At 34.6% G+C, this 64,928-nt stretch overlaps 4 protein-coding genes across 4 annotated transcripts; 1 reads left to right on the top strand and 3 right to left on the bottom strand.

The window, feature by feature from the left end:
• Nucleotides 1-10,261: 10,261 nt before the first annotated feature.
• Nucleotides 10,262-16,082, top strand: LOC110893915 (heparanase-like protein 3). The gene is made up of 9 exons (XM_022141068.2): nucleotides 10,262-10,712; nucleotides 11,497-11,533; nucleotides 12,178-12,361; nucleotides 12,455-12,603; nucleotides 13,614-13,844; nucleotides 14,465-14,654; nucleotides 14,736-14,861; nucleotides 15,362-15,461; nucleotides 15,549-16,082. The coding sequence occupies exons 1-9, from the start codon at nucleotides 10,467-10,469 to the stop codon at nucleotides 15,945-15,947; spliced, it is 1,662 nt and encodes a 553-aa protein (XP_021996760.1). The 5' UTR covers nucleotides 10,262-10,466; the 3' UTR covers nucleotides 15,948-16,082.
• Nucleotides 16,083-16,914: 832 nt separating this feature from the next.
• On the bottom strand, nucleotides 16,915-28,850 carry LOC110893916 (probable anion transporter 6, chloroplastic). The gene is made up of 15 exons (XM_022141069.2): nucleotides 28,378-28,850; nucleotides 26,712-26,857; nucleotides 26,141-26,240; nucleotides 23,381-23,433; nucleotides 22,864-22,938; nucleotides 22,659-22,739; nucleotides 21,465-21,526; nucleotides 20,824-20,879; nucleotides 20,618-20,730; nucleotides 20,496-20,532; nucleotides 19,831-19,926; nucleotides 18,791-18,932; nucleotides 18,651-18,703; nucleotides 17,561-17,647; nucleotides 16,915-17,260 (listed from the first exon to the last, which is right to left on the bottom strand). Exons 1-15 carry the CDS (start codon nucleotides 28,720-28,722, stop codon nucleotides 17,159-17,161), a joined length of 1,548 nt encoding a protein of 515 aa, XP_021996761.1. The 5' UTR covers nucleotides 28,723-28,850; the 3' UTR covers nucleotides 16,915-17,158.
• A 2,283-nt stretch (nucleotides 28,851-31,133) lies between these two features.
• Nucleotides 31,134-32,636, bottom strand: LOC110896325 (probable receptor-like protein kinase At5g38990). Its single transcript, XM_035981157.1, has 2 exons — nucleotides 32,213-32,636; nucleotides 31,134-31,435 (listed from the first exon to the last, which is right to left on the bottom strand). Exons 1-2 carry the CDS (start codon nucleotides 32,634-32,636, stop codon nucleotides 31,134-31,136), a joined length of 726 nt encoding a protein of 241 aa, XP_035837050.1.
• Nucleotides 32,637-34,619: 1,983 nt separating this feature from the next.
• Nucleotides 34,620-42,132, bottom strand: LOC110893917 (pyrophosphate-energized vacuolar membrane proton pump 1). The gene is made up of 8 exons (XM_022141070.2): nucleotides 41,704-42,132; nucleotides 39,385-39,959; nucleotides 38,415-38,794; nucleotides 38,243-38,329; nucleotides 37,392-37,722; nucleotides 36,453-36,863; nucleotides 35,152-35,211; nucleotides 34,620-35,076 (listed from the first exon to the last, which is right to left on the bottom strand). Exons 1-8 carry the CDS (start codon nucleotides 41,945-41,947, stop codon nucleotides 34,870-34,872), a joined length of 2,295 nt encoding a protein of 764 aa, XP_021996762.1. The 5' UTR covers nucleotides 41,948-42,132; the 3' UTR covers nucleotides 34,620-34,869.
• Between the last annotated feature and the right edge of the window lie 22,796 nt (nucleotides 42,133-64,928).

Here is a 64,928-nt window from a genome sequence, read left to right as displayed (position 1 = left end):
GCATTCAACCAACTTTTCATGTGCCATGTTAATTGCAAATGAATTTTACAATTATTATGCATACATGGTCATAACTACTCGATGCATTGAAATAGTTAAAATCTTTTGAATAACAAAATTTATAATCATGTCTTATAAAATATTCAAAAGATATATTTTTCTGTATATATTCATATCTGATAAGTTTTTATTTGTATATTCATAAAATAAATCTCAAGCTCTATATAAACTCAAAAACTTGGTAAGAATTTTCATGTTTTTGTTAATTATGGAGGACAAATGAGTACAATCCAGCTATTTTTTATGATGGGTGCAATGTGCCAGTGTGGCTTTCAAGTTTTAAGATGTTAACAAGTAACTTCAAATTAATAATTAAATTTTTATGTTTACAATAAAACTGTTGGCTACAACAGAATTGTATAATATTTGGCTTTACCAACTTTAGTGAAAACAGTTTGGAGTTCAAATAATAAGAAAACGACGTCATTAGATACTACTGTTGATAAATCATTAGGTACCACCATTAATAAAATGTTTTTTCGATCAGATCACCAACAACCCATCCTACTCTAATTCTACTCTAGTAGGCTAATCTTCATGGTTGCAAAAGTCGCTAGGCGCTCCCTAGTCGAATTCGGGAGTACTCGGGAAGTACTCGGCTTAGGCGGAGATTACTTGGGGAGTAATTGGCCTGGGAGACCAGTAATCGTGCCTCGGCAGCCTACCTTGTAGCGAGTACTCGGGGAGTACTCGGAGCCTAGGCGGGACTTTTACAACCATGGTAATCTTAATTCTAATCAAAGGGTAGTACTTATTGTTAATGTGTGCATAAACAACACCAAAATATGAAGATGGACACTCAAAAGTCAAAACTTATAAATTATTTTGGAGGAAGCATAACAGTTTTAATAATTAATTAAAAACTATTAACACTATTATTATTATTATTATTATTATTATTATTATTATTATTATTATTATTATTATTATTATTATTTTATCGTTATCACTGTTGTTATCAACTCCACCAATAACTAATGTGGACCTCAAGAACATGCTTAGATTTATGATCTACGTTTCAATGGAAAAGAATTACACCCGACAAGAATTATGCTATTAATAGTTAGGTGAACCAAAAAATTATGAACACATTTTATAAGGTTACTGTATAATTGAGGTTTATTATATATAAATCTTGCTATTGTATCCTCTATTATACTTAACTAGGTTATTGTGCATTGATGACCGGCAACCCCAATAAAACATTTTCTTTTATAACAAGCAACATATGTTTTTCTTTAAAAAAAAAAAAAAAAAAACTTCTGATTTTGATCCAATGTCAAAACCTATTTAATTTTTTATGAATAATTTATATAAACATAAATGATATACGACAATATCTTATCCTGATCCAAATGAAATTCATGTCAGTCATACTTAGACTGGAGGGTATGGGGGCGTCATCTAACCCAGTTGGCCACCTATAGCACCCTACCCCCGCCATAGATCCACACCCCCGGCGCTATGCCGGGGCGCTATTGAACCATCGCCACCATGGTAACGAGCTCGAAAGGCTTTATCAGGTGGGACCCACAACTTGTAAACAAATCAATTTTTTTTTTTAATTTTGTTTAATAGGGGGCTCCACCCACACCCTACAAATTAAAGGGGGGCTCCATGGCTGACATGGATCTACGTGGATCTTACGTGGACTTGATAAAGCCCCATGGGGCTCCAACCACACCCTATAGCCTCTTATAGAATTATGGAAACTCGTTTAATCAACTCTAAAATGCCAACATATTTTAGAAATATGATTTAAGTTTAAACTTTAAAGCCATATGCTAGTTAAGAAAAGAACAGGGCTTGATTAATATTTGTGGGTTTTGAAAAAGAAAATTAGTGGTTTATAAAAGAAATTGGTGGGTTATAAAGATCCATGTTTTAGTTCTTAATATTTTCTATATGTTTATATTAGGTTAAAACCCCGTGTATTAAACATGTTGAATACATATTATTTTATATACTAAATATATAATAAAAAATTTATATCTTTAAAATTCCCATGTAATACATTATACGAGTTGAATAAATACATTTTAGGCGAGAACACTCCATAAAGATCACCCATAATATGACACGTATCCTATATCTGATGTCTTTTATTATATGTATAGATGTTTTAAAAGTAGACTTTAAATTATAAAAAAATGGTTTTCTATTATTTAACATTATGTAATAGTTACTTTAAAAAAAAGTAAAGGGGGATTTTGTGTTATATATGTACTAAAAGTGAAAACAAATGTACAATGACTCATGTAATATGTGTGTATAATGCTAGTTGTTTTTCTATTTTAGTTTGTAACGCCCGACTCTTTTGTACTTTCCATTTATAGAAAGTTTTGTTCGTATTTCTATTTTTGGAAACTTTGTATTCTTGTAATCGTTCCCTTCTTTGTAATCATTATCAAACCGAGACTTGGATCATTAATGAAGCTTGTATTTTGTTACATTTATGTTATACACATTCTATGTATGCTCGTATGTTCGACTTCGTGAATCAATCGATGTTTAATCGTTATTCTTGGAAACTATGTGCGAAACTTGTAATTAAACTAAACTTATGCATTGAACGTATTTTGAACGAGAACGACACTTGATTTGATACTTATACGCTTGATTATACTTGGTTTATACTCCTCATACTAAATCATATCTTAAACCATGGTTGTAAAAGTCGCTAGGCGCTCCCTAGTCGGTCGACCAGGGAGTTGAGAATACTCGGCCTAGGCGGAGAGTACACGGGGAGTACTCGGAGATGCCAAATTATAAAGAAATTAGTTTTTGGAAATTAAATATATGTCAAATAACATAAATTTACAAATATTTATAACAAAATACGTGAAATTGATATTCATTCTTTAATATGATAGGCATAGAAATTATGTTTTATGTTATTTTAAGTCAAACTTGGCCAGAGTTGACCTACTAGATCCGATTTTGGCCAATATTGACCGCATTTGATCGATTCCGAGTAATTAGTCGGAGTTGAAGAAAGTCGCCTCGGCAGCCTACCTTGTAGCGACTACTCGGGGAGTAGTCGGCCTTGGAGACCTTGTTTTACAACCATGTCTTAAACTATGCCTTTGTGGCAAATATGGCCCTTAAAATACCTTAAAAGCATCAAATACACAACTCCAGGGGCCAAATTGTAAAAAAAAGAAACTTATCCGGAACCACAAAGGGCTCGCGGCCCGCGTGGACTTAGCCTGATACCTCAGGCGGGCCGCCTGGACCTCATGTCTGCAGAAAAGATGGACAGTCGCGACCAGCTTCGTTTTTGGGCGGGATTCCTTGGTTTAAACTGAGTTTTAGCCATAGTTAACCCCTCAAATCAACCCTAATCACTCTCCTATAAGTACCCAAGGTCCTCCAAGCACTTGGACACTTTCATCACTCTCAAATCTCTCCAAACACTCTCATATTCAAGCAAGAATCTGCATTTTCGGACAGATTCATACTCTTGCACTAAACTTGGTATAACTTGCTCATTTCTTAATGAAATTACTTGATTCTTCTTCCTACTTGCTTGGTTAATCATGGAGTTTGATTCCTTGACTTCTCCTTGGAGAAATCAGACCTGGAATTGCTCTGAAATTGACCAAAAACTTTCTGTTTTGTTACATACTTGTTTAAACTTCATCCAACTTGTGTCTAACACATCTCACACCAATGTCCTAATGCTTACAACCCCTCTTATGGTTGGTTAAGCTTAAAAACATGGTTGAGACACTTAAATCAGAGGATTAAACCTCATAAACTTTATGTTTTGTTAGGGTATTTAACCCACAAGTCATGTCAAGCTTAGACTTTGATGAATGAGTGAATGTGGAACAACTTGGGTTGTTCCAACATAAAATCCTCACATGATTTGATGATTTCTTTTAGTTTAGATTATTTACATACTTGTATTAGCCCTAGTTCGTGACCCTCCTTGGTTGTCTTTACATCAAGTGAAGTGGTGAACATTCAAGGGGTCCCTAAATGGAAGCATGTTCTTCCTACCCCATACATGACATTCATGAATAACTCGAGGTGCCTAAACGAAGATCTTAATCTTCTACCTCCTATTTGAATTATTGAACTTAATAATATGTAATACTTACCTTAAATATATATATATACACTCATTCGAACCTTTAATATTAAACTTGTGTTTATATGTTAAGGTAGTAGAATACCATCTAAGACTTAACACTCCAAGTATGATTCTAATGGGCTTACTACCCATGAAATACAATATAACCCTAGTGGTTACATAGTGTCATATAAGAGTGTGAGTTAAAGATGATTATTTTGATATCATATTTTATGTTATGTTAAACTCCGAATTTATAATCTTCCGTTGAACGCCAAACTCACACACCTACGTTTCCTTGTGTAGAAGGACTAGGTGTTCCAACTTAATCCATCCACCAAACTCGCTCGCGGGATTTCAAGTGGGAAAGCTTGCAACCACCGTGAGTATACTCGATCCCTTTTTCCCCTTTTCACTTTGGGATGCAACATGTATAACTATGCAAACATATTTAAACTAAACTAAACATACTCAATCCTTGTACAAACATGAAACTAATGTGCTTTACTTATGATTCTTGTATGCTCTATTTGAACGATTTGGAACGTATATGTTCATTAACTTTGCTAGCCCACCTTAACAATTATAGCGCTATAGGATTTACGCACCGCCCGTTAAACTTGGGGTATTATTAAGTGAAACTTTTACCATCCCGCTATCAATTGGGATTAGGCTATTTTATGCGTTGGATTCTTGGGTTTGATCATAGTGTACGCCAAAATTGCATACTAGTAATTCACATATTATGAATCATGTTGGATTTGAGACTTTTATTCTATTATGCTATGTAAACAAACTTGTATACTCGCTCTTTGCTTTTGCATTGAACTCTATTTTAATACATGTTGCAGGTTGATTATTGAAGTATGGATGATTGATGAAACAAGTGTAGGGTGGACTAGATACACACCTAGATTTATCTATATTTGTTTGTTATGTTATTTGTTGAAACAATGTTGTTATTTCCTTTTGAATATTGTATGACATTTAGTTTTGAAATGAAATTTGAGTTTAATTAAATATTGTCACATAGTGTTATGACGTCTCTAGCAATCTATACACACTTCGTCTCATCCCAATGTTTCCGCCATCGGTTGGGGTGTGACATAGTTCAACCCCTTAATTATTTAAAGCTTATAATACAAGGTATTTTTTGATAAATCCCTTAATTTATTTAACACTTAAAAGTATAGTCTAGTGGCTTCTTGGGGTGAGATAAGGTTTAGGGATTAGTCGGTTCTGCGTTCGATTCCCATAAGGATGTTCTTTCTAGATTTATTGAGTTTCTTCTTGAATTGATATATATACTCCAGTAGTCCGCCAATGATCCAAATTTTCTATTAAATCTTCTTTTTTTTTCTTTTTCTTTTTTTTTTTTTCAGATAGTGGGTTGTTTTCCGTACATTTGGAGTATTTATTTCTAAACTGTAAAGATAATTTTAGGTAACTTTTATTTAACTTTCAGTTGATACAAAAAATTTAAAACAATATTAATCATCAAATTGGATTATCCAAATAAGTATGGGATTAGGTTTATGGGATTTGTTAATTTATTGGTGGAGTTCAACCATCCCTTTAGTTTGAAGATAACAAAGAATATTAGTTTTGAAGAAAGGTTAGTTAACAATTTGCATGTAGGTTTGAAACAAAGCACCTAACAAGGGACCCAAATGATTACAAATTAATAGTATAATAAATAAATTTATTTGATCTAAAAGAATATTAAATTAAAAGTCATTTTTTCATGTGACGAAGTATGTACTCAAGTATAAATTCCTAGGTTTACGAAATTATCATGATTTTTGTTGTGTTATAAGAAAATGTTTAAGAAATTATCATGATTTTTGTTGTGTTGAAAGAAAATGAATCACATTATGCATCAATTTAGGAAGACCATAAAAGCAATGTAATGATGATCATACTTATTTAAATGATACGTTAATGTAGTTCTAAAGCAAATATGTTAAAATCACATGCTAATTCACGTCATATCTTTTATTCAAATTTTGATTTCATATAAAACTTAAATTCATGTGTTTTAAAGAAGTATAATAATAAAAACAATTTATTCTAAGCAATATTTTAAAATCTTGTTTTAATGCTGTACCGGATTTGGCTCAGAAACAGTTTAACAGGGTGTATCGGGCAGTTCAATCGAGTGTACCAGGTGGTTTAACTGGTTTTACCGGACGATCCAACCGGTTTGAAGTACACCACAAAAGCATTTAATTAAAGAAAAATACAAGTTACAAAACCAGATTTTAGACATGAAAAACGATAAGTTTTATTTTAAATAATAAACGGGAATATGTTTTCGAGGTATTGTGTTACATGTTAAAAATGCTTTGTTAACCGTTATTATCATAACGACACATGCAAACTGTGTTTGACGACTAACTAAATGGCTACATTACTAATTAGTAATTACCCAATATTCGATAACTTTAGCACTAATCTTCTCTACTTTTTCATAATACAATGTATAAAAACCTCATAATTAATTCAATAAAGTCTCATATCGGCTTTGTGTTCTTTCTTTTCAAGCTGTCTCGAATATTTTCCGATTGCAAAGTTCTACCTTTCCTAGACCAAAGCCTAAATACAAGGTAATTTAAATAAAATAATCTAATATTAATAAAAAAATAATTCCACATTATTCTCTCCATCAATTCACTAATATTATTATTATTATTAATTAATACAAACAATGAAAAATTTCTTAACAACTTAATACTAATAAATATTTTATTGTCTGCTTAGATACTAATCATTTACTTTTGAATTATCTAAAATATATAATTAGTTATTAGTAATAATTCTATTTATAATAAACAATTTCAAATAATGTCGATGTGACAACACCTTCTTATTCTTTAAAAGGATTTTTTTTACTATATGTTTAAAGCATCTATTAAATAAATTATTATTTTATATTATAATAATAAAAATTGTAAAGAATAGGTTAATTTGATACTTGAAAACCGGTTTACTTCCATGCTTTAAAAACACTTTTAATGTTATTAGACTCGTGTAATACACGGATTTAAGGATAAAATATCTTCATAATAATTTTGATGCAAGTCTATACTCACCGGATGTCCTAAAAGGAGTTATATTGATCGAAATAATAGTTTATGTAATGGAACTCTACTACAGGTCCTATCACTGGGTGATCAAGTTATTGAGGCACTCATATTATCCGGAAGTAATACTGGCAATCGAATGTTTATCCCTAGATTTGGTTTAATACTGCCAAACATAATGATTACGTTTAAATTGACAATTTCCTCTCGTCCTATGTTTTGTCATGACGATAAATAAAAGTACAAGACAATTTGTATGTAAAGTTGGTTTGTTTCTAAAAGAATCGGTTTTTACGCATGACCAACTCTTGCATCATCTATGGTAAAAAAAATTCACTTATATAAATTTATGAAGATAACATAAAGTTAAATAAGTTATAATTTTATATCCTTAAACCCGTGTACTAGACGGGTCTAGTAATCTTACTATACTAATAAATGAAAATCTTTTTTGGACACGTGTCGTTTTTCGGTGCTTTCTTATCTTATTTTCCTATTTATCTCACATATTAAATAATAATATCATTAAACAAAATATTAGATAAGGATAAATGTTTGTTTTTATTATGATTATATTAAATAATAACAATAATAATAATTTTAATTTTAAACAAAAAATTAGATAAGAATATACACATTTGTTTTTATTTTGATCATAGTAAATAACAACAATAATTTTAAACAAAAAAATAGATAAAAATAAATATTTGTTTTCTATAAATAATTCTAAACAAAAATTTAGATAAGAATAATTGTTTGTTTTTATTATGAGTAGAAATATATACTTTGAAGTTCGGTGATTGAAATTATCGTAAATTAGGAATCAAAAGTTCCCGTTTGATATATACTTAATAATTGTATTATTTTTTTTTTCACCAGAATTGAATAATTATTCTAGATCGGGCATATGCTTCGATCAAATTGTAAGTGTTTTTAGACGCATCACTATAATAGTAGGCGTATTGGTATAATTGGTTTAAACTTATCATTTATCGGACATGGCGTTAGCATGTAGAAAGAACACCATTTTTAACTATAACAATTCTATACTTCATTCAAAGAGAATTTAATTCTCGATTTTATGGTATAAATCATAAAAATGATGAAATATATTAAAACATGGGGATCGATCTCCACCTTTTTTGTACCGTAAACTCTCTTGAATACAATTTAAGATGAGCGTTTAATGAATAAACTAAACAAATAAGTATATGGAGGTGCATAAAACTGACTAAAATAATTGTATCTCATACTTTAAATGTATCATAAAAACGGGATTCAACCCCATGTAATACATGTGTTTTTAACATAATAGTAAATAAAAAAACAAAGTAAAATGTTATAATAAGTAAATAGTAAATCAAAGTTCATTTTTAAAAGATAAATCTTAACGACTGTATGTGTTAACATATGACATTATATTTTGTTCAATACTTTCAATATACGAGTTTTTTAAAGAGATATATGTTTATTATTATATATTATATACAATAACATTTATGCAAAATAAAAAACAATGTGAAATGTTATATCAAGTGAATAGTACATCAATGTTTATTTTAAAACATAAATCTTGATGACTATTTGTGTTAAAATACCAGTGGCGGATCTAGGATTCACGCCAAGCGGTAACGTTTTATAAATAAGCGGTAACGAAATCGGAAAAGGGTCAAATTTTTTCAAAATTTACACTAATTTTACACTACCGCCGGAACACCAAGCGGTAGCGGGCGCTCCCCCTTGTATACACATACATCCGCCACTGTAAAATACGGCATAATATTTTATTCAACACGTGCAATATACGAGTTTATTTAAAGATATATATATTTTTATTATTTATTATATAAAATTACATTTGTGCAACCCATTTATTACACGGGGTTCTAACCTAGTCTAGTAATATAATAAAAAAATATAATATCCAAATATTGGCACCACTTGCACGATTTTTATTACAATTCTTTTAAGATTTCGCTTTTGGCACCACTTGCACGATTTTTATTACAATTTTTTTAAGATTTCGCTTTAGTTCAACTCATCCATTTCCGGCACCATCAAGACCACCCCATCCACCACCCCCCATGTAGGGCTTTCCATTTTTATCCGAAAATTGATCCATATTCAAAGCCACTTGAATCTGAATTAGATAATATATAAAAAAACCCGAACCCTACCAACTCGAACTTGCTATACGTTGGTTATTTGGTCACTTTTTTCTAAAGCGAAAACCCGAAACCTGAACATTTATTGTTTTTTTATAGATGAATATTAAGTTTTGAGACTTCTAATATTATAACATCATATTGTCAAATGATCTTTGAATTTTAATGATTTTTTTAGTAGCAATATAAACTCTGGTGATATTTTGTGAAAAAAAACATTTATGTTTATTTTACATCTAAACTTGAAAACTGAACAATCTGACCCGAACTAACCAAATCCGAATAACTCGAACCTTCTATGGGTTGGTTATTGGGTCACTGTTTTCCCAGCCGAAAACCCGAAACCCGAAAATAAACCTGAACATTTATTGTCTTCTTTTATAGATGTATTTTTGTTTGAAGTCTCTGGTATATGGAACATTAAGTTTTAGGACTTTTAAACATTATATTTATTGATATATTTTAGTAGCAATATTAACTTCATTGAAATTTTGTTAATAATAAATAACATTTATTTTTATTTTACATCTAAACCTGAAAACCAAACAACCCGACCGACTGAAACCTAACTAACCCGAACTTTAAATGAGTCAGTTATCAGGTCAATTTTTCCCAACAAAAATCAAAACAACCTGACCCGAAAAACCAGTAACCCGAAAAAAAAAAACCCACTCCACCTCGAATCAAGACTATATTTTTTCTTTTTTTATGTTTTAAAACCCTCACCAATCACCACCATTTCTCAATATGTTTAAGCAATCCTTTTCCATTTTCCCAAAGCAAAGAACAAACACAGGCACACAGCTCACACCCCCCTACCCCACCCCACCCCCAATTAATTATTTTGCCTCAAAAACCAAAATCCAAAACATGATTTGACTGAGTTCCCACATAATATATTTATAAATACCAAATCTTTCCCACCCTTTTTTCTACTTTTATGGCAAAGAAACAACCAAAGCTTGCATCTTTCTCTCAATCTTCCATGCCTTTCTCAACTGACAGATAGATACATATATCATATATATATCATTCTTGAATCTTGAGCTTCATATTATCAAAAAGCTCAGATTTTTTCACATGGGTTCTTTGATTCTTCAAATGGGTGTCTGTATTTTTGTGCTTTTGATTAGTTTTAGCTGCAATCTTGTGTATTCACAAGTTGAAACAAGAAAGAATGTTCTTCAAGGAAGGGTTCTTATTAATGGGAAAAGTGCTATTGCAAAGATTGATCATGATTTTATTTGTGCTACTATGGATTGGTGGCCACCTGAAAAGTGTGATTATGGTACTTGTAGTTGGGGTCATGCATCCCTCCTCAATGTGGTATGGTTTTTTTTTTTTTTTTTTTTTTTTTTTTTTTTTTTTTTTTTTTTTAATTTGTGTGTGTTTTTGGAGGTGTGTAGTGTGTGTGATGGATGATATTTTTACAACTGAATCAACAAGGGTTATTATTATTATTTATTTTTTTTTATTTTTTTTATGGATTTTAAATTGCTGTCATTGTTAGACAAAATTATTATTTTCTCAAGAACTATTATTGATTTGTGAAGAAAAGATAATTATGATGATTTAAAAGTAAATTATTTTTTTATATTCATATTTGCATATTATTAGTTTGATAAATCCTTCATACTTTCTAGTTTTGTGTGTGTTTTTGGAGGTGTGTAGTGTGTGTGATGGATGATATTTTTACAACTGAATCAACAAGGGTTATTATTATTATTATTATTTATTTATTTTTATTTTTTTTATGGATTTTAAATTGCTGTCATTGTTAGATAACATTATTATTTTTTCAAGAACTATTATTAATTTGTGAAGAAAAGATAATTATGATGATTTAAAAGTAAATTACTTTTTTTATATTCATATTTGCATATTATTAGTTTGATAAATCCTTCATATTCTCAAGATTTGTGTGTGTTTTTGGAGGTGTGTAGTGGGTGTGATTTGCTGTCATTGTTAGACAACATTATTATTTTCTCAAGAATTATTATTGATTTGTGTAAAAGATAATTATAATGATTATTAGTTTGATAAATCCTTCATATTTTCTAGTTTTGTGTGTGTTTGAGAATATAAACAGTTTAATTTTACTTCAATGCAGGATCTTAACAACACAATTTTCCAGAATGCAATCAAAGGTAACAACTTTTCATATTTTGACCATAAATGTCAAAGAATTCTCTTAAGTTTTCAAATTTGTATGAATTTTCTTAAGTTTTCAAATTTGTATACCTATCAACAACCACAATACAATTCTTGATTAAAAAAATCTAGAGTTCATTGCCATTTTAGTCCCTGTGGTTTGGGTCAATTTGTCAGTTTAATCCAAAGGTTTCATTTTTAACATCTGGATCCAAAAAGGTTTCATCATTGCCATTTTGGTCCAACTGACTTAACTTCATCCATATCTGTTAAAGCTGCCAAGGGCATTTTTGTCATTTCATTTTTCTTTTTATTAACCCTTTTTTCTTAATTGACAAAAATACCCTTGGCAACTTTAACAGATATGGATGGAGTTAAGTCAGTTGGACCAAAATGGCAACGATGAAACCTTTTTGGATCCAGATGTTAAAAATGAAACCTTTGGACTAAACTGGCAAAATGGCCCAAACCACAGGGACTAAAATGGCAATTTACTCAAAAATCTAATATTTATTGAAAATGTGAGTCTGTATGAACAATCACAAACTTGACAACTACATGTTTGACTTTAAAAGTCAAAAGATTCCTATATAGGTAGCTTCTTAACCTGATGTATTTGATTTTTGTACAATTCATGCAGCATTTTCAACATTAAAGATTAGATTAGGAGGGACTTTACAAGACAAAGTTGTTTACCAAACCGAAAACGATTCAAAACCCTGCATTCCATTCGCAACAAACACATCAGAGTTGTTCGGTTTTACTGAAGGCTGCTTGCCTCTATCAAGATGGGATCAATTAAGCAACTTCTTTAAAGAAACAGGGTAAACTAGATTTTTTTTTATTTTTTATTAAAAATAATAATTCAAATTCCAATGGCTATAACTAAAAAAGTAAAAATCATGGGTTGAATTCAGGGCTGAAATTATTTTCGGTTTAAATGCGCTTGCTGGCAAGACGATACTCGCTGATGGTTCAGCGACTGGACCTTGGGACTCTGCGAATGCTGAATCTTTGTTGCGTTACACGGTTAAAAAGAATTACACCATGTATGCTTGGGAGCTTGGTAAGTTCATTCAACTAAGTGACTAACCTTTATTTTATCACATGTTACAACTGTATAAATGATTTGGTTAAAGGTTGCTAACGGGTCAGAGAACGGGTCAAACTTGTTAGGTTGGGTTGATCTGATACGCTTTTCGGCTCTTTTCCAATTTATATAATTAGTTGATGTGTTAAATAGAAGAGTAAATTACGTTTTTGGCCCCTATGGTTATATCACTTTTACTATGTTAGCCCAAAACAAGAATTTTTAACATATCTGCCCCCATGGTTTCTATAACTAACCATTTTGGCCCCTAAGTCTAGAGATCATGGGGGCCAAAATGGTTAGTTATAGAGACCACAAGGGCAGATATGTTAAAAATTCTTATTTTGGGCTAATATAGTAAAAGTGATATAACCACAGGGGCCAAAAACGTAATTTACTCAATGAATTTATACTATTTCAACAATCATTTTGAACCTTTGCATAAAATAGTTAACAAAGTTTATTCTTTATGCATTAAGAATATGGTTAACTAGTCATACCTGTAAGTTTCATCATTTAAGTTTATGTAACTAATTCATAACTATAATATTTAAAAGGTGAAATATAATGATACTTGTGAACACATGTTTTAGACACTTTATGTCTTTATCCTACAATTAACACCTTAAAAGTTCACAGTTGCACCCTTATGATGTGTGACCATTTACTTTTTAGAGTAAATTACGATTTTGGCCCCTGTGGTTATATCACTTTTACCCTATTAGCCTAAAATATAATTTTTTAACATCTGTGCCCCCCTGATCTCTATAACTAACTATTTTGGCCCCTGAGTCTAACTCAACCCATTACGATTTTGGCCCCTGTGGTTAGACTCAGGGTAATGGGTTGAGTTAGACTCAGGGGCCAAAATAGTTAGTTATAGAGACCATGGGGGCACAAATGTAAAAAAATTCTATTTTGGGCTAATAGGGTAAAAGTGATATAACCACAGGGGCCAAAATTGTAATTTTTAAAAAATCTTGTAGGCAATGAGCTAAGTGGAAGTGGAGTTGGAACAAGAGTAACAGCATCTCAATATGCTTTTGACACAATGACCTTAAAAAATATAGTTGAAGAAATCTATTCGGGTGTCGAACCCAAACCGCGAATAATTGCACCCGGCGGTTTCTTTGACGCCAATTGGTTCAAGGAGTTTATCGCCAAAACACCCGAAACCGTAGACATAATCACACACCACATATACAATCTTGGCCCAGGTAATCTTTTCAAAAAGACTAATTTGCAATTTACGTCCTTTAAGTTTGAGGTTATTTGCAGGAGTTGTCCTTTAACTAACGAAATTACTCTGTCCATGTCCTTTATGTGAGTGTTTCTAATCAGGCGGTGTCCTTTTGTGCTAACCGAGTTAACTTTTTCTGTTAACTCTTAACACGTCACTCACATGAGGGTATAATGGTCATTTTCATTTAATATCATGAGTAAATTACATTTTACGTCCTTTAAGTTTCAACTAAATTTCAGGCGTTGTCCTTTAACTAACGAAATTTCAACAGAAATTTGGTTGAAACTTAAAGGACGTAAAATGCAATTTACTCAAGATATTAAGTGAAAATGATCGTTGTGCCCTCATGTGAGTGACACGTGTTAAGAGTTAACATAAAAAGTTAAACGCGTTAGGGCAAAAGGACACCGCCTGATTAGAAACACTAACAGAAAGGACTCCCAGTGTAATTTCGTTAGTTAAAGGACAACGTCTGCAATTAAGCTCAAACTTAAAGGACGTAAATTGCAATTTACTCTTTCACAAGTTAAGCAAAATAATTTGATTTCCAGGATACCCAATTTGTAAAATTACAATCTTTATAACTTATAACAGGACTTGATCAACATCTTGTTGAAAAGATACTCGATCCATCGTATCTTGACGGGGAGGCTGATACATTTAAGCAACTCGAGAATATTCTCAAGACTTCGATAACTTCTGCTTCGGCTTGGGTCGGTGAAGCTGGTGGTGCTTATAACAGTGGACATAACCTTGTGACCAATGCGTTCGTGTTTAGCTTCTGGTAAGCGAGTGTGAAAAGACCAAAATGCCCTTTACGACATGAAAACATGTTTACACGTCATGGGACTTTTGCGTTGCGCAGGTACTTGGATCAACTAGGCATGTCATCTGTTTACGACACGAAAACATACTGCAGACAGACGTTGATTGGAGGAAACTATGGTTTGCTTAACACGACAACGTTTGAGCCGAATCCAGATTACTACAGGTTTTTATATCGTAAACTCGCATTGTTTATAGAATTATGAGAGTAAATTACAAAAATCGTCCTTTATGTATGTCACTTATTGCAAACTGTGTCCTTTGTCTTCAATAATTACAGAAAACGTACTCGATGTTTGCAAACCCTTGCAAGTTATGTCCTTTACCTCTAACTCAGTTAATTTTTTGTGGTTAAATCTGACCAAATGAATCCCACGTGAGGGTATTTTTGTGGGTTAATCTGAACAAATGGACCTCACATGAAAGTAAAATGACCAAAATACCCTCATGTGGGGTCCATTTGGTCAGATTTAACCACAAAAAATAAATTTAGTTAGGCCTAAAGGACATAACTTGCAAGAGTTTGCAAACATCGAGTACGTTTTATGTAATTATTGAACACAAAGGACACAGTTTGCAATAAGTGACATACATAAAGGACGATTTTTGTAATTTACTCTAGAATTATTGGTTATAATTTGATACGATTTTGTTCTTTCTTACCAGCGCTCTTCTTTGGCATCGGTTGATGGGTAGAAACGTACTTCATGCAAATTTTACGGGGACCAAGAAAATACGATCCTATGCGCACTGCGCTAAAGAATCTGTAAGTTGACTATTGACTTTGACTTTGACTTTAACCTAAACTTGTAAGGGAGCAATTTAGTGATGAAGCTTCTAATATGTGTTGCAGAAGGGAATAACACTCCTACTAATCAATCTAGACAACAAAACTACAGTCGACGTAAGCTTGGCTCTAAACAACACATGGACGTTAAACGCCACCAAATCCGTTCATCATCGTCATCACCGTCATCATCACCATCATCGTCATCGTAACGCAGACAAGCCAGGCAATAGCAAGATTAATGGAATAAACGTACGAGAAGAATACCATTTGACAGCCAAAAACGGAGACTTGCACAGTCAAGTGATGATGCTTAATGGTAAAGAACTAAGAGTTGATTCGTATGGGGGGATACCGCACTTGGAGCCGTTGTATGTGAATTCTTCGGAGATCATAAGTGTTGCGCCTCTTTCGATTGTGTTTGCGCATATCCCACATCTTACTTTGTATGCATGCAGCAATTAGATGGTGTGTGTAAGATACACATGTTTAGAATGGAACTGAGAATCAGTTCCATTTTGGTTATTGATTCATAGATATATTCAAATGTGCTTATTGGTTATTAATTTTTGAATCTTTTTAAAATGATATTTGATTATTGATTCTGATTGTTTATGGCTTTATGCTGTTAGCTTTTAAGGTTTTTTTTTTTTTTTTTTTTTTTTTTTTTTTTTTTTTTTTTTCCACATGGAAACCAAGGTATTCATGGACATAGAGGTGACAGCTACGACCCATTTACCGGTTAACAAATTAATTTGTTCTTCTATTACATACCGGTAGAGTAACGGGTCAAATGGGTAAACGTTAAAACCTGTAATGAGAATTGGTCGGTTTGGTGTAACGAGTTGATGCTAAACACATTGAAATAAATCAAAACCTCATATATATTTTAATAAAGCATATATTATTACTGCACGATGTCATTTTTGTGCGAGCCGTTAGTCAGTCGGTGGGATACCGACTAGTGATTAATTGGATAGAGATTTTATATGTAATTTTCAGTTTCATATGTATTTACACACATTTTTATATGTATTTTTTTAAGTATACATGTTTTAACACCTTATGTGACCCATGTTTTCAAGTAGATAGGATTAATTGCCAGGATTTATAGGTTTTGACCAGGGATGGCCGGAATCACTAGACTGTCACCGATTTTTGGCCAATTAGGACTAGATTTGACTAGTGTTGACCGCCTACTGATTAATTTGGCTGATTAGATAAAATTACTTGGTGAACCTCTAACTAGCGATTGCTCAGCGACTAATCTGAGGCTAGTCGGGATTTTTACAACCATGGATAAATTATTTATAAATTTCAATAAGAAAACCAAAAAAAAAAAAAAAATCTGATGAACCCTAAATATTTCAACATGCTACCAAGTTTCACTCCTTAAATCTATTGTGTATGATGCCCATATGCCAAAAAAAAATATTGAACATTTATACATTATAATTAAATCTCTTCAAACAGAAATAATATACAAGAATCTCTTCAAGTGTCATAAAATGTTTTTTTTTTTTTTTTTTTTTTTTTTTTTTTTTTTTTTTTTTTTACAGCTATTGCTTCATATAAATACAATACTTTTGGTTAGTGAAAGTTGGTCACCTTCTATGCAAAATTGTTGAAGGAATCCATCAACCCAAGTTAGTGAAAAGTCAATAAAGTATCTTCCTTTAATCTACCTTCTTGAAACTTTGAGGCTTACTGCTTGCAAATGCTAACCATACGATCGTACCAGTTAGGTAGAAGAAAATCGATGGCGCAAAGAGTGACATCTACATGATAGCAAAGGATTAGGTTCAAGAGTGAACACTACTGTAGCTTGCGAACTGAGTGAACTAATCCTGGCCATACACGTGTGTAGATCAATGGCCAGGATTTGATGTTGAAATACACTAGTGTATTTTACGATTTGATGATGAGATCCTGACCATACACGTGTGTAGATCACTGGCAGGATTTGTTCACTCAGTTCGCAAATACACTAGTGTTCACTCTAGAACTCCACCCTAGAATTTTATTTAATTATTTGTAACTAAAAAAGTGGAAATTAGGAAAGGTTTGATAAAACTTACACCCCATGAATGCGTTGTATCAAGAAGATATCCGGTGAGAGCAACACCTACGATTCCAGGAACTGCTCCTACGGTATTGGTAATGCCCTGAATGCACCATTATTTTTCAAGTCAAATATGTTGTTCGACGTATAAGTCGAGAGTCTTTCGTTTTGAACTTCATGAACTTGGTGATTTATAAGGCGTTGTACACTTTTTGAACTTTGGCTTTTGATTGAAAGCAAACTATATTTCTTGCATAGTTATTAAAGCGAGCGCCCAGGCGATAAAGCCCCGGGCCCAACAAATCGCCCTGAGTGCCTCACGCCTTTAAAATAACTACACTTCAGATTGGTTCATGTCATAGTTATCAAAGCGAGCGCCCAGGCGCGCCTAGGCGCAAACAAAGCCCCGGGCCCAACAAATCGCCTTGAGTGCGCCTCGCGCCTTTAATAACTATGATTTCTTGCAAGAGTAAAGTACACAAGTGGTCTCTGTGTTTAACCAAAATTTTGGATTTGGTCCATGGCTTTCCAAAAGTTCACGGATGGTCCCTGTTGTTTGCACTTTGTAACGCATTTAGTCCCCAACCAACAAATCTGAAGGTTTCAGCAGGTCTAAGTTAGGGACTAAACGCATTACAAAGTGCAAACCACAGGGACCATCCATGCAATTTTGGAAAAAAGCTGGGGACTAAATGCGTTACAAAGTGCAAACCACTGAGACCATCCACGTATTTTTGAAAAGCTAGGGGCCAAATCCAAAATTTTCGTAAACCACAAGGGCCATCCGTGTACTTTACTCTTCTTGCAAAGATACAGAAACAAACACAACATTTTGCAAGAAAAAGCGACTCGGAACAAAATGGGCCGGGATGTGACCTGCATCACTTTCTTGTCCTTTTTTATACGATACCATTAAAAAAAAATATATTCTTTTATTAATATAAGTTAGGGGTTGCCTTGGTTTTAAATTGCGTGATGCGCTCCGATGCGTTTAGTCCAAAAATCTGATGCTTTACTAACCAAAAGCTTGATTTTAAGTACATGAATAAAATATTGCCACCGAAAACCTCTCATTTCAACTAAAGTACGGATATGATTGAACATACCAAAAGTATGCTTGCATATTCTGGTGAAATATCTTGATGAGTACAATAAAGTCCTGCAACCAAACAAACAAAAGGTGGACATCAAGTCTCTAGGCATAAAAAACTGCAAGAAATTACCGGATTTATATTTAGCTCGGAACCTGATAACGCAAAACTTGATAGCGCTAATCCACCGGTAAGGATAGTGACTACTTCCCATGGAGGCAGCCCTAAGTCAATCGATGATAAAATCATACAAGCGGCAGGGGACAAAAATGCGATTGTTTGGCATATTTTGCGCACCTGCATGGAAAGTAATTAGGTATAGAAGTAGAGATTCTAAAAATGATTTAACAACAATTTCTCAAATATTATGTGAATACGTGGGTCAATCGGGTCGAGTAACGGGTCAAAACAGTAAATTTGTGTGTATTATTACAAAACTGATCATTCGTGTCTCAAAACTAGGGGTGCAAACGAGCCGAGCTACTCGAGCTCGGGTCGGAAAAAAGCTCGAAACGAGCCGTGCTTAAACGAGCTCGAGCCCAAGTCCGGGCCTAAAAACAAGCTCGTTTAGTAATCGAGCCTGAGCTGGCTCATGAGCCTAAATGAGCCCACTGTTTATATAACATTTTATTAATATATTAAATATATATTTAGATAATAATAATAATAATAATAATAATAATAATAATAATAATAATAATAATAATTACTATTTATAAAATTATGAAAAAATAACTTAATTATATATAAAATAAAAATATATATTTAATATAAGATATTAATAAATAATAAACGAGCCGAGCCCAAGCTTGAAAAATTACCTACGAGCCGAGCTCGAGCTTTTATAAGTTAACCAAGCTTGAGCTCGAGCCTAGTCGAGCATGGTCTCGGCTCAGCTCGTTTGTACACCTACTCAAAACATGATTGCAGAGAGTATAATATTTTAATAGTACTCTACTTTTTTCAAATTAAACGATTCGGATTAAAAGTTTAAAACACACCATGAGGGACTTTCGGCCTTTTTTCAATCTATTTGACCCACTTCCATTTTAGCTATTTGTTTTAAAATTTATCCATTTGACCCATTAACTATTAAACATAGCCTAATTGACCATTTAAAAGTAAACCGATCGAAATTGCCACCTCTACATGTGAGTATTTGCTGTTCAAAAATAGAAATAGAAATAAAATATACCACGGTAGTTTCGACTCCGCTAGCGATTAAGTTGTCGGCAAACTGTGATGCAAAGCTGGTAACAACAACGGAGGCTAGTGGAGGAAGAACAGAAACCTGTATTGCAGATAATACATAATCATTACAAGGACTAAAGTGCTCATAACCCCCCCCCCCCCCAAAAAAAAAAAAAGAAAATTGGATTTTAATAATCTCAACTTTAACATATTGGCCGGCAACAATTCCGATGTTTTATGACAGTCCCAACTTTTAACCTATTTTCCCTCGGGGGTCCCACACTAACTAAAAGTTAACCTAGTTAGTTTTTGCTGATGTGGACTGGGTGGCAGTCCACATTATCGAAACTTTGCCACATAAGCGGTCCACATCATCGAAACTTTGACTTTTTGCCACATAAGCAGCAGTGGCAAAGCTTGAGATTTCCAACCAGGGGTCGAAAACGTATATACCAAAATATTTCTATAAAACCAGGGGGTCAAAAACGTATATACCCAAAAATTTCTATACGAAAACTACATACTCTCCAGTACTGAACGAAAAGTTCGGGGGGTCGGCACTCGGCCGCCCCCTCCCGCCCCTATTATCCTACGCCCATGATAAGCAGTCCATGTCAGCAAAAACTAACTGGGATAACTTTTAGGTAAAATCTAACTTTTAGAACATACCCACGCGGCTTCGGTCAAATTCAGGTTAAGTTCCTCGCTGCATATAAAAAAAAGTTGGAAGCTTTATACGACTTGTATACCAAATAACGATAATGAAGCATCTAATTATTTATAGCTATTACCTGAAATAAGTAGGGAGCCAAGATAAACAGCAATAGTGACCCCAACTTCCACAAAAATGAGCGTATATCATCGCCCAAACGGCTTTACTTTCGAAAAAAGACTTCCATGGTACCTATACATGAAAGTACATCAAAATAAGATTCATATTTTCCAACTTGAAACGTTAAAATGAAAAAAAAAAAATGAAAATAATTCCGCTTCATACGTTTAGGGAGCCACCTAACTCCTCCATAGACGTTTCCCATGATTTTGGCTGAGACCCTGTAGTTCAAGCGAGTCCAAAAAAAAAAAACAAAATATATGAGTTGGCACATAGTTAAACTATGTTAATGATATTTAACACTTTTTTTTTGTGTATTGAATCATGAGTAAATTACAAAAATCGTCCTTTAAGTATGTCACTTATTGCAAACTGTGTCCTTTGTCTTCAATAATTACAGAAAACGTACTCGATGTTTGCAAACCTTTGCAAGTTATGTCCTTTAGCCCTAACTCAGTTAATTTTTGTAGTTAAATCTGACCAAATGGACCCCACATGAGGGTATTTGTGTGGTTAAATCTGACCAAATGGACCCCACATGAGAGTAAAATGACCAAAATACCCTCATGTGAGGTCCATTTGGTAAGATTTAAGTATTTAACCACAAAAAAGTAACTGAGTTAGGGCAAAGGACATACCTTGCAAGGGTTTGCAAACATCGAGTACGTTTTCTGTAATTATTGAAGACAAAGGGCACAGTTTGCAATAAGTGACATACATAAAGGACGATTGTTGTAATTTACTCTAGAATCATAAATCGAGAAAATGAAAGTTGGCTCTAAAAACCGACAGACAGACGCTCTTACTTGATAATGGCGCAGAATTGGTCAAAGGTTGGTCTTTTGCAACAAACTGAAATCCTAAAAACCTTAAATGCAAAGTTATACATTAGTCAATATGAAGATGCATTATTATGAAAAAACAAAAATATATTCAGGGGGTGCTTGGTTGGAGGTTACAGAGGGCTATGCAGTTAATATCGGTGACATGTCGGCCCCCATGTAAAATATCAGTGTCAAATATCGGTCAGAATATCAGTACTGATATTATCGGCGATATTGACCGATATATCATCAATTTTCCCGATATCAGTACCTTTCTTCTTAGTTTTACCATTCGTCTTTTTTCTTATTGCTGCTATTAGTGTTTTACGTCTTAATTGTTAAACTATTAGTGTTAAATGTTGTGTTTTAAGTCTTAATCCGTTGCTACTTGCTACAATTGTTGGTGTTTTGCAAGTTGCAAAAAGTTAATTTGTTAATGGTAGGAGACAGTGGCGAAGCTTGAGATTTCCATCTGGGGGGGGGGGGGGGGTCGGAAACGTATATACCTAAAAACATTATAAATCCGGGGGTCGAAAACGTATATACCTAAAAAATTCTATACGAAAACTATATACCGGGCACTACGTACACTGAATTGTTAGCGTTAAATTGCTATATATATAAATTCTACATGATATTAAAATTACCGATATCCCACCGCGATAACCTATATCTCAAATATCGGTCCTTGACCGATATCCGATTTTTTTACCGCATTAACTGCATAGACTGAGGGTAAGGAATGGTCTTGATTATAAAAAAATGCGAGGGGGGGTTTAACCGCCCATTGCTTTACCAACATAAGAAATTATTTAATTATGTAGAGAATTTCCCAAATGAACAAAATTTAGTTACGAGTTAATTAATGTTTTCGTCCCTGTGGTTTGTCAAAAATCACTATTTCAGTCAATTAGTTTAAAAATTGTGATTTCAGTCCCTGTGGTTTTACTTTTGCAACCATTTCAGTCCCTGTGATTTCACTTTCGTAACCATTTTAATCCATTTATTCTGTTAAGCACAGGGACTGAAATGGTTACGAGGTGGACTGAAATGGTTATGAAAGTGAAACCGCAGGGACTGAAATCGCAATTTTTTAAACTAATTGACTGAAATAGTAATTTTTGACAAACCACAGGGACGAAAACAGTAATTAACTCTTTAGTTACATTTACTTACCACACAATTCCAAACATGCCAAACATGTAGAAAACAGATTCCCAGCCAAAAGATTCAATCAGGGGTGGAGCCAAAAGAAGCCTATAGGTTTATTAAAAAAACTTGTGAATTAAAAACAATTTTTTTAATTATTACAAATGCATTTGATACAATATGAAAGCCGAACAACATACATAAGCTTGCTATATATAATGATGTAACATACCCTAAAACACTTCCAACACTTAGACCACCAAATACAAACGATACAGCCCGTGAACGTTCTTCCAAAGGAATTAACCTGCATAAAAGGTTGAATACACCGAAAAATAATCCGTAAATTTGATTGATAGATCATATAAGCTGTTTTGTATAGCTACAAAGTAGAAGAAATGAGATCCATAATCACATCTTTTCTTTTTGTTTTATATTTTGGTATATATATATAGAGAGAGGAAGGTTAATTACGGCTTAACGTACATCATGTACGACAGGTAATTACGCACGTTCATTTTAAAATCACGCACATTATAACTCAAAGATTCAAAATCACGCATGTTGAAACACAATAATCACGCATATTGAAAACATTAATTACGCATGTTATAGAACAAATCACGCACGTTGTTGTACCTGAAGTACGTTAAGCCGTAATGTACGATATACTTTTTCTATATATATATGTGTTTACTCTCTCTATTAATAGATATGCCTCTAGGCTCTAGACATTTTTGGTCACATACCTTGCAATTAGATCGGTGGCAGCTGAAGGCGACACTCCTTCCCCAATTCCAACCTGAGTGTCGAATAGAAAGAATTTTAATTTGAAAAACAACACAAGATTCAAAAAAAAAAAAATTAAATAAAAAAATAGAAAGCTTTCATTCAAATTCATGTGCTAACACAATAACACTCATAGGAATCATTCTGTGCAAGTAGAAGGAAACAGTGGCGAAGCTTGAGATTTCCGACCGGGGGGTCGAAAACGTATATACCAAAAATTTCTATAAAACCGGAGGATTAAAAACGTATATACCCAAAAATTTCTGTACGAAAACTACGTACTCTACACTAACGAGCGAGAAGTTTGGGGGGTCGGCCGCCACCTACCGCCCCCACAAAGCTACGCCCTTGGAAGGAAATGACTACTCTTATCAAATTACTAGTGAGGTCCGTTGTGAAACTAAGGGTCTTTGGGGAATTGATAACCATTCCTTGGTTTTAAAATGCGCGCATAATGCGTGATGCGCTGATGAGAGCACATCGCCACAACTGATGTGTTGCGTTTATGTGATGCAAGAATATTGCGCTGATTTCGTATAATGCACCCGTCGCATAAGCGCTCCGATGCACACACCATTGTTTGTTAAGTTTTTTTTTTTCAGATTTTATGAAATGGGTTGGGTTTCTTTTCAATAATTAATATCTCAGTATGCTTGATTTGGAGCATTACGGTTCCTAAACGCTTTTTGCGGTTCTAGAAACATTTTAGGATGCTTGATTTGAACCAAAAAGCACAACTCTTATCTTCTTATTACGTCAGTTGTTTTAGTTTAAGACTTTAAGTATTGATGTATTGCAAAATACATCTTTTATTCGTGTAAAGTTTGTATAATTTTCGTTATATTTAGTTTTGATTTTCGTTAGAATATGTATAATATTGATCAAATCGTGTTTCGTAGGTCTTGATGCTCAAATATGCGAGAAACCGAGTAAAACGAGTTAAAATGTTGAAGTGTCAAGTCTTGAAGCATGTTGGAAAGGTTGAAGAGTTGAAATAGAGTTTAAAAGCTGAAAAGTCACTTTCTGGCACCCCATCACCCACTGAGCAAGTTTCTGGCACCTGGCGAGAGTCTGAAGTTAGTTAATGAGCTGAAAAACAAGGTGGCACCCCACCACCAAGTCCCTGAGTTTCTGGCGTCCAACCAGAACGTTCTGATTGGTAATTATTACGAATTTAGTAAAGGGTTATTTTGGAAAGTGATATATAAACATCCTAAACTTGTGAAAAAACCCTAATTTCGAATTGGGACTTCTTTGGGCGAATTGTTAAGCATTCTTGGAGTTTTTTCGGAGATTTTGAAGCCTAGGAATCATTGGTACGAGTTCGGGGAAGAAGACTTGAAGATCTAATCGGGTTTTCTAGTTCCTTGTTCTTGTCTTTTCTTACGAAACTTGTTATGATGAATTCTTTGTTGAACATCTTTGATTTGTTTTCGTTTATGAACATGCTCGGCTAGATTTATTAACCGCCTAGACTTGATGAATGGATTAATATAAAGTTTTTACCGTTTATGTTATTTGCATGATTGTTATGGATTAATTGTGTTTTGTAAAAGGTTTGATTTAATGATTTGATGTGTATGCGTACTTTGATTCGGTTTATTGTTATTATTTGCTTCATATGATTCTTAGTGACGGTCTATATCACAACATAGAGTCATATTAGGGTTTAGGATGTCGGTGAGTGTCTATATCACGTAAGAAAACCTTAACTCTTTAGGGAGAATTGGCCAATAAACCCTAGAAGTAATTGGTAATAATTTGCTAATTCTTAGTGTTCTGCTAGTCCTAATACCTGGAAAGTGAGGGGCTATTGGTAGGTCTTACCCGGCGAATTGCTTTAGATAGGCCTTGGGAAAGGTTATGTCTTGGTTTACCTGTCGGTCTTATTAGTCTATCAAGTCAAATTAATTAATTCAAACTACCCTAGACCTAGGATTGGAAAAGAATAGGTCAACATTAGGGTACTTACACAATAATTAGACAACTGGAAAGGCGTCTAATAACCGGTAGGATTAACGGCCTAGGTAGTTCCACAGGTTTCTCCTTGAGAAGGGTCGAGGGGCCTCGTTGGTTCTTAATAGGTTTAGTACTTTACGATCCCGGTTCCATAACTCGTGCATTTAACTTAATCGGTAATCTCTTAAAAACAATCCAGGATCCTTGTCTAGGTGGTCTCGTTCTCGCATAAAGAAAAGTCCTCAGTCTTATTTCGTATTAGTTAATTTTAGTTTAATTTAGTAGTTTAATATAGATTTCCTAGTTTTCCGTAACCCCCCCCCCCCCCCCAAACAATTAAAACAAGTCTTAGTCGTGTCTGTCAGCGTCTGTCAGAGTCTAGTTTGCGTGATACATAGAGTCTTGTGGTTCGATACTCGGACTTGCTTAGGCTATACTACATTGACCGGTACACTTGCCGGTTGTGTGGTTTAGGTTTTAGAGAGTCTGTTTTTATAAATCTAAAGCTTTGTAGTGTCTAGCTTAGGGAGTCTAATTTAGTTAATTTTTATAGTCTGTTTAGCACACATCAAGTATGTTTTTATAGGTTGTTATGTATAAACAATTTTTTCGTATTTTTTTTATAAAGAGTGCATCTTATACGTGATGCGCTCGCATCACGCATCGGATTTTTGGACTAAACGCATCGAAGCGCATCACGCAATCTAAAACCAAGAACCATTCAAAGTCTAGGTGAACCATTAAAAGGAAAGGAAACATACAAGAATCCTCGAAAGAACAAGTCCAGGCATAAAACCGGCAACAAGAGGAACGAGTGCGGTGGCAAGCGACCATACAAGAACACCAAACTGAAGAATTTCTCTGCATGAGGTCACGTACAAAATATAAACCATAATAAAATATGCACAATTGATCAACATACGGAATTCTTCACATGTCCATCTTTTGACATCAAATGTGCAAGAAGAACATTGAATTATATAAAACTGAGTTTTTGAGTAAATTACGTTTTTGACCCCTGTGGTTATATCACTTTTACTATATTAGCCCAAAATAAGAATTTTTAACATATCTGCCCCCATGGTCTCTATAATTAACCATTTTGGCCCCTAAGTTTAGAGATCATGGGGGCCAAAATGGTTAGTTATAGAGACCATGGGGGGCCAAAATGGTTAGACTTAGGGGCCAAAATGATTAGTTATAAAGACCATGGGGGCAGATATGTTAAAAATTCTTATTTTGGACTAATATAGTAAAAGTGGTATAACCACAGGGGCCAAAAACGTAATTTACTCTATAAAACTATTTCTTTGGAAACAGTAAAACACTAACCTCCCGCCAAATATTTTTGAAAGCCAACCACCCGGCAACTGACTCAACGCGTACCCCCAAAAGAATGATGATTGCACTAATCCTGCTACCGATGAACTCCATCCGAATTGATGTGACATTGGTATAATGGCAATACTCAAGTTTACCTACATAAGTTTCAAATTTTCATTTGATTTATCAGAATTTCGTAACACAACAATCAAGAAGAGGGGTATAGCTGCACCAAAAAAAACAGGTTGGGAACAGAACCCAGTTTTGAACCCGAACCCAACTTGAAATCGGTTGGACAAACCCTGTTTGGCCCAACCCAACCCGTATGGTTGAAACTGGGTTGCAACCCTATACTTTGAAACTGTATTGAACACGGTCAAACCTGATCAAACTGACCCATTTGGTCAAAAACCGGCTCTGACAACTGTTGACCCAACTTGTGCACATCGTTTGGGGGGGGGGGGGGGGGGGGATTTAAATTAGGCTTGTAAATGAACCGAACATTCAGCAAACTTTTCATGAACTGTTTGGCGGGAAGCTCGTTTATGTTTGTTTATTTATTAAACGAACAAACATAAACACATGTCTCATTCGTTCATTTATGCTCGTTTATGTTTCATTTGTTTACGTTCATTATGTGCATTAGTTTAGGTTTGTTCTTTTATTGTCGTTTATATATTCGTTTGAAATATTTAGGCTCATTACAATAAAGTCTGCTTTTATCATCTTTTGGCAAATTGGATTTAAATAATCCCAACTTTCTCAATTTGGCCGATAATAATCCCAACTCATTTATTTGCCGATAATAATCCGAACTGGTCCACTTTTGGCCGATAATAGTCTGCGTTAAAAATAGCTTAACAGAGTTAAGTTTTTTTCCGAATTACAAACCGATGTTTTAGGGCTTTTGATTAGAACGAGGATACGAGTTGATTGATGTAAAATTTACCTCGAAATACTGCCCCAAACGACGAAAACGGTGCTTCAATTCGGGTGTTTAAACTTCCAATTAACAAAAATCAAGCCGTTTGGAGCACCGGTTCGAGGTAAGTTTACATAAATCGATTCGTATCCTCGTTCTGATCAAAATCCCTAAAACACCGGTTTGTAATTCGGAAAAAACTTAACTCCGTTAAGCTATTTTTAACGGCGGACTATTATCGGCTAAAAGTGGACCAGTTCGGATTATTATCGACAAATATCTGAGTTGGGATTATTATCGGCCAAATTGAGAAAGTTGGGATTATTTAAATCCAATTTCCCTTAACTTTTGGCATAGCCCCAACATATTGATGTTCACATTTACTTTCAATTGGTGTTCCCTCGATTATGTTCGTTCATCTATTCACAAACGAACACGAACACATTCATTTTCTTAACGAAAGGACACGAACAAGATAATTCCGTTCATTCAATTGTTCGTGTTTGATCATTTGTTCGGTTAAAGTTAACGAACAAACACAAACACGCCTCATTCGTGTGCGTTTAGTTCTAGTTCGTCTACAAGCCTAGCTTCTGTATACGATCTATGGACGTAGTTTTTAAAACACTTACTTTTGCTATTCAAAAAGGGGTAGTGGCGCAGCTTGTTGCCCGTTTACCAACTATCTCGACGTAAATTCATAACACGAAAAATAATTGAACAATAAACAATACAAAAAAAACCCAAGTTTACCTTATCCATATTACAAATAACAAAAGCAAGTGAAGTAGTCCCAATAAGTTTATATCTCAACGGCACACTCTTCCAAGTCCCCAAATTCAACTTTTCAAACCCTAATTTCCCAAACCCACTTCCAGATTCCTCCCCCAATTCACCATCAACCCTCAACCCACTTATTATCGAAGAAATCCCCTTTCTTTCCGCAAGATTCTCTTTTTCCTTGATGCTACAAGAAATCTTTGAACACCCACTTCGAGAATTGAGTAAAGATGGTTTGAAAAACCGGTTGTTGTTGAATTTGTGGTGTGAAAGAAAGGGTAAACTGGTGTCTGCTGGGAAAGACACCAGTTTTGCCATTTTTTTGTTGGGGATTTGTGAAGTGATCAGAGGGGTTTTAACTGTTTTTATGTGGGTTTGTGAAGAAGAGGAAGTGAAAATGAAGAAGGTTTGTTTTAGAGGAGGAAATGGCGCCACGTCAGAGTTGGTTTGCGGCTCCGGTTTGATTGGAGTGTTTGTGTCGTATAAATCCCACCAATAGCATGTCGTATGTATACCGTACGATACAGTATTGGTTTTGAGAATTTTTAGTAGTACTGTATTATACTGGTACTTATCAAACATATAGAGTATGATATACGTTGATACGCTACCAATACCGATCCCAAGCCAACAGCATTATCATCCAAACCATCAAAATATGTGAGGGGTACTTTTTATATTATAAAGGGTATAAAAAATGGTTGTGAGTGGAGGAGAGAGAAAATGTTACTGTTCATCTATATATTTGGGAGGACACTGTTCACCCAATATAATTTTTTTAATATATATTGAAAGTGGTTGTGAGTGAAGAAGAGAGAAAAATGTAATGATAATATTATTCAATTGAAAATGAGAGAGAAAATGTATTTGTTTCTAGTGAAAATATATTGATATAGGAGTTGTTTTTTAGTGGAATGTATGTATAATTTGATAGATTGGATAAGAATGCTCTTAGTTATGTCTAACTTTTTATTTTTATAAAAAAGTTGAAAATAGTTCATAGGTTAATTTTACTTTCTTAAATCATTTGAATTCTCTTTGGATATTTTTCTTGAAAATAATAAGATTTTTAAATGAGTTTATATATTAAAAAATAAAATGTGAGTCAAATTTGAGCGGGCCCTTTAAACAACTGCTAATTAAAAAGTAAAATGTGAGTCAGATTTTGTTTTTTAAAATAAATTTGAACAACGGCGAGCCCATTAGAAGAAGAGAAAAAAACTGTTTCAAATCTTTGAAGTTTGAGGTCCAATGTTTTGAACAAAGACGAGCCCTCTAGAAGAAGAGAGAGAGAGAGAAAAAAAAACAACTACTACAAATCCTAGAAGTTTGAAGCCGAATATTTTTTTTTTACTTTTAACTTTTTTCCCTTTAAACGGTGATGGTAGTTGTGACGGTTGTGGTTGTGTTTGGCGAAATGGATAGCGAAGGAACAGAAAGTACCATAATTCTGGAAAATGATAATGTTTATGGAGTATAAGGGTAAAGAAACATATTTAACAGATGTTTGTAATGAGTAGAAATCCAAATATTTGGATTTTGTAGCCTAAGTCAATTGAGTTAGGAGGTATAAATCTCAAGCTTGAGAATGCTAAATCACAAATGTGCATGTGATCAAAGCAATGAACTAGAACTACAAAAGAGTAAGTTAGAAGCACAAAGTTTTATCTTGGTGGTGGGATAAGGTTTATGACCATTAGGTCATGAGTTCTATTCCCGCAAAGGGGGTTTTTCCCAGATTTATTGGGTTTCCTCCTGAATTGGTGTATAGGCATTATTGCCTAGTGGAGATGGATATGATCGGGTGGTTCTGCTGGTGGCACGATGATACTCCAGTGGTCCGTCAGTGATCCAAATTTGCCGTTCAAAAAAGAAGCACAAAGTTTTGATATAGAATCATAAAGGCACATGGTAAATATGATACCCCTCTCTATGATTGGCTAATGAATCACAATGGTATATGTGATCAGAGTAATGGATTAGAATCGTAAAGATGCATATGATCTAAGTGATGAACAAGATATACTAAGTTATATATGTGATCCAATGAATGTTGTGGAATCATGTCTATTGGGAAAGACATACAAGAGTGCTCAAGAATTAAAGAAGACCTTTGTAGCAATAAATGTAATTAAATTTTATTTTCAAAGTATCAGGATTTATTATGTTGTTCTAAACATTTAAGAAACGATGTTTAATTTATGTACAAGTGGCACGTCAACCCTAGTTGGGTTAATGTGTTATAGCTAGGCTGAATGGTGTGGGGAGTGAGCCCAATGGCCAACTCATCACCGACATGGCTGCCTTTTATAGCTGGCTTAGGGCGTCAACGACAAATACAAGGGCATTAAAGGGGCTCCATGGAGCTGGGGCGTTAGCTAGTGATGAATGAAGGGGGCATAGGAAATGGCGAGGTGAGTTAGGGGGCTTCTCCGATGCGGTGGGGCTTTTACCTACACCGGTTAGCCTCGTGGTATCAAAGCTTAGACTCTTTCTTGTTGAAATTGGGTTAAGATCAATCGATGTCATCACCATTACAAGACCAGCTACGTCGTTTCATTAAGTTGATTTTGTTATCCTCATATCCTGTAACTCTAGTACATTTACATGATTGACAAGAATATGAAAGCAAATGAAATTTATCAAGCTCAATCAAGAGCCTGCCACCACATATATATGTTTCAAGAGGTATTCCGCAAGAACTACATATCTAAATAATCAATGAAATCTTAGAAAAACCGTCTTTTCATTCTGCTATATATTTGTTCGAGTTCCTTCAAAGCTTGTTCCATTGTGTAGTGGTAACTAGTGCACTTTAGTATTAGGGAAAGTAGTTCGCGCGCTCTCTCAAGTTCAGTATCTTTTAATCTCATTCGTGGATCCACTAGATCCTCGACATAAGCTAAAGCAACTTTGGGTGACCAATGTTCTCGTCCCATATAATCCGAAGGCGCAGGTTTCCCTGTAAGTATTTCCATTAGTAACAACCCAAGACCGTTCACATCACACTGCCTTCTCTGACCCGTCGGGCCTGAAACATGATATTATTTGTGATGTCAATTTTAGCTTACAACCTCTAAGGCTGTAACACAAAGAAAATACAAGAATAATATAAATAGTGATAACTTGTTACCTTCTGATCTATTTAACAACCTTGCTACATCGAAATAAAAAAGCTTCGCATTGAATTTATGTACGTTAAATAAGATCGAAATATAATCCCGTGATAAACTTCTAGCAATTTTCCCACGAAAAAATTAATATTTTAATACACAAAGTTTTCGTGGGAAATGCATAGGAAACTTCCGACCATTCTCCCATGAGATTGACTTTTGTCGGTATTTAGTTGCTCATTTACTGTTTTCGGTGGTATTGGCATTTGGTCGGAAATGCCAAGTATCTTCTGACCATTTCCCACGGAAATGTATTTGTTCGTATTTGGTTGGTTTCTAGTCGCTATATTAGGGTTTTTAGTGGTGTTGCTATTTGGTTGCAATTTCCGACATTTTTTACTAGGAATTTTTTATAGGAGAATGGAGCCTTTTCTAGCTATGATATATGGGGTATTATTATTATATTATTATTATTATTATTATTATTATTATTATTATTATTATTATTATTATTATATGATTATTATTATTATTATTATTATTATTATTATTATTATTATTATTATTATTATTATTATTATTATTATTATTATTATTATTGTATATAGTTGATATCTTGGCTGCCCAATCCTCATCAAGAAGGATGTTCGAGCTCTTCACATCACGGTGTATGATCCCATGTTGGGTGCCTACACCTGTGTGAAGATGGTCCAATCCGCGTGCAGCCCCTATCCATATCCTGAGTCTTTGCATCCAAGACAAAGGGGTATTACTATTGTGCAAATGATGATAAAGTGTTCCATTGGGCATATATTCATACACAAGTATCATTTCTTCGCCATCATCACAACAACCAAGGAGAGACACAAGGTGCGCATGTCTCAACTTAGAAAGCATTTCTACTTCAGTCGTAAACTCAGGGGCTCCTTGATTCGACATGGAATCCAAACGTTTGATGGCAACGCTGGTGCTGCCACCTCTCTCTTCATCTATATGACCCTTGTAAACCTTCCCAAAACCACCATGCCCAATCACCCGTTCCTCATCGAAATTTTTTGTTGCTAATTGAATATCCGGAAGAGAGTAGCGACGACATAGCTGCTCTGAAGTTATAGCCATCAAAAAGTTCTGGCTGGGTATAAACTTATTGAGAAATTTGTAGCATAAACATAAACCCAAGGAAAAAGGAATCCTGATCAAAATTTAATACCTCAAAATTCAACTAGGTAAATTAACATCTATGGTTGGGGATTGTGATCAAATTTATTTTTTTTTATTTATTTATTTTTTATTTTATAAGTTTGGACAAGTGTCACCCGGTAGAGGTGAAATATAGTAAAGGGTTAAAATAATGTAAGAAAAAGTCATTGACAACGGATTAAATGCATAATTAAATATCTACTCTTTATGCCGATTAATAAAAAATCTATCTACTCATCATTGACCAACTCAAATCAACGTAAGCAAGAACGGACCAACTAGAAAGGTATGTAATGAAATATCTAATTTAATCATAGTTTTAAGAAACAAATATTTAACGTTAGAACCTCGATGTCTTTAAGGTATTGATTTTCTATTCTATGCTTTGTGATTGTATATATTTATTTGGAAAAAAGTGTATCGTACAAAACGCCTTAACATACAACGCGTACGCGACGGCAAGTTCGCATGTTATAAACCCGTAAAAGAGAATATCGCATGTTATAAAAACGAAAGTTCTCACGTTAAAAAAAATACAATTCGCAGGTTCAAACAAAAACCCAATTCGCATGTTATGGAAACCCAATTCGCATGTTCAAATAAAACTACAATTTCGCATGTTGTTATTGGAACCCAAATTCGCATGTTGATAATGCATTGCGTACACGTCAGGGCCGGCCCAAGGGTAAGCCAAATGAGGCTTGGGCTTTGGGCCACCAAAACTATAGGGCCTCCATAATTTGATGAAACTACAGTCCATTTATAAAAGATTTAGGGTGTGGGTTATAAACAGATTGATGGTTGGTAGTGTAGTGGTTTTGTGTATGTATGAATCTTGGTGAGACCCGGGTTTGAATCCCTGGGACAGTTTTTTTTTCTTGTTTTTAAATTTTAACACAATCTTTCAAATAGTTACATTTGGGCCCTTCAAATTTAACTTTCAATTACATATATTTTTTTTGGGAAAAAGGCCACAAAATTTTACTTCGCCTTAGACCACCAAAATGGTTGAGCCGGCCCTGGTACACGTCGAACGTTAAGGCATTTTGTACGTTAACCGGTCTCTATTTATTTGATTGTGGATATAACAAAAATGCCGCAACAATATAACGAAAATGGTAAACGGCGTCAGTTTATAGAAAAAAAAAGGTTATTGGATTTTAATAATCCTAACTTTCACCCATTGGCGCGCATTAATCACAACTTAAAAAATTCTCTCTGACAATCCCAACTTGTAAGAATTTTGCCCCCATCAATCCTTTTCTAACCCAGTTAGTTTTTTTGCTGACGTGGCACAAACCTAGTTATTCGTTGATGTGCCTTCTTATGCGTATCCTTATGTGGCACAAAGCTAGTGATTGGATTTTAATAATCCAAAGTTCCTAACTTGCACCACCACCATCAACAACCACCACCATCAGGCGTTTGGTTTAAAAACTTATTAAGATAGATCAAGCATTACTCTTCTTTTGCAAGATCCAGGAGTAAAAGAGCTTCAAGTCTTGAATGGTGATACATGGTTCTCGTGATACATGATGCAATTTTGTCAATCTTGGGGTATCAAATGCAAGTAAAATGATTTGGCAACAACTTATGGCCAAGTGGTTAAGTGTGTTGGTAATTATAAGCAAAATACGAATTTGAATTGAATTAAAAGATATATATTACAAACGTATGAACTATGATTACATCGTTCCTTATTTATGTATTTTGAACAAGTGATCCCAATTAAGAACATTGCACGGTAGTATTATGTATGTAGCTTTCGTATAGAAATTTTTGGGTATATACATTTTTGACCCCTGATTTCATAATCAATATGATTCTAAAACTGTTTTATCCGCATCGATTGGCATGCATTTCAGCTAACAAACAAAAGATTATAAGCATGACCCATTCATCTAGTAAGGAATAAATGAATAACATAGGTACTAGTGACATGTTCAAACTCTTGATGAGAAGGATTACTTATCATGTCTTATACATATCGAAAAATTGCTAATCGCCGAACAAAACATCAAAAATAAGACGTAGAGAAACATATGCTAGATGACTCGAAAAATAAAGCAAAGACGTCAAGTGATACAACTAAACGCATGAAACGATAGGCTAATCAAAGGACATATAACCGACCATCACCTTCATTATGAATCTAGAACAACTTGAACAAAAGGCCTCCATGGGTGGCAAAGAAGGGGGCAAACACCAAAGATTCGACAGCCATGAGCTTGATCAAGATGTTTAGTGACGGTCCTGAAGTGTCCTTTAAAGGATCTCCGATGGTGTCTCCAATCACAGCCGCCTTGTGTGGGTCTGACCCTTTTGGTCCGAGTGATTTCGCATGCTCAGAGACACCAGCCTAACATTACAAAAGAAAAATGAATTAGTGAAAAGGATAAAACTTTAAGGAAAAGAAAAACATTTTCATTCGTACCTCGATGTATTTCTTAGCGTTGTCCCAAGCACCGCCAGTGTTCGACGCAGAGATAGCAATCTGCATCATGTTAAGTAGTTAAAAACTTGCTTGTATAGTTTTATCAAATAGTAAATTTCTCCCTCGAAACGTAAAGTAACGCGAATTTATAGTGTCTAATGAAAACGTATAATATTTGACCCGACTCGCTTCGGAACAAAACTTACGTCAAAACGTAAACCAACTGAAAACGCACATAAAAATAAGTACGAAAACGTTTTATATTTGACCCGACTTATTTCCTAAAAAAAAGTACGTCGAAACGTAAGGCAAATAGTGTTTTTTTTTATAAATTAAGGGATGGAACCGCGTTGTGACGGCGTTGAAATGTAAATTAACTCGAATTTATAAGGTCTAGTGAAAAAACGTATCATATTAGACCCGACCCGTTTCCAAACAGCTTTTACGTCAAAACGTAGACCAGCTGAAAACGTACATAAAAATATGCGCGAAAACGTATTTTATTTGACCCGACAAAATTTACGTCGAAACGTAAACCAACTTGAATTTAAAATGACGCGTACATATATACAAATAAAGACTTAAAACTCAAGGGAGTCAAAATGACATTTCATAAAACTTTTAGAAAGTCAAGGGGGTGTGAGTGTAAAAATTGAAAGTTAAGGGGCAAAAGTAAAAAATGAAAATAAAAATAAAAATAAAGTTACAATAGCGCGATGTGATGGACGCTACAGTAACTCAACTTGTATAATTATAATATTTATATGAGTTAACTGCCATTTCAGTCCCTGTGGTTTGGTCACTTTGGCCATTACCGTCCAAATTTAAAAAATGTGTCATTTTCCTCCCTGACATACTGGAAAGGTGCCATTTCAGTCCAAATTCTCATAACCCAGTTAAAGTCAGTTAGGTGAGTATATTTAATGAAGGGTATTTTAGTCCTTTTATAATTATTTTGTTTTCCCTTTTATACAGGGGAGGGGGGTTTTGGTTAATAAAAACATAAATGGAAAACAAAATAATTATAAAAGGACTAAAATACCCTTCATTAAATATACTCACCTAACTGACTTTAACTGGGTTATGAGAATTTGGACTGAAATGGCACCTTTCCAGTATGTCAGGGAGGAAAATGGCGCATTTTTGAAATTTGGACGGAAATGACCAAAGTGACCAAACCACAGGAACTGAAATGGCAGTTAACTCAAAAACGGTTTACTATAATTACTAGAGGTGGCAATTTAAAACGGTTTACTTAACACGATAGACGAGTTACTTATAAGTTATAACTTTAGTCGTACCTGCACACCGGAAACAAGAGATCCAGCAAGAACCCCAGAAAGCGTTTCAACGCCAAAGAAAATCCCGACAATGAGGGGAGTAAGCATGACAAGAGCGCCAGGCGGGATCATCTCCTTAATCGAGGCATCGGTCGAGATTTTCACACAGGTGGCATAATCGGGCTTAGCAGTTCCTTCCATGAGGCCCGGAATGGTGTTGAATTGCCTACGGACCTCTTCAACCATTTTAAGTGCGGCTTTTCCGACACTTTTCATTGTCATGGCTGAGAACCAGTATGGAAGCATCGCACCGACGAGCAAACCGATGAAAACTTTAGGGGTCAATACATCTACGGTTGTGATCTCGGCACGGCTCACAAATGCACCGAATAGAGCCAAGGATACAAGAGCTGCTGAACCGATGGCGAAACCCTGTGATTTAGATAATATGACATCAAAATCAAGTTGAAAAGATAAATATAAAACTAAAGAGTAAAATGTCATTTAAGGCGTGGCCAGTTTTGCGACTTTCGTCCAAAGGTTTGTTTTTCAGCAGCAGCAGCATCTGGTTCCAAAGTTTGAAATTTAGTCATTTTCATCCGGCTTGTTAACTCCATCCAATTTTCTCCGTCAAGTCAGGGGGTATTTCTGTCTTTTTTGTTAACTTAAAGGGCAAATTGGTCTTTTTCACGTTTTGTAAAAGCATATAGCATAATGTACAAGTTCTCAAAAGACTGAATTGCCCTTTAAGTTAACAAAAAAAGACAAAAATACCTCTGACTTAACAAAGAAAAATGGATGGATTTAACGAGCCGGATGAAAATGGCAAGATTTCAAACCTTTTGGATTCAGATACAAAAAACAAACATTTGGACGAAAGTCGCAAAACTGACCAAACCTCGAGGACGAAAATAGCATTTTACTCTAAAACTAATATAATTTTTCTAGTTATATTTGTACCTTGCCGATAGCTGCGGTGGTGTTTCCGGCAGCATCAAGGGCATCGGTCCTCTCACGAATTCTGTGGCTCATTCCGGCCATTTCCGCGATACCACCAGCATTGTCACTGATGGGACCGTATGCATCGATGGCCAAACCGGTGGCTATGGTGCTCAGCATCCCAAGAGCCGCAACAGCAACACCGTACATGGCGGCAAAGGTGAAACTAACGAAAATACTGATTGCTATTGCGAAAATCGGGATGATAACTGATTTGTATCCCAAAGCAAGACCAAATATAACATTTGTAGCAGCTCCGGTACGGCATGAATCAGCAACATCTTGCACAGGGCTAAAGAAACAGTTGAGTTAGTCGAAATAGGAGCACTTGACAGTTATATTTAAGAGTAAAAAGCCATTTTCGCCCCTGAGGTTTGGCCAGTTTTGCGACTTTTGTCCAAAGGTTTGTTTTTCAGCATCTGGATCCAAAAGGTTTGAAATCTTGTCATTTTCATCCGTCTCGTTAACTCTGTCCATTTTTCTCTGTTAAGTCAGGGGTATTTCCATCTTTTTGGCTAACTTAAATGGCAATTCGATCTTTTTCATGGGTATTCGGTCTTTTTTACGAAAAAGACCAAAATGCCCTTGAAGTTAGCAAATAAGACATAAATATCTCCAACTTAACGGAGAAAAATAGATGGAGTTAACGAGCCGGATGAAAATGGCAAAATTTCAAACCTTTTGAATCCGGATGCGGAAAATAAACCTTTGGACGAACCAAACCCCAGTGTCGAAAATGACATTTTACTCTATATTTTATTTTTTCGTCGCCAAACAAAAAAAAATCCTTTTAAAGAAGAAAAAATTAGTACCTGTAAGCATTGCTAGTGTAGTACTCGGTAACGAATCCAATAACAAGACCAGCCCACAAACCAACACAAACACACAAGAACAATTGCCTGCATCATATAACAAAAGTGTAAGCTTTCAAGACATACGTTTCCGAAAACTTACTTGAGTAACGACATTGATCAATGATCATACCAATTTTTAACTACTTTTTGGGTTCCAAAATTGAAGATGGTGAAGCTAGAAGGAAGAGCGATCCAACTAACAATGGCGATACCGATAGTCATCAGCACGGTTGAAATGATGAGTTGGTTTTTCAAAGAAGGCTCGATTTGCTTCACAGTTTTGACTTCGAAGAAATCAGTGGCGAACAAGGTGGTGATCAAGCAGACTATGATGCCAACGGAGCTCACGGTTAGTGGGTACATCATTGAAGTGAAATCATGGGTGTTCCCGAATGAGGAGATTGAAGCGACAACAAGGGCTGCACATGATGACTCAGCATATGACCCGAACAGATCCGATCCCATACCAGCAATGTCCCCAACATTGTCACCAACATTGTCAGCAATAACCTGCAACATTTTGCCATATCATATTATAAGTTTCCCTGAAAATATAAATGATAGAGAAGCTTTTCTTTTTAGATTGCATATATACTGTAAAGGAGGCCATTTTGACCCATATACTTACGAACGGGCTGATTTGGGTTGTATTTTATCTCAAACGAGCCAGAAAAAATTAGCTAAAAGCGGAACAGGATATGTCTGCCAAACACGTTGAAAGTCCTCCAATATCAATTTTGAGTAAAGTTGGATGGTAAACACAAGGACCATCCGTGTACTTTACTCATGTTTTTAATTCATACCTAGGAAATCGTTTTATTCAAAGATTAAGTTTATTACCGAAAAAACTATGTTTCCGTAATCATACTAAAGCACATTCTTTTGTGAAAAAAATAATAATAATTAAAAATGGATGAAAAATGTCGGGGTCAAACCAACCCAAACTGGCCCGTTTCGACCCGTATTAAAAGATGACCCATTACCCAACTTGCACATCTTGTCACCTTTAATATATGTTTATAAAGGGCCCGAATTGTACTGTTCCAATACATGTGTCGTAAACAGATATGGGGGAGGGGTAAAGGAAAAGGCTTTTTTACCGCAGGATTTCTGGGGTCATCTTCAGGGATGTTCCTCTCAACCTTGCCAACAAGATCAGCGCCGACATCAGCAGCTTTCGTGTAAATACCGCCACCAACTCTACCAAAAAGCGCCATTGAAGAACCACCAAGTCCATAACCAGTTATGGACTCAAAAAGGCCTTCCCAATCATCACCATAATAGATCTTAAACAGATTAATGGTAATATACAGTACAAGTAGGCCATTTGCAGCAAGGAGAAATCCCATAACTGCACCAGATCGGAACGCAACAATGAAAGCCTTGCTGACACCCTTTCTAGCCTCAAGGGTGGTTCTGGCATTTGCATATGTGGCGATTTTCATTCCAAGAAAGCCGGAGACAACTGAGGTGATGGCACCAAGCAAGAATGACACAGTGCTGAACACTGCTGTCATTAGAGCGGGCTTGCACATCTTGGTGGTGTCGTATGTGCATGTTTTACTACTTGTGCTGAATCCCTCAACGGAACCGAGGAATACGAAGATTAGAACAGCGAAAATGACCATAAATACTCCAACGTATTGGTATTCAGTGAACAGGAAAGAGGTTGCTCCTGCAATTTCGAAAGAAAAATTATTAAATCGCTTGAATCTTAAGAACACATCAACATAGTTTACAGTATGTATGTCTTGATTACAAACCGATACGCTGACTACCACATTATTATTAGTATAAATGATTAGGGCTGCAAACGAACTGAAAGTTTAGCGAACAGTTCGTGAACCGTTCGGTTAGAACTTAGAAGTTCGTTTGTGTTCGTTCGTTTAATAAATGAACGAACACGAACAAGAAATTCTGTTCGTTTAGTTAAATGAACGAACATGAACAGAGGCCGCATTCGTTCATTTATGTTCGTGAACATTTGGTAACGTGTTCGTTTATGTTCGATACTTTGTTAATACTTTTCATTTTTATATTTTATTTAAATACTTTAAAATACTGACAAATTAAATATTTAGCAAGTAGCAATGTATTATATATTCTTTTCATGAAGACTTGTTTGTATTTTTTGTTTTCGTTTGCGTTCATTAACGTTCGTTTGCGTTCATTACTTAAAATTAGCAAACTAACACAAACGAACACGAACACGTTCATTTCCTTAACGAACAAACACAAACATAGAATCTCGTTCGGTAAGTGTTCATGAATAGTTCGTGAACACATATATTTCCATAACAAACGAACACGAACAAGGTGTTCGTTCGGTTCGTTTGCAGCCCTATAAATGATAACTGCTACAAAAAAAAGTATTTTTATTTATATGACCATGTTTAACAATAATATATATCAGTATTCAAATAGGAAAAAAAAATCAATAACATTATTAATTGAAGGAAATGGAATATTACTGTCCCCTGCACATACTGACAGAAAATTCTTGTATTTTTACAACTTAACCCACATTTTAGGCATATCTTGTTTTCTTCCCTAAACACACATCAAAAACAAAATGGTCCATACACCAGCAAAACAACCAGATCTATGAGCAACATCATATGCAGTCACATTTGATTCATAAAGATGCTATATTGTCCAAGATCCAGTTAACACACACCAAACAAAAACAATTTAAATACCATAAAAATATACCACCGACAACCAGCTGTGATGAAATCACATGACTCACAATTTAAACAAAGGTTGCATAACATCAAGGTAGCCACACATTAACATCAAATCCCAACAAATCATTTTAATATTCGGAATTAAAGTGTTGAAACTTGAAACAAACACTACCTGCACGTGTATATAAAAAAAAATCATATACTTTCCATCACTATATTCAATACTTCAACCAACACCATTACTATATTTAATATTTAATCAATAGTATTTAAGAAACAAAAAGGTAGATCTGGATTTGAGCCACAAATCACCACCAAATTTCATAATTAATTGAAAATTTAACTGTATTTACAATTATAAAACTAATTAAACTTCTATAAACATTCAACTTAACAAATTCATTTCAGTTTTCCAGATATTTTTAAACTAAATTCATATAACATTAATAAATTATTATAAAATAGTTGCGGTTCAAAAAAAAAAAAAATTAACTAAACAACAAAATTAAGGTGAATTACATAAACAGAAAAGGAATATTAACAGAATATTCCAATTAAACAAAGAAAAACACCACAAAAACTTCTCAGATTTCAATTTTCCAGATACTTTAACTCTAAATTTACTTAACATATCCAAATCTCCACAAAACTTAAACCTAATAATAATAATAATAATAATAATAATAATAATAATAATAATAATAATAATAAATAATAATAATAATAATATACCTTCAGAAATAGCATTCTGAATCTCAGCGCATTTCTGAACAACTGTATGATCATTAACACCTTCTTCTTCTTCAATCAACGACTCCGTAAACCCGTTCTTTCCGTCAGCATCCGGTTTCTCAGCAACGAGCTTAACTTGCGACACAAGGTACCACTGGAACAGCGAGAACAATATGCCTATAACCGCACAGATCGGGATAAGGATCTCGGTGCCGAGATCTGAGAGAATAGTAGCTGACGTCATCAGATCTACACACAGAGATATAAACCGGAAATCCGATCGGAACACGGAGAACAGAACAGAGAGAGATTTAATAATTTTGGGTTAAATCTCTCTCTCTCTATATAGATAGATATAGATGTATGTATGTATGTATATCTCTATATGGTGGCGAATGAGGGTGAGGCCTCGAAGTGATAAATAGATGAGAGACAACTGGGCGGGTGTGAAGTTGATGATGACTTTGTGCAGAGTGGTTGTTGCTAAATACAGACTGGTGTTTAGCTTGATAAGGTGTTGTATGCATAAATGGTTGTATGTTTTATGGTGGTTAGTGGTTTTGGTTCTGGAAAAGAGAGTGACACCAACTGTGAAATAAATATTAGGAAAACGACGAAATGTAGATTATTATTATTATTTGATTTATTCTTTGTAGAATTTATGAGAAATATTTATATTTGTGTTTTATACTCTATTATTATATCACATGATACGTGATTTTACGGGTGATATTTTTTGGTATCTATTTTTGAGGTTTTTGGTATTGGTATTTGCCAGTTTTCAACTTCGAATACCAGTACTGTATCATACCGTACCAGATATTTTTAGTAGCGGTATCTGTTTTTTAGGATTTTTGGTACCAGTATCATTGGTACCAGTTAATATCAAGTTCCTCCCTAGTTTCTTTCATTTGTCAGAAGTGAATTGTTATACATGTCGCAAAAAACATGTTTGTATCATGTGTCACATGTCACATGTGATTAATCAATATGTAATCTTTAGCTAAAGAGAAAAATGTTTTCATTTTGTGGGGTTATAGAACGTTCACATTGGCTTTTTTCAAGTGAAAAGCTCATGGACCCAACCCAGTTCAATTCTGCTCGTAGACTGTCCTCTTTTTGCTCTTCTCTCCATCTCACGAAAACTGTTTGTAGAGAGGTCTTGCAAACATATCATTATCAAAGAAACCAAACCAACGAAGTTTTTCGACATCCTTTTTTCCACCTCGATTATCCCTTTTCTATGTCAATGTCCATAGAAGTGATGAACCTCGTTACAAATGCTATAAAGATCTTATTAGCAGTAGGATAGTTTATATGAATTTAATATATTTTAAAAAAAATATATAAATGTATAGATATCATAAGCACATGTTTAGTTGTTTGTGAGTTTATAAAACAATATTCGATCGCAAGATTTCTAAGATTGGTTTTTTTTTAAATCATCTTACAAATTTAAGATCTCTATAGTAAAAATTAGAACAACTTATATATTTTGGTGATTAGAAAAATTATTATTTAATATTACCTTGCATTATAGAAACTTGTAATTTGTCATGTACTTTTTTCTTTTGTTTTATTAATGGTGATTAGAAAAATTATTATCTAATATTACATTTCATTAGGTAAACGGGCTGGATGGGGGAAGGGGTTTGTCGCGCAGGGAACACCGCAGTCACCATTCTTTGCCGTGCGGGGAATAGTCATCGCGTGAACGGGAGAGGAGGGAAGAGGAGAGAGATGGGTTCCAACTAGGGGTGTGCATGGGTCGGTTTTTACTATTAACCAAAACTATAACCGCTAGTTCGGTTATGGAGTTTTGGTAACCATAACCATAACCAAACTTCGGTTATGGTTAATCGGTTATGAAGTTGGTTATGGTTCAGTTTTGGTTAATTTCGGTTAAGTAACCAAGCAAGGTTTGAATAAATAGGGTTGTGCCCGATTTGAACTTAGCTTGAGCCTATTTTATAAGATAACGAAGACTAAACTTATGTTTAAACTACCGATTTAGAGTTCTTTTTAATAAGGTAATTCTCAAACAAAAACAATTATGGCCATATCACCTTAGTTCTTTATCAAAATAAATAACATCTACATCAAGATCATTTTGTTACTAACATACTTTTATCATAGTAAAAACCCTCTATATGGTTTTGTAAAACACAAATCTATTATATAAAGTTAACATCACAACTTCGGTTCGGTTTCGGTTATATTCGGTTAACCAAAGCTTCATAACCATAACCATAACCGATTGAGCAGTTATACAAAGTTTCATAACCATAACCATTGGTTATATTGGTTATCGGTTATTAGTGGTTCGGTTATGCCGGTTATGGTTCGGTTATCGGTTATGGTGGTTAATTTGCTCACCCCTAGTTCCAACCAATCATGCATTTTTCTTTTTTCTTTTTTTAAATGTTTGGGTGAAACCATCCTCCTTGTGATTAAAGTGTTTTAAATGAGTTGGAGAAGGGAGTTGACATGGACGAATTTCGTTAGCTTCATTGAGAGGAGTTGATGAGAGCATATAGAAGTACTTTGCCATGTACTTTTTTCGTTTCTTTTATTAAGTGGGAATTAAAACATTTATACTTGTAGGGTAAAGTTCTTGTACAAATAATCTTAACATACTAAACATACAAATTGAAGGAAAACTCAAAAAGACAAGGTGACATTTTTGTAATTATTAATGACTATCAAAGTTACTCTACAAATATACCTAAAAAAACCTAACCACTCCCCCACCCCAAAAAAAAACCTAAACCCCCCACCCCCCAAAAACCTAAAAAAAACCTACCCCCCACCCCCCAAAAACCTAAAAAAAACCTAACCCCCCCCCCCAACCCCCCAAAAACCTAAAAAAAAGCCTACCCCCCCCCCAACCCCCAAAAACCTAAAAAAACCTAACCCCCCCCCAACCCCCAAAAACCTAAAAAAAACCTAACCCCCCCCCCCCACCACCCAAGCTAAAATGCTAAAACCCCCAAAAAACCTAAAAAAATAAAAAAAACACACAAATTATTTTATTTTATTTTTTTTTAACATTTTTTATTAAAAAATCGCTACTTTTAGTAGCAGCCACAAAAAAAATTTTTTTTTTTTGCTAACGAAATATAGCGATTTTTTAATAAAAAATGTTAAAAAAAAAAAAAATTTGTGTTTTTTTAGGTATTTTTGGTTGTAACTTTGATAGTTGGTGGTAATTACAAAAATGTCACCTTGTCTTTTTGGGTTTTCCTTCAATTTGTATATTTAGTATGTTAAGATTATTTGTATTTGATCTTTTGCCTATACTTGTATTATTAATTAAAAATGCACAATGCCCTGCTATATCATTGTCATGTAGAGAATGATTTTTTCAATAATACACTTTTTAACAAGTGTGTTTTGATTTAACTAAAAACTAAATAAAAAATATGCGATTGGTTGATTGGGGGTGGACCCCATCCTTACCCTCTCACGCCCGTTAATGGGCTAGCGCTCATATATATGGTACCCAACTTTTAGAGTGATGTTTCAGTGTTTGACGTAGAGCTGGATGAGGTGGCATGAGACATCACTCCATAATGCATAGTCTTATAACTAATAATAAGATAATGCTATTATAAAAATAATTTCAAAATAAGTGTTCAAATTCAAACATTAAAGTTATGTGAAATAGTGTAATTAGTTCATTAAATAAGTTTATTTTTTTTATTCAATAACATGTTTGTTTCCTCTCCTAGTATATCAATCACACACTACACTACTTATAATAAGTGTGTAAATTTCTTGTTTTTAACCAAGTTTAATTGTATATCAATAATCAAATATACCTTGTATGTTATATTTCATAGATCCCGAGCGTAAATATTTCAATTTTAAATAAAAGTAAAGTTATTTTATTTTTATTTTGGAAAGGCAAAAGTGAAAAAAATAAAGGCTGAGAGGGATAAGAGTGGCATATTCGGATAAGTGTTCACTGCAGAGAATCTTTGATCAAATGAACAACTTTTTAACCTTGTACCCCGTTAACTTCCGTTTTTTGCTTTCTTTATTTGGTAAAAAGAACATTAACATTAAATAAAGTACGTGACAAATAAAGAGGTTGTTGAAACTTTAGTATATATATATATATATACACACTTGATAGTGGTAAATTAAAAAATCAATTAATGAGAGTGTGTCATGTCAAAGTGGTAAACTATGCTCAAAAGTGTTGGTAATGGTTAGACATTTGGTGAAGTGGTAAACTATTTAAAAAAAAAAAGAAAAAAATGTATGATTGGTTGAGATTGGAATGAACCCACCCCACACTACCCTCTCTCTCTCATACCCTCCCTCACCACTTCGGCAAGCCTACACCGATTTGGCAAACTTTTGAGTGGCAAACTATGTTGGCGGTGGTGTTATCAATTGGCAAACTAAGTTTGCCACACTTTGCCGCACCCCACTCCGTATACCCTTAGGGTCTGTTTAGTATGGGATAATGGAACGGACGGAGGAAAGGAATGGACGAGGTAATGGAATGGATGAGGGAATGCAATGGATCATTACCATTCTATGTCTTGTTTGGTTACCATGTGTGAATGGAATTAATTATTATTGTGTATTGTTCGATAGGCAAGAAAAACGGAGTAATAAAATCAGCGGTGAGTGGTTGTGGTGGCCGGTGGTAGTGATTGCGGGTGGTTATAGGTGGCGGTGGTGGGTGTCGGTGGCGGCGATGGGTGGTGGTGGTGGCAGCGAGTGGCGGTGCGGCGATGACGACGAGTGGTGGTTGCGGCAAGGTGGTCGTTGGTGGTGAGTGGCAGCAGAGGTGGTCGTTGGTGGCGGCGGAGGCGGCCGTTGGTGGTGGCGGTGGTGGTGGCGTCGACTATGGTGGTGGGCTGGGGCGGCGAGTGGCATTGGCGGATAGTCGCAACTGTGGGTGATAACGGTGTAGAGTGGGTGGTGGCGGTGGCGGGTGGCGGCGGTGGCTGTCGGGGTGAGGTGGTGGCGGCGATGGCGTCGGTGGTGGGTGGTGGTGGTGGGTTGTGGTGAAGGTAGTGGGTTGTGGTGTTGTTGATGAATGGTGCAAGAGGGGATGGAGTGGAAAAAAAACACGGGGGTGGAAGGAATGATTTTGAGGGAGTGGAATGCCTTTTGGAATGGGTGATTCCATTCCATTGACCAACCAAACACTCTTTTCTTCATTCCCTCGTAATCATCCATTCCATTCCACCTCTCATTCATGTATACCAAAGGATCGTTGTAACCTCTGTGTTTTTTAAAATAATTATAAATGTTGTAAGTGAATGAGAGGAAAAAAAATTACCGTTCACCAGTAAATTTGGAGAAGATATTGTTCACTTCTGTAACTTTTTTTTAAGTGATTGTTAGTGAAAGAGAGAGATATAATGTAATAATGAAAGTATAAAAAAGTGTTATTTAATTGAAAAGGATAAAGAAAAGACAATGTTTTTTAGGGTAATTATAAAAATGGAAAAGAAGATTCAATTGTGAATGCTCTTAGGTGGTATTTGTTTTTTTTTAATGTACACAAGTTTTTTTCTCTGTGCCGCGCAGACCACGCGCATATATTGTCATATGCAGACTGTTTGTTTTTCCAAAGACGTTTCATTAAAAACATCTGTGCGAGCACTTCTTGGTACAGACTTGGCGCTTCCACTTCTAAGATCTTTTAAGATCTGCAAATGGTTAAACACCACCACCCACCATCACTACCACCACCACCACCGTCCACCACCATCATCCACCGTCCATCACCACCACCAACGTCCACCACCCACCACCAGTGGCGGACCTAGGAATTTTTTCATGGGGGTGAAAAACATTTTAAAGATTTTAGGCCTCTAAGTATATAAAAAATTGGTTCGTATCGGGTGGCATCGGGTCGGGTCATGTAAGCCAAAAGAACATCAAACTAAAATTTTTATAACCATCGAAAATACGTCAAATGTCATTACAAACATGTTTAAAAATTGTGCCCTACGGGTTTTCATTTTCTGAAATCTATGCAAAACATCATATAACTACTTTCCCAATTGTTCATCATGAGAAATCACGCCAGAACTTCCCTAATTATGGTTCCTATCACATATAAATGATCAATAAATTCATAAAAACACTAAACACTTAAACAAAATAAACAATCATGTTCAACCATAGTCCATAATTTTCAAGCCTCAGTAAAGTGTAAAGTCTTTAACAACAAAAAAAAACATCAAAACAACAAAATCATGCTACTAAAGTCTAGAACAACAAAATAATACACCAAAACACATAAAATTTCAAACCCTCTAACACCTATATAATTCTATTTCTCCTTAAAAAAAACCTAAAACAATAAAAAAAACATTAAAAAATGAAGGTACATTGTTAAATTTTGGATTCCGAGTGGTGGGGTGGCCGGAATCAAGCTTTTGCGGTGAGAATACAGCTGCTGGCGTCGTGCATGCCGACTACTTTCGTTCATCGGTCGCTGCGCGATCAGAAGAGGGAGAGCGAAAGAAAGAATTGGAAGGGGTGGTTGGGTTGGGTTATTTTATTTAACTTCAAATTTAATTGGTGGATTCACCGCCTTTACAGGTCTTGAAACCCTTACGATCCGTAACGGACCTTCAGAAATGTAATTTTGGCATTGTTGTCACTTTAGTACTTGGACTTGGTTTCTATTCCTTTTTGACATAATTGGTCCCTCTCCTTTCATAAATCGGAAATAAATGGAGAGTTTGGACATGTGTCACATTATTATATGATATAAATTTGCTAGGTATTACAACAGATGTGGTTCGCAGACTATAGACATTTTACCTCCTAAAAAACAAACAACACCTTAGTTATCTTGGTTAAGTAGTTCAGGTGGTTTCAAACTAGAGTTATTAATTAGTTATATGCTAAATGGATTTCTTTTGTATACGTTTACATGAAGTGATAAGAGGATAAAGCGTTGGTGGAGCTTGAATGGAAAATCAGCATTTGCCGGAATCCAAAAATCTAAATCGGCGGTGGCCGGACTCTTAAACATCAAATATTTTACACTAAAAAATAAATTTTCAGAAATTTTCGGTAAACAAACACTACGCGCGAAAAATAGGTGGGGACCGGGGCACCCCCGGCCTCCACTATCCTTCGCCAATGAGATAGAGGATGCATGGGCAGATCTAACAAGGGCCATGGGGTACCGATATACCCTTCAACTTTCTTAACGAAGTGCAAAAAAAAAAAAAAAAAAATAATCTTCTCTGTTTCATGCAAATTCGTCACTGTGTATAGTGAATTCTTCTTCTAGATCAACCATCGAGACAGAATAGTCATAATTTATTAAATAGAGAAACATAAATGTTGCGCATGTCATTCTATATGTTGATGTATGGTTGAGTCTCTATATTTTAGTGGTATTAGTTAGTTGGGTACAGAATCAAAAAGTTTAACGCTCCGGGTACTTAACCACTTATTTTTATAACGTTTTGGATCCATGTATTTTATTTGTTTTAACCACTTGAGTCCAAAATCAAAGGACAAGTGTTAAAAAAATTGGACTCAAAACATTATGAAATGAACGGTTAGAAACTTATGACGTTAAACTTTTTGAATTTAGATTTAAGTGGTTAAAACCAATAAAACATAAGTAGTCAAATAGTAATTTACTCTTTTAAGTAATTATGTGTTTTTTAGGGTGATCAGTACGATATCGGTGAACCCTTTCGGGGATATGGAATCACTGATCGGTGATTGTTCGTCGGTAACAAATCGGTGAGTGGGGAGTTGCTCATTCGGTGTATAGTCACCGATGAGAGGAGAGATACAACCAATCATTTTTTTTTTAATTGAGTGGGTGTTTAAATCATTCCTAATGTTTGAGTAGAAAATTGGAAATGAAGGGGGGAGTTGACATGACATGAGATTATTGGGTAGAGAAACTCAAACACCCTAAAAGTGTTTGAATCATGCCCTCCACCATTAGACCATGCGTAGTGGTATGGGTGAATAATGCCCCCACCCTTTGGCGTTTTCCGCCATGTGGCAGTCCAGTCAGCAAGGGGCATTATTGGGCGTTTTTCTAAAATGGGTGTAGTGGGGATGTGAGTATTATGTTAAAAAGGGGTGTAAAGAATTAAATAAAAAATAACAAAAAAAAGGATTGACCAAGAAAAAGAGGGCTGCATGTGATTGGCCAACACTTTTCCATTTTTGTGTGATTTAAAACACGCTTAAATAACGCCCAAAAGGGTGGGGCCTTGGCGTGATCAGGCGTGTCTGGAGGCTTTTTTTTTTAAAAAAAAACACACCCACTACGCATGATCTTATTGATTAATGGTTACTATTTATTTTGTCTCTGGTTTTCTATGCACTAAAAACGAACTTAATTTCGGTAGAGTTTTATGATGTAACATAATGCTCATGTTAACAAGTATACATATATTGTGTACGTTATATAACATGATCAACTATACATATACAATAAGAATATCATATGTTATGCTAGGAGTACCGTACCATTCTTTCTTGTTTAAGATCATGATGATGTAACTTTGTGCATAGCGCCAAGCCGCAAACTCATTACGCTATGACATTCATAAAAATTCCACAATTTTGTTGTAAGGTAATGCGTAGTGGGGCTTCATATGGCGCCATTTTCTCTCATAACGCCTCCATAACGCCCCGAACACCACTACGGGCGGCGTTATGAGGCAAAAAAAGTGGGAGAGCGCTATGGATATCGCGACGTTGTGGAGGGAGGTTTGAAACCTTGGACCAATCAAAAAAAAGTTATTGTTTTTATAATTAATTAATAATATTGAAAATTATTAAATAGGTAATGATGGGTAGGGGCTTTATGACTACAGGCTCTAGTGATATAACGCCCCATAAAGCCCCCGTATAACGTGACACGACACGTGTCGCATAACGCCCCACAAGGGGCTTTATGACTACACATGACCTAAGACCATATGTAATGGGGCTTTATAAGGGCATGAAAGATTTTGATAATGCCCTTACACCATTACTCATGGGCATTATAGAGGCATGAAGAGTGAGGGACATTTCTATAATAATGCCCAAAGAGAAGAAAAATAATGGAAAGTAATAAATGAAATAGGCATTAACCATTACACCTTTTTTAAGAGGGCATTATGATGATGATGTGGTGAAAAATGTCCCTTAATGGGCATTAATCATTACCTATGGTCTAAGTGTAACTTATGAACTTATTGTGTCACATGTTGTCATTTGTACTTTGACTTTTTCAACATTTTGACCTTTTTCTAACATTTTTTCCTTATATCGTTTTATTGCAATTTTTTTTTTACCAATGTAGCTTTTATTCTATGTTTTCTCGTTTAACCTATAAAAAAATAAAACCTTGTCAAAGTGCTTGTTTTATAATAATTTTAGTGTATACTTACGTAACAATATGCATAATATAGTTGTACATGATGTATCTTTAATGCTTGATCTTGAGTTTAAACTCGGTTTAAAATCTTGAGTTCAAGTTGAGACTCGATCAAAAGTTGACTCGAACAAATTTGAGTCAAACTCAAACTCTTGACAGTTGACACTCTATAAACACTTGTCTCTTTTACCACAGTTACAACCTTCTATGTTATAGTGAAACTAGTGATTTGGAAATTACAACCAATCTTATAATAAATAATAGGGGTAACTTCGTAAAATAGTAACTAAGTTTTTTATATGTTTCAATTAAGTCATTCAAACTTTTTTTTGTCTTTTAAAAATAACTCAAGTTTTATATCTTGTTCCAGTCTTGTGTAATTAGTAGGTTATCAAGTTACCTTGATGATGTGTCAGGTAACAAATTCTTTTTATAATTTTTAATGCTTACGTGAATTAAAAAAATAGTGACATGGCTTTTTAATTTAAAAGCTTAAATTAGAAAATGCCATATTTTTTTAGTTAAAACATTTAGAAAAAATATCTTCTTAGTTTCTTTATTCTTAAAAAAATAACATTTTTTCATTATACCTAAATCTTATATCAGACCTGCAACTTTCGTTTTCATATTCAAATAACATCCGCAACTTTTGTTTCTTTATTCTTAAAAAATAACGTTTCATTAAACCTAATTCTTTTTAACTCTTCAAACCTTCAACTTTCATTTTTATTCTTAAAGAATAATATTACCTACAACTTTCGTTTCTTTCTTTATTGAAAAAATTACATTTCTTTAAACCTAATTCTTTAACTCATCAAACCTACAACCCATTACGTTGTTCTTCAAATCATTTAGAAACCATTTTTTTAATTTATTGAACCCATTTTTTGTTCATAAAATCCAAAACCCAGATCTGAATCTTATTCATTGAATATTTCAAACCTATTTCACTTGCTTTTAGCAAATCATCCCAACATACACCGGATATTGGCTTTTAATACCACTCTAACCATCGTATTCGCCGGATATTACAAGATTGTGATTTGCTTACATAATGGTTGTGGTGTTTCTCGATTTGTGTCTTGAAGAGGATGACGATTTAGGGTTGTGAAGAATAAGTTTGTCCACCGGTGTTTTTTTTTTATTTACTTTGAATAATATCCACATAAGTATTAAAACAAAATAAAAATTAAGATTAAAAAATGGTAACCTGATGACCTGATAATTACATACTATTAAAACACAAAACTAAAGTTTAGTGATTTTATAGAGACAAAAAGAGTTTGAATGATTTAATTAGAACATTTGACAAACTTAGTTACATTTCTGTGACATTTTCCCTAAATAATATTACATGTTACCAACTTACCATTATATCCCATGAAAATGACTTGCATATTCTTTGGAATCAAATCAAGGCTAAGGAATAACACAAAGAATCTACATTCCTGGCCATAATAATATAGTTTGGAATCATCCATTAAAATATTAAAATATTTATTTAATTCGATTTTTCTCCACCTTTTATTTATGGATATGGGATATTATACATGTAGTGATAGGCTATTTTCCCTTCATTTTCTTTTATTCAAAGGTGTACGATTCTTCTATATGGATAACTAGTATTAAGCCCCTGCGTTGCAGCGGTTGTCGTAAAACTATCTCAAGTAGTATCAGCGCTATACCATTATCAGCGATCACCAACACTGGAAAACTCGTAAAAACAAAATAAAAAAAACGGAAAAAAAATAAAGCCGAGCAAAAAGCAGACGTAAAATCTTTGAATTACGCACGCTCGTTACAGAGAAATTAAATCGAAACTTAAAACATAGAAAAATAACTAAGTTAATCCAAGACCCGTGCGTTGCGACGAACATGTCAGACGGAGAAAAATAGATGTGTTTTAATGGGCCAAACGGGAAAAATATATGAAAAATGTTGAACCCCTCACGCACGTTGCGATGCGTTAACTCACAAAATTTAGAACGAAACGAAAAGCTTGGGAATGATGAAAAGTATGGTGGAACAAAATTGAAAACTAAAAAGAGTTGGGGTTAAATTGGAAAAGATGAAAAGCTTTTGATTAATAAGTAAAAAAAACAAAGGGTTTAAATTGCAAAATTATAAAAGTTTTGAGTAATATTATTAATAATTAAAAAACAAAGGGTCTAAAACAAAGGATATTAATAATTTATTAGATATTAGATTTAGATATTTATAATATTATTAATTGGATTTATTAATATTAAAATAAAGATAAGGATAAAGATAAAGATAAGTGATATTTATATATATTGATTATTAGTATTAAAAATATATTAATTAAATAAATATAAATAAAATTTATATGGTTGAAGGAGAGAATGCCATGTGGCATTATTTGTAGTCTTTTATTAATATTTAGATTAGATTAGATTAGATTGTGCAATTTTTACAATGTTCAATTTTAATAATAATCCCAAAATAAAAAGATACCTTTTATTTGGATTTAAGAAAATAATTTAACATAATAAGATGGTTTGTAAGCAATGATAACATGATCTTAACATCTGACCCAACAGTGCCAACCACTCTATTCGAATTAACATTAGGGTGCATCTCAACCTACTATCCGGACCAACAATGTTTTGGAGGAAACACACTCTTATCTCTAAACCAATTACGGTCCATACGATGCACATTCGTTCCACTTTTCAAATAAGAAATGTTTCAGAAAAATGCAGTATGAGTTAAATATTATTGGTAACATTTGCAATTCAAAAAAAATATAAGTTCTATAGCAACCTTGATATTTCAACACACACACAAAAAAACAAAGAATAAAATGATATTTTTGTCACGAGATTTGGCCATCCATGAGGTGCTATTTTCACTCAAAAAGTTTGAAATCTTATCATTTTCATCTCTAAGAGCCATTTTTCGATGGACGAAAGTCGCAATAAATTGTCAACCTCAAGGATGAAAATGACAAAAAAAAAAAAACTAAAGGTGAAGGACTGCAATGCCAGGGGTGGACCTAGAGTGATAGAAGGGGTAACCTCCGTTGCCCTTTAACACTTCGGTGACGCTGGCTCCGACGCTAGTGTAAATTTTGGAAATATGACGTTTTTTCGATTCCGTTACCCTTTTTTTATTGAAACGTTACCCCTATTCGGATTTTCTAGATCCGTCACTGCAATGCACAAAAAAATCGTTTTGGATGAAACATGCAAATATGCCCAAATCTCAGTGACGATTTTAGCAATTTACTAAAAAAACTCATTATATTGTATTAAAGGGTATTTAAATACATATATTTCAACAAAAAAAGAAGAGAGGTTTTGTAGTCACAGTCGTGATGAAGAGGAGCGGTTGTCCGATCGGGTGAATCGGGTCGAACTTCACTTTTCACAGCTGTTTCCGGTGGGACCTACCCCACCGATTGCTCTCAATATTTTGGTCCTCACTGAATATTATTAATATTGTTCCTAGATCTATCCCAATACCTTCAAATCTACGACTGTCAAATTCCATATTATTAATTATTCCCCTGTAAAGTTCAGACATCGATGTGTATTACTTTTATGGGAAAAGATCAAATAGGAAGTTAATTTTCGCTAGGAAGGATAGGAAGCCATAGGATTATGACATGTGGCAAATTTTAAAATAAAGAGAAAGGGTATTTTAGTCAATCCAACTCCTTCTTCTTCCTTTTTCAAAACCCAGTAAATTCAAAAACCCACCATTTTCAAAACCCACCATCTTCAACTATTTCTTCACTTTCTATCTCAATAATCACTACATTATAGTGCGATTTTCATCACCAATCAATGATTCAGCACCCGATCAACGTGTTCTTTAGCTTTTTTTGAAGAAAACCCAGTTTAATTTCATAAAAAAATCTCGTTTTTTCCGGTGATTTTGGAGATAATCACTCGATTCGTTCGATTCGAGCGTTGATAAGTGTTTCTATCATTCAAAATTTGTCAATTGATGAAGAAATCGGCTTCGATCCATGTAAGAAATTCTTTAATTTCATTTTCATGATCTGGGTTTTTGATTTAGTCATTGCGTTTTACAATCTTTGCGGGGGTCCGGGGGCGGCAGCCCCCGGTAGCGGGGTCCCAGGGGCGGCAGCCCCTGGCGGGGTCCAAGGGGCAGAGCCAAATTGGCTCATTTCGAAGACAGTAATTCGTAGACAATTCAGACAGTTCACAGTGACACATTTTTTAGGTGTTTTCAGTCCCTTGCGTTTTAGAATGAGTCATTTTTAAGTGTTTTCTGGCCATTGCGTTTTACATATAAGACATTTCTTTGTGTTTTTGGTGCATTGCGTTTTAGGTAAAACACATTTTTATGTGTTTTCTGGCCATTGCGTTTTACAAATAAGACATTTCTGTGTGTTTTCTGGCCATTGCGTTTTACAAATAAGTCATTTCTTTGTGTTTTTGGTGCATTGCGTTTTAGGTAGAACACATTTTTATGTGTTTTCTGGCCATTGCGTTTTACAAATAAGACATTTCTGTGTGTTTTCTGGCCATTGCGTTTTACAAATAAGTCATTTCTTTGTGTTTTTGGTGCATTGCGTTTTAGGTAGAACACATTTTTATGTGTTTTCTGGCCATTGCGTTTTACAAATAAGACATTTCTGTGTGTTTTCTGGCCATTGCGTTTTACAAATAAGTCATTTCTTTGTGTTTTTGGTGCATTGCGTTTTAGAAAAATGTCATTTTTTAGGTTTTTTTTTTCATTGCGTTTTACGTAACTGGTGGTTTTTCTATTGCGTTTTACGCAACTGGGTTTTAATTTTTTTTTTTTAAAATATAGCAATAGTATACTCGTTTTAAAGAAAAAAAAACGCTCGTTTTTTTGGTGCAATTTTTATAAAAAAATAATGTCGTATGAAAGAGTTATTAACGTTTAAAAAATGGGGGGGAATTGGAGGAGAGAGAAACTATTGGCTTGGATTGACTAGAATGCCCTTGAACAAACTCACGCGCCTCTTTTATTCTTTTCAATTTCCCTGATTTAATCTTAGCCCTTGATTAACTTAATGAATGGTCAAGATCACTTCCTATCCTTCCTAGCCAAATAAACTTCCTATTGTATCTCCACCCTTACTTTTATTCAGTAAAATTACCTTGTAATTTTAATTTCTAAAGGAGTTAAATGTCATTTTAGTCCCTGTGGTTTGGGCCATTTTACCAGTTTAGTCCAAATGTTTCATTTTTAACCTGTAAGTCCAAAAAGGTTTCATAGTTGTCATTTTAGTCCACTGGGTTAACTTTATCCATTTTTTCTTTTAACGAGAAGGCCAATTTGGTCATTTTGTATGTAATTCTGTTAACTAAAAGGGCAATTCAGCCATATAAAATGACCGAATTGGTCTTCTCGTTAACAGAAAAAAAGGATGAAGTTAACCCAGTGGACTAAAATGGCAACTGTGAAACTTTTTTGGACCCACAGGTTAAAAATGAAACCTTTAGACTAAACTGTCAAAATGGTCCAAACCACAGGGACTAAAATGGCATTTAACTCTTTCTAAAGATAAGAAGTGAAGGAATTATTACTACTATCACTATTACTATTTTATTTTATTTTTTGAACGGCAAATATTGAATGGCAAAACCAATCCCGTTATGAGAATGGAACTGAGGACTAATGATCTATAAATCTTATCTCACGTTCAAAATGTCACTAAGCTAATTATTATTATTATTATTATTATTATTATTATTATTATTATTATTATTATTATTGTTATCTAGTTAAACATGTATCTTAGTTTTAAAACCAAAAGAAAAATAAAAAGATACATATAACTCCTCTAGTACGCCCTCCTTCCGGTATGCTCATATAATGTATATATGTGTGGGCGTTCGGGAGTCAAAAGTGAAATTGCACTAATTTTTAACGTTATTTTAATAATTTCGTGAAAATAATGTTAAAAGATGGGGATGGTTAATCATTCATCATGTTGTGGCGTTGATAGCCGAAAGACGAGGGGTACATATTGAAAGCAGCCTCATTAGAAGCAGTCTCTCTATTCCTACGGGGTAGATATAAGGTTGTCTACATCTCACTCTCCTCAGATCTAACCTTAGCTTTACTATTGGTAGAATATACTGAGTATAATGATGATATAACTCCTCTAGTAGAGTAATTATATGATTAATCTAGAGTACTTATATAAATAATTCAATTAAAAACCATGTTTGAGCGGATGGAAACAAAAAATAAAAAAGAAGATTTTCTTTTTCACTTTATTTGATTCTTACACATGAAAAGAATATATGGGTGTGCGGATGGTAAAAAAAAAGTAGTATTTGATAAACAAGGAGGGTGTACCAAAACTAATCAAGAAATTAGAAAGATGACATTATCAAATATATTAGAGAAAAATGCCCGGATAGTCTTTGTGGTTTCACCTTTTTTCACCTATAGTCCCTATCTTTTTAAAACTACTTGAATAGTCCCCAAGTTTTCGATTTTTGTTCTCGGATAGTCCCTGGGTCTAACTTCAGTTACTTTTCTCTGTTAAATGGTTGTTAAGAGGGTGTGAAATGACAAAAATACCCTTTCCTTAAAAGGCGAAACCACAGGGACTATCCGGACATTTTTCTCTTTTTATTTATAAAACCCCACCACCACACTTCATCTTCAACCTCCACCCACCATCACCCTCCTCTACCCTCCACCACCACCATCCGCCACTCAACAATAGACACACCACCCACTCCCGATCTAATCCAACAAGCTTGCAAAGCCACCAGGTACCAACAACTATGCGAATCTTCATCTTCATGTCTGTTGTACCCTTTATGTCATCATTATTCTTGCAAAGTGATTTGCCGATGTCAGAATCTTTAACATCATTGTTATTGTCATTAAGTATTTTAGAGTCATCAATTTGGGTAGCAGTCGTTTCTTCTTGAGCAGAATCTATTTCTGCAATATGGTAAGAAGAACTTATTGCCAAGTGCCAACATAACTAAAGACTAATTCACGCCTAACTGACTGACACATGTCTAATTTTACTGCATGTTGGCATCATCATTATTTAGTTTAAATTAAATATATATAAAAATTAATTTATGTTTAGTATTTATATACTATTAATTTGAAACATTTGTATGCATCTTTAGTTGTAAGTTGCGCTTTAATATTTGTACCTTAATCAAATCTTGGTTGTGAGTTGTGTTTAAGTGGTTGTACCTTAATAATGTATGCATGCTTAGTTGTAAGTTGTGCTTAAATGTTTGTACCTTAATCAAATATTGGTTGTAAGTTGTGCTTAAGTAGTTGTACCTTAATCAAATAATTGTTTCATTACCTTACCAAATTCAATTTGTTTTTTATGCATGTATGGCTGTAAATTGTGCTTAAATGGTTGTACCTTAATCAAATAATGGTTTCAATATCTTACCATATTCAATCGGTTTGATCCATTCAAAATTGTGTTGTTTTATTTGTAAATTTATATACTATTAATTTGAAACATTAGTATGCATATTTGGTTGTAAGTTGTGCTTAATTGGTTGTACCTTAATCAAATATAGGTTGTAAGTTCTGCTTAAGTTGTTGTACCTTAATCAAATTATAATGGTTTCATTACCTTACCAAATTCAATTTGTTTTGTATGCACATAAGGTTGTAAATTATGCTTAAGTGGTTATACCCTAATCAAATAATGGTTTCATTATCTTACTATACTCAATCGGTTTGATCCATTCAAAGTTTTGTTGTTTTATTTGTAAATTATTATTATTTATAATAATCTAATTAATTTAGCCAAAATCTTGTATAAATATAATTTGCAACATATTGATGCAATGGTTGTTGTAATTTATGCATTATGGTTTGTATACTGGTAATGATATATATTATATATAGATTACGATGAACCCGACGCGGGTTCATCGTAACGAGTGAGTTCTAGATCAACTTAGTTATTTTATTCTATGTGTTACGTTTCAGTTTAATTTCTTCGCATTAACACCGCAACTTCAGTGTCGGTGGTCGCTGACAGTAGTGTGGCATTAGTGCTCGCCCCCGCCGCAACGCGGGGGTACTTAATACTAGTTGTTTTTAAAAGAAAATAAGAAGAAAGTATGATTACATTAGAAGATTATTGGTTGAATATATTATGATTGATATTAAAACTATTATTTTAAAGTAGAATGTTATGATTGATATTAAAACTACTATTTTAAAGTAGAAGAAAAATTGAGAGGGATATAAGAGGAAGCAATCTACTTGAAAATTGGGTAACACATCTTCTTAATGAGTTTTAGGTGCCGTTTGATTTATAAATTGGATTCAAAATGAATATATTTGATTAAACCATTTTGAAAGTCAGTTTGTCAAACACTGCAAGTTAATTAGTAAAACATTATGGGTAGTCAAAATTTGCATCAATTTTGTGGCAAAGAGACTATGCTTATGTTGAGTCGACAGAATTTTTACTCAGGCTCGAAGTTAAACAGGAAAGTTTAACTCGTAAAAGCTCGAGTATACTCGTGATTCGACGAGCCATCTCGTGTAAGTTAGATTAAAATTCATTTTTTTAATATTTAAGTTAATATTACGGTGGTGTTTAGTGTACTTAAGGATCACATCATGTAACAATCGAGCTTGTTTTGACCCGAGCTTGGCTTGTTTATAAATCGAGCCAACTTGGTTTGGCTCATTTATGGATTAGCTGATTTCAAAAGACCCTTTTATGAGTGAGTTTCGAGCCAGAGGCTATTTAAAAATGATATGCTCTCTTTGTTTTAAGTTTTAATTGTGAAAAGCATTAAATGAGATTTCAAACTAATGAACGTCATCTATAAAACTTATGTTGGGTCAGTTCTGTTTGCACATGAAGGAAAACTGTAAAACATACCTGTTATAGCAGACAGTGCGTTGGAGAATCCAGTAATGGAGTTCGACATGCTTGTCATCGTGATCTGGTTCCTCCTTAGGATGCTGACTAATGATGGGGACTTAGAGAACCGAAAAGGGATATCGGTTAGGAGAGGAGGTCGAATGTAATGATGTTATGGCTAATGGGGTGTGTGTAATTGTGTAACTGAGTAACCCCTTAACCTCCACATAACTCTCCTTATATAAGCACCCAGGAGGAAACCTAATTAGTTAATAAGAGTAATATGGTCCATCAACAATTACCAACTAATTATTTAATAGGTTCTAATATATTTTGATCTCTATAATGTAAATGATTATGATGGCTATAGATTAAATATTAATACATAATATATTTAATCTTACATTCTCCCACTTAGCCGAGTAATCATTTACTATGAGTATTAGATAAGCCTGATCAGGAGTTAACACTCATTTTAGCCTTAAACAAGTACTATAGCAGAAAAATACAGCCGTTGAATCATAATGCGACTCAGGACCCCCATTAATCATACTATAGCCTTAATTTAAAACCTAATCATCATGATCAAAATATGCGTAAGCCCTTTGTTTGACTTGTAACTTTATTTGTCTATATGTCATTATACCGGTTGAACATATTCTAATAGACATACAAAATCAAACTGAGGAAATTTCATTAATCATAAACATAAGCTAGTACAATATGCTCAAATAAGGTCTTTACTAAATCCCATATTCCGAACATGTTCTTCATAAACCTTAGGAGGGAGACCTTTAGTCATCGGATCCGCAAGCATATCCTTAGTACTAATATACTCGATACAAAGATTATTTTCCTCAACTCGTTCACGTACAAATAGATATTTTGTATCGAGATATAAATCAGCTCCAGTCGAACTGTTACTGTTCGAGAAACTAACGGCAGCTGAATTATCACAGTAAAGCTTCAATGGTCTAGAAATGGAATTAACAATTTTGAGTCCAGTGACCAGATTTCTAAGCAACATTCCATGACAGGTTGCGTTATAAACAGCAATGTACTCTGCCATCATTGTGGAAGTTGTGGTCAACTGTTGTTTATGACTTTTCCAAGAGATAGGGCCGCCTGCTAACATAAAGATATAGCCCGAAGTGGATTTCTTGTCATCTTTGCATTTGGCAAAGTCAGAATCAGAATAGCCCACCACTTCTAAATGATCACTTCTTCTATAAGTCAGTTTATAGTCTTTCGTCCCTTGCAGATATCGAAGAACCTTCTTAGCTGCTTTCCAGTGATCTAGGCCAGGATTAGTCTGATAACGGCCTAGCATTCCAGCAATATAAGCGATATCTGGACGAGTACAGACTTGAGCATACATCAAGCTCCCAACTACTGACGCATAAGGTATCTGGCTCATTTGCTCCTTCTCAACCTCTGTTGTCGGACACTGGAATGAACCGAAAACATCTCCTTTAACTACTGGAGCGACGGAGGGTTTGCATTGTTGCATGTTGTAACGTGTAAGGACACGATCTATGTAGGCCCTTTGGGACAATCCTAAGATCCCTTTTTGTCTATCTCGGTGAATTTCGATGCCAATGACGTAAGAAGCATCTCCGAGATCCTTCATGTCGAAGTTATGCGAAAGTAACCGCTTCGACTCATGCAACATGTCTAAACTATTACTTGCCAATAGAATATCATCTACGTAAAGGACAAGTATAGTAAAGTTACTCTGTAACACCTCGAATTTTTGTGTCCAATGATGTGTTAACACGTGTCATTTGTTTACACGTGGCATCTATAATAAATAAAGGACTAATTTTGACAAACCTTGAAAGTATGTAAATTCGAGGGTTATAAATGTCAACAAGGGTAAATATACTGTATAGTATCCCTAAATAATGCTTAAACCTTCAATCGAATAAATTACAGATCGTACAAAAATAAAACGCGGAAGAAAGTGAGAGATTACAAACTACAGGGGTTAACTGTGTCAACATGTTTAATAATACCTCTGAGTGACCCTTTAACGTTCCAAAGACTTTGTAACGGTATTATACCCTCACTAAAATAATATATATGAATTTCGCGAAGTTTCGATATGAAACGAGAAAGTTACGATCGAATTCGTAGAAGAAGGGTTAAAAGCGTCAACAGTGAAAGTTAAGGCTTTCCAATATAATTAATAAATAAACCGGGGACTTAATAATGCGGGTAATTAACACGAGGCCCCTATCGGTAAATAACCGAGGGCCAAACCGCAAAGTTACCCCTTCAGAACCGAAAGGTCAGGTGAATCATTACGAAAGATTTCGTTATTAATGGCCCGATTCTGTAATCATTATAAAAGATTTGAAAAATTCAGAAAATATAACCTCACGCGACCCGCGTAAGGTTTAGACATAAGTCGAGGCGGGCCGCGAGCCTCCTCACTAATTCGCCTGATTTCTTAACCTTTAGGCGACCCGCATTAAAAAGCATGGGAACTCCCATGCGGGCCGCGTAAAGTGCCCAGATGCAGAAACTTTGTAACTACTTGGCTTTTGGAACCTTTGGACGATCAAACACCACTTAATGGAGCATGGGCACCCTACATTTGACCCATAACACTTAGGGGACATCTACCCATCACCCCTGACCTGTTGTGGTAGTTGTAATGATCATAGGAGCTTGTTTTTGGCTATAAATAGCACCTTTGTGTGCATAACCATTCACACAATCAAAACACACAACTACTGATCATTCTAAGTGCTCCCAAGCCTTCTCTTCTGCTCTATAATCAAGAAGCAACTTCTGTAAGTCGTTGATAACCATTTTGGTTTCACTTTTCCATAGTTATAGCTCATAAACGCAACCGTCGTAACTAACGGTTGTCATTACAATATCTTGCAAATGGTTCAGTCTTATGACGAATCAAAAGTGGTTATGAGTTGGTATTTATGTGGGTATTAAACCTCTAAAATGGTTCCCCCTGATCACCACTCTAACTATGTCAAATGTCGAGTCAAACGTGCGGTTAAAAAGTCAACAGAAAGCTATTTTAGCGATTTATGCATAATCTGTAATATATATGTTATGGAACCTGTTTTGATAGTCATAAAACATGATAATAAGTATATAAACATGTTTGCGCTCGTTTGAATCGATCATTTGCTATATAGAACCGGTTCGGAGCCGAAAGTCACAAAAGTTGACTTTTGCTTTGACTTCAGTTCTGACCCGTTTTAGTGAGGTATAAATATACCTTAGGACTCTCTTAGGACCAGGTCACATGTTGGTATAAGCCTCTGTGGTCGGTTCATGAGTTATCCGAGTCTTTAGCGCATTTCCGTCATTCGCCTAAAAGTTGACCGTAACGGCCTTTTAAAAATTAAAACGAGTATTTCGAACACGTGAACGGACCAAAACCTTGCTTGTTAAATTATAAGCATGTCCCTGAAGTTTCACGTCAATCCGAGGCCTAGAATGAGAGTTATGCTAAAAGGCGCACTTTTAAGAAAGTTTTGTAATTAACGGCGCAATTAGCATAACGCCCATCTAACCCAAGTTTTCGTCACCAAAACTTTTACCCACTGTGGTAAAATAATATTTTGGGAATTTTAAAGATTTTTAATAATTTTTACCTTGCTCATAACCTGCGGTTATGGCTACGGTTCGGTAAATACCGAATATGCCCTTTTTGGCCAAAACGGGAGTTCTACAAGGTCTTTTGACCCGATTCCAATTGCCACTGGTTTTAAATAATAAATAAAGTGTTTTAAGCTTTATAAGCTGTTCGGGAAACTCAGATTTCCTGTAGAACTCGAAAAGCCCTTTTTAAAGTCTTTAAAATGACCGAAAAGCCCCTTCGGGGCATAATATAAACTTAAACTCGTTACGGGCATTACGGAAGGTATCCTACTGATACCAAAATACTTTTAAGGCATATTGACTTAGGAAATAAGCGTACGACTCTTATGGTTAACCGTTTCGCCTATTTGCGCACACGGTACGGCTCATGGAACTAGTTTTCGTGCAATAGCCGATACGGGTCAAATTATACTATTTGAACCCCAAAATCCAGAGTATGAACCATTGACCCATATAAAAACAAGTCTCTGAACTTGTTGGGTCCAAATCATACTCCATTCTCGGTTTTCGCCTTTTCGTGCGAATTAACCATATCTATATATCGGAATCAACCGGTTTAAGCTACGGCTAATACAAGGACCGTTAGGATTCTAAGAGGTTAATTAAAACCTTCGTTCCAGATTAGGAGCCCCAGTAAAAGCTATCGGTGACTTGATCTAAATTAAGGATTAATACTTGCAAAGGTAAATACTTTTGACTTATTTCCCCTATATGGGCTTGGGTTACGGTATATTAATACCGCTTGATTGAGCATTATATAATTCCATCGCTTAGGTGGTTAATTGATTAAATATGATCGGCTCATTTAAACAGTTTTGTTGCTTATAAGCCTTTGGGGGGTTTAATGACCGTTGTCCCGGATATCCTTGGCATCATTTTACGAAATGGCCACGACCATCGACATCCCGGTGTAGGCGTACACCCGGTATAAAGTGTCGACATTAAAACTAAAAGACGTAGCCGTTGGTTTCTGTACTACGGTTTTACGCAAACGTGGTGTGTCTATAAATCTTTAACCCGGCACGACCCGGGCTACTGAACGCATAAAAGAACATGTAAAACGTTCACAAGATCATTATGAATTTTCCCAAGTTATAAAAGAGTTTGTGCCTTGTGCATTCAAATCAATTTTAATAAACATTTTCAGATGTGTCAGTTGAATGTATTTACCAGTGTAAACTGACGTATTTTCCCCAAAAAAGATTAAGTGCAGGTACCTAAACGTAATTGGCTGGTATTAGCTCCCTAGCGTCGGGATAAGCCTCGCAAGCTTGATTGCAGTATCTAATGGAACAATACTTTACTTTTATTTACGATCCACTGTGGATATTCAACTTCTGTAATACATTGATATTATCA

Source organism: Helianthus annuus, chromosome 12, assembly GCF_002127325.2.
Source record: "Helianthus annuus cultivar XRQ/B chromosome 12, HanXRQr2.0-SUNRISE, whole genome shotgun sequence".
In the NCBI taxonomy this organism is placed as follows: Eukaryota; Viridiplantae; Streptophyta; class Magnoliopsida; order Asterales; family Asteraceae; genus Helianthus; species Helianthus annuus.
Note: the sequence above shows the minus strand (reverse complement) of the source record. Positions and strands in the feature narration are given on the sequence as shown.

Bases quoted from the DNA above. Each gene is read 5' to 3' on its own strand.
- LOC110893917 (XM_022141070.2), bottom strand. From the start codon at position 41,947: ATGACGTCAGCTACTATTCTCTCAGATCTCGGCACCGAGATCCTTATC. The intron at 35,212-36,452 runs GTACGACTAAAG...AACATGATGCAG, and splicing joins CTCTTGTTTCCGGTGTGCAG to ATTGCTATCTCTGCGTCGAA. The intron at 35,077-35,151 runs GTACGAATGAAA...TTGTAATGTTAG, and splicing joins ACGCTAAGAAATACATCGAG to GCTGGTGTCTCTGAGCATGC.
- LOC110896325 (XM_035981157.1), bottom strand. From the start codon at position 32,636: ATGGCTATAACTTCAGAGCAGCTATGTCGTCGCTACTCTCTTCCGGAT. The intron at 31,436-32,212 runs GTGTAGGCACCC...ATCATGTTTCAG, and splicing joins ATTGGACCATCTTCACACAG to GCCCGACGGGTCAGAGAAGG.
- LOC110893915 (XM_022141068.2), top strand. From the start codon at position 10,467: ATGGGTTCTTTGATTCTTCAAATGGGTGTCTGTATTTTTGTGCTTTTG. The intron at 11,534-12,177 runs GTAACAACTTTT...CAATTCATGCAG, and splicing joins TTTCCAGAATGCAATCAAAG to CATTTTCAACATTAAAGATT. The intron at 15,462-15,548 runs GTAAGTTGACTA...TATGTGTTGCAG, and splicing joins CGCACTGCGCTAAAGAATCT to AAGGGAATAACACTCCTACT.
- LOC110893916 (XM_022141069.2), bottom strand. From the start codon at position 28,722: ATGGCAAAACTGGTGTCTTTCCCAGCAGACACCAGTTTACCCTTTCTT. The intron at 26,241-26,711 runs GTTAGTGTTTTA...GACCTCATGCAG, and splicing joins TCAAAAATATTTGGCGGGAG to AGAAATTCTTCAGTTTGGTG. The intron at 19,927-20,495 runs GTATGTTCTAAA...TCTGCAATACAG, and splicing joins ATTTGACCGAAGCCGCGTGG to GTTTCTGTTCTTCCTCCACT.